At 38.1% G+C, this 70,226-nt stretch overlaps 8 protein-coding genes across 14 annotated transcripts; 3 read left to right on the forward strand and 5 right to left on the reverse strand.

The window, feature by feature from the left end:
* Positions 1-16,049: 16,049 nt before the first annotated feature.
* Positions 16,050-22,184, forward strand: LOC113344670 (serine/arginine repetitive matrix protein 1-like). Of its 6 annotated transcripts, none has more exons than XR_003357895.1 (14): positions 16,050-16,267; positions 16,365-16,454; positions 16,663-16,785; positions 16,864-17,031; positions 17,132-17,203; positions 17,348-17,472; positions 18,002-18,049; positions 18,806-19,429; positions 19,518-19,643; positions 19,741-19,995; positions 20,082-20,234; positions 20,336-20,512; positions 20,664-21,600; positions 21,923-22,184. XR_003357895.1 is itself a non-coding variant. In XM_026588597.1 (13 exons), the coding sequence occupies exons 1-13, from the start codon at positions 16,247-16,249 to the stop codon at positions 21,346-21,348; spliced, it is 2,667 nt and encodes an 888-aa protein (XP_026444382.1). In that variant the 5' UTR covers positions 16,050-16,246; the 3' UTR covers positions 21,349-21,862. The 6 variants fall into 6 exon arrangements, 1 of the variants encoding a protein (XP_026444382.1); XR_003357897.1 differs by having other exon boundaries at positions 20,091-20,234; XR_003357896.1 differs by having other exon boundaries at positions 18,812-19,429.
* A 1,227-nt stretch (positions 22,185-23,411) lies between these two features.
* On the forward strand, positions 23,412-25,826 carry LOC113344671 (protein PLASTID TRANSCRIPTIONALLY ACTIVE 16, chloroplastic-like). The gene is made up of 5 exons (XM_026588598.1): positions 23,412-23,988; positions 24,083-24,547; positions 24,657-24,725; positions 24,864-24,922; positions 25,078-25,826. Exons 1-5 carry the CDS (start codon positions 23,548-23,550, stop codon positions 25,604-25,606), a joined length of 1,563 nt encoding a protein of 520 aa, XP_026444383.1. The 5' UTR covers positions 23,412-23,547; the 3' UTR covers positions 25,607-25,826.
* A 239-nt stretch (positions 25,827-26,065) lies between these two features.
* LOC113344673 (AT-hook motif nuclear-localized protein 23-like) lies at positions 26,066-27,363 on the reverse strand. The gene has a single exon (XM_026588599.1). It carries the CDS (start codon positions 26,926-26,928, stop codon positions 26,191-26,193), a length of 738 nt encoding a protein of 245 aa, XP_026444384.1. The 5' UTR covers positions 26,929-27,363; the 3' UTR covers positions 26,066-26,190.
* A 678-nt stretch (positions 27,364-28,041) lies between these two features.
* On the reverse strand, positions 28,042-30,806 carry LOC113344535 (ethylene receptor 2-like). 2 transcript variants are annotated; one of them, XM_026588489.1, is made up of 3 exons: positions 30,467-30,805; positions 28,877-30,293; positions 28,042-28,788 (listed from the first exon to the last, which is right to left on the reverse strand). In XM_026588489.1, exons 1-3 carry the CDS (start codon positions 30,487-30,489, stop codon positions 28,237-28,239), a joined length of 1,992 nt encoding a protein of 663 aa, XP_026444274.1. In that variant the 5' UTR covers positions 30,490-30,805; the 3' UTR covers positions 28,042-28,236. The 2 variants fall into 2 exon arrangements, with proteins under 2 accessions (XP_026444274.1, XP_026444273.1); XM_026588488.1 differs by having other exon boundaries at positions 28,877-30,806.
* A 2,867-nt stretch (positions 30,807-33,673) lies between these two features.
* LOC113344543 (thylakoid lumenal 15 kDa protein 1, chloroplastic-like) lies at positions 33,674-35,194 on the forward strand. The gene is made up of 6 exons (XM_026588494.1): positions 33,674-34,060; positions 34,147-34,219; positions 34,353-34,414; positions 34,517-34,598; positions 34,782-34,842; positions 34,920-35,194. Exons 1-6 carry the CDS (start codon positions 33,674-33,676, stop codon positions 34,969-34,971), a joined length of 717 nt encoding a protein of 238 aa, XP_026444279.1. The 3' UTR covers positions 34,972-35,194.
* On the reverse strand, positions 35,048-37,749 carry LOC113344542 (F-box/LRR-repeat protein At3g58900-like). Its single transcript, XM_026588493.1, has 4 exons — positions 37,670-37,749; positions 36,463-37,366; positions 36,223-36,360; positions 35,048-35,639 (listed from the first exon to the last, which is right to left on the reverse strand). Exons 2-4 carry the CDS (start codon positions 37,348-37,350, stop codon positions 35,316-35,318), a joined length of 1,350 nt encoding a protein of 449 aa, XP_026444278.1. The 5' UTR covers positions 37,351-37,366; positions 37,670-37,749; the 3' UTR covers positions 35,048-35,315.
* A 3,616-nt stretch (positions 37,750-41,365) lies between these two features.
* Positions 41,366-42,502, reverse strand: LOC113344594 (F-box protein At3g07870-like). Its single transcript, XM_026588537.1, has one exon. The coding sequence runs from the start codon at positions 42,500-42,502 to the stop codon at positions 41,366-41,368; it is 1,137 nt and encodes a 378-aa protein (XP_026444322.1).
* Positions 42,503-49,900: 7,398 nt separating this feature from the next.
* On the reverse strand, positions 49,901-50,900 carry LOC113344595 (uncharacterized mitochondrial protein AtMg00810-like). Its single transcript, XM_026588538.1, has 2 exons — positions 50,781-50,900; positions 49,901-50,644 (listed from the first exon to the last, which is right to left on the reverse strand). The coding sequence occupies exons 1-2, from the start codon at positions 50,898-50,900 to the stop codon at positions 49,901-49,903; spliced, it is 864 nt and encodes a 287-aa protein (XP_026444323.1).
* Positions 50,901-70,226: the final 19,326 nt, after the last annotated feature.

A 70,226-nucleotide genomic window follows, 5' to 3' on the forward strand; every position in this document is an offset into this window, starting at 1 on the left:
TTTTCACATAATTCCTAGTCGAACTTCTCTCTGCTACTTTCATTTTCAACTCATTTTAATGATTACTTATCATTTTTTTCAACCAAAAACGAATGACAAGTAATGGATTTGTGAAAATATTTTTGTTAATAATTTAAATTTAACTATATGTATATATAGAGGTGGTGGTGGTGGTAGCCAGAGGTGTTAGGTGATGGTCGGCGGTGGTAGACGGCGGTGATGGGAAGAGGTGGTGGTTATATATATATAGATGGTTATTAGGTCGGTTTTAAATTAAATTAAATTAAAAATATATTAGTCATTTTCATACTTTAGTACAACTCATATAACTACGGGGTGATATCCTTATCAAATAGTAGTCTCCTTCCAAAATAGAGTAGTGCTCAAAAAACGGTTCCCGGATAAACCCTAACACCCAACTCTAAGCGGACCTAACCTCATCAAGCCTAGAGTGGCTCAAGCACAGTGTTAACTAGTACTGTAAGTTGGCCGAGTAAAAATAATTATTTACCATACCATTACCATATGGCGTATCATGTGCACCCGGTTTCGCCGTTCGGCTAGCGTTTCATATCTAAAGCAACTCTATCCGATTCAAAGGACTTACCCGTTGGATAAAATCATTCATTTCTCCTCCTTTTGAATACTGAGAAGACGATCTCGGATCATCATACCAATCTAATCTTCTTTTCGCGAACTTCACCAATAGAAAGGTATATTAATCTCGTCCATTATTTTTATGAGGAATCTTGGTTACGTTAATTATTATTATAAGTCTGTATCATGAATGGGTAAATTTGTAGGATTGCATGTTACCCGTTTGATGAAACTCCTAACAGAATTATGTTATTTTTTCCTGTCAAATGCTTGCTTGTTTGCTTAAATGGGGTAGTAGATTGAACTATATTTAGATTTTCTGAACTTTTTTCTTAATATTTGTGTTGTTTGCAAAATTATTATTACGATTTAAAAGCTACCGAAGAAGGGAGTATAACAGTATGATTGGTAAGGCAGAGGATAGGATCAGCAACTTACCCGACTCGCTTCTTCACCATATACTATCATTCCTTCCAACCAGACTTGTTGCCCGCACTAGCATATTATCTCGCAAATGGAAGTACATATGGACCTCTATCCCCAACCTTCGATTTCGATATGATAAACATAGCTCTGACCCCATATCCCCAACCTTCATTGATTATGTGGATGGGACACTGCGGCGTCGTTGTTTCTCAGATAATGATATACACACATTCTATCTCAGATCATCTCACCATTTGAATGAATCTCGTGTAAATACCTGGATCTCCAATGTAATGAGCCTTAATGTCAAAGATTTCGGTTTAGTCTTGGAGCAAAATGATCCGTCGTGTATTCCCCAATCCTTTTTTACTTGTGCGTCACTCACATCATTGCTACTAAGAGTTCTTGGTGATATAGGGTTTCCTGAATATATCTCATTTCCAAGACTCAAACATCTTCGACTTGAAGGTATAAAGTTTAGCAATGATTGCTGGAATGAGAAACTTTTCTCAAATTGCCCCGTTCTTGAAGATTTAGCTTTGCTACACTGCAGATTTCGTACGTCGATTTTTTGTATTTCAATTCCTACGCACTTAAAACTCTGAAGATTATTGCTCAGCATAGTATACGTGACTGTACTCTCAAAATTCATGCGCCAAGTTTTTTAACTTTAATCTATACCGGGAATGTCGCAAAAGAATATGTCTTCTCAAGTTTTGATACACTAGTGGAAGCAGTTGTTCAGTTATCTTCTTCAAGGTTGGAAAAGACATGTCATATTGAAGCGTTAAGACAACTTCTTCGATCCCTTGCACATGTAAAATGTCTAGCGGTTAAAAATCTACATCCAGAGGTATATCCTTACTTGCTGCTATCTTTAGATTTCTTTCTTCTCCTTTAATTAATTAAATCTGACACCTTAGAATTGATTTATTTGTTGCTACCTCCTCGTAATCAATAGGCTAAGAATCTGTTAAAGAATGCGCCAGCATATCGTAATATCAAACGACTGAAAATAACTCAAGTAGTAAAATCTGATATAGGCACCGTAGTTGCTTTGCTCAAAGTAACGCCCAATCTGGAGTCGTTCGTATTTGAACATGTAAGTTTACGGAAATAAGTGTGAGCTTTTACTTGTCAACTTGTTATATGTTTGTAATACTTATCTTTTTGTTATCAATATATTTTTTTTCTATTTGTTTTTCGTTTCAAGAGCCTTATTGGATTGAGAATGAAGAGAACCATGATAATGAAGATGATGGTTGGACGTCCCTTGATATGGTTGGATGTTTGTTTCCACACCTTAAATCAGTTTGCTTTAAGCCTGTTATTTGGAGCCCGATGGAGATTAGCTTTGTCAAAGCAATTTTGAGGAATGCAAAAGCTTTGCAGTCGTTGACTATCTATCATGATAATTCTAGACGCCCTTTAAATTTGTCGAAACAAGAACTTTTGGTGCAGATAGAAAGTTTTCCAAGAGCCTCGACAAGTTGCACGTTTAAAAATCTCTCTTGGAGCCAGTCAGTAAGATAGTTGCATCCCTAGTTCAAGTGAGGATAATAAAACAATGATGAACTGAAGAAGTCGCAATCATAATCACCTTCATTCAAATTATAAACATTTTGAGATTAGGTAACAATGAATCTTTTCTGAATTTAATAATTTGCAATATGTTCTGATATTATATACTCTATGAGTTACTCTTACAGCTTTTTACTGCTATGTTTACTGCTCATTTTGTGATTTACTTTTGTTGGTCTGAGAAGTATATGCATGAACTGTTGAGACAAACTTGGAGCTTTCTATGTAGTTTTTGGCTCCTAAGCTTCTAGGAAATATAACTAGGTCTTAATTCTTAGTGTGTGATTTCGAGTTGCTGAATCTGTTCATTCGAAGTAAAATAGTGCTTTGGGTAGTTCAACAGACTGTATTCCGTTATTATAGAAATTTTAGAAAACCGAAGCATAGACTGGATGTAATTTCTGAAACATGAATATTTCAAATTCTGTTCATCGTCGTTTTCACCATTATCAAACCTAAGTGTTACTTTACAACTCTGCATCAGCATATCAAAATGAATAACAATGATTCGAAATGCACCACAAATAAACAAGTTCTTCCTCGTGATCTCATTATGGATGATATACTCACTAGAGATGTTATTGAGTCTGTGGTCCGGCTCACTCTTGTATGCATATGAAGAGAGAATGTAGTAGTAACAAGAGGAGTTCTGAATTACTACATTAGATCTTTATGGGGAAATGATCATGAAGTAGTTATTATAAACACCAATAGGAGGAATGTTTTCATATTCAGGACTAAAAATAGAGAAGTTTAGCAGAGAATTTTAAGAGGAAGACCACATTCTGTTCAAGGCTATCTTATGATTCTGATGCCATGGGAGTTCCATATGAATGTTAAAATGTCATCTTTCAGTTTGAGCTATTCTATGTTGAATTTAGACTAAGGGATGATTTAGATAGAGATAATATACCCTATATGATAGCTTCTCAGGCTGGTGAAGTGATTAAGGTTTTCAACAGAGATAGAACTGGGGTGGTTAAAGCAAGAGTTAGAGTGGATGTTAATCTACCAATATGCAGAAAGGTCAAAATTACTTTGGAAGATGGGGAAGTGGTGAAGATTGCAATTTTTTACTTGGGGTCTCAATCAGCAACTTGTATAAATTGTTATGTCTTCAATCATAGTGAGAAATATAGTGGAATTGTGGCTAATCTTGCATGGATGAATGAACCTGTGCTTTCTCTTCAGGGTGTTGATCCTTTCAATGAAGAAGAAGATGTGAACAATCAAGTTATTCAAGTAGATAACCCTGGGAATAGAGATGAGATAATGGAAGATAATGTTCAAGCTAATGAGGTGGAGATAACTAATGCTGAAGTGAGGGAAGCAGAAATCAAAAGAGGCCCTCCTAGCTCGCCTGTTCCTGCACAAGTTTATGTTGATACCATGACTGGTCCTACTGACGGGGAGAGAGGTGTTAAAAGAATGAGAGCTGAGGATGTTAGAGAAGATCATCTGGTTTTGGAGGCATTATATAGAGACATAAATGATGCTCTGGTTAAACTGGCTGAAGCAGTGACAAATGATGACAAAGAAGCTGGAAAGAGCAAATGGGTTTGGGGTGATATATTAGATGACTATATTGCTGGAAAGACAAAGGAGATGGGTGAAAGTTCTAGCTCTGTTGCTCAAGAGGAAAATATGGAGGAGATCAACAAAGACCAAAGCCAGGAATCTGCTACTAATGCTAAGGATGCAGCTGCAATTACTCTGGATATCATAACCAAACAGGTCATTTTTTATTTTTACTTGAGAAGAAATCAAATTGAATCCTACTTTACTCTGTTTGTGATTATTGCTTTTCCTAGTTTTATATGCTTAAGTTGTTATTTTTTCTACTCTGATTTCTTTTTTTACCTAGGTTTATATATGTCTAATCTTCACTTTAACATAATGAAATTGTTAGCCTGGAATGTGCAAGGAATTGGCGCCCCTGGGACTAGAAATCATTTAAGCTATCTTATTAAGCAGTTTAATCCTGATATGATATTCTTGTCAGAAACAAAAACTGATAATGATAGAATGGAAAAGCTGGCTAGAAGATTTAAATTTTCTGATTGGTTTTTGGTCCCTAGAATTGACTTAAAGGGTTGAATGCTCATTGCTTGACATAATAATTTGAAAGTTAAGTGCATTGATTTTAAACACAATATTTGCATGTTTAGTATTAAGATAACTTTGGAAACTTTTGGAACTTAGTCTACACGTATGGTTCTTTAAGTTCTAATGAAAAATATGATCAATGGAATGTTATTAACAACTTTAGTGAGACTAGCATTTCCCCTTGGATTATTATAGGAGACCTTAACTTTATCATGCATGTTTGATGAAAAAAAGAGGCAAATGATAACTATTCAAAAGCTAATAAGTTTATTCATAATACTATCCAAAACCTAGGTCTTATTGATCTTAGATATCAAGGCATTCCCTTTACTTGGTCAAATAACAGACAAGGTCAGGAAAATATTAAGGAAAGAATTGATAGAGTCTTAGCCTCTATGAGTTGGACTACCATTTTTCCTGATGCCATAATTAAATATTTGGTCAAAGTTCTGATCATACTCCTATCTTATTAGATACTATTCCTTTAAAAAAAACTAAAGAAGTCTAGGCCTTTTGGGATTATTAGATCTTGGCTAAGTCATGATAACTTTACCAATTTTATTAAGGATAAATGGTCTCATAACACTAAGAATCCTATTACTCTTAAATTGAAAAATCTTTCTTATGATTTATCTATATGGAACAAAAAAGTTTTGGGAAATATTTTCCAAAACATTAGTGATATTAATATGAAAATCACTGACCTTCATCGTATTGAACCCTTACTTGTAGTTGAAATAAAACAATTACAAGAACAACTGGATGCTTGGTACGATAGAGAAAACGACTATTGGAACCAGTTATCTAAAGATAAATTCCTAAAAGACTATGATAGAAATATTGCATATTTTCATCAGACTGCTTCGAATAGGAGGAGAATTAACCATATTCATACTCTTAGAGACTCTTCTGATCTGCGGATAGAAGACCCTGAACAAATAGATAATATGTTAATTAAACACTTTAATGATATTGGAACTTCTAATGGAATCATGCATGAAAAAATTATAAACGATCTTATTAAACCTGTTATCACTGATGAAGATAACAGAAAATATTACTAGAATTCCTGAGATTGATGAAATAAAAAGTACTTTATTTTGTATGAACCAGTGGGGTGCACCAGGTCCAGATGGTTATCCACCTGGATTCTTTAAAACCCACTGGGATATTTTTGCTAATGAGATTGTTAACCTTGTACAAGATTTTTTCAAAACCAAACAAATGCATGCAAAGTTAAACTATTCTATGTCACTTTAATTCCTAAAGTTCAAAATCCTTACAGCCCAAATGACTTTAGACCTATAAGTTTAAGTAACACTTTATACAAATTAATTTCTAAGATACTTGCGAACAAGCTTAAACCTCTGTTAAACAAAATGATTTCGCAAAACCAATCTGCTTTCATTCGCCAAATTACTGACAACATCATTATTGCTCATGAAATACTTCATACTATGAGAACTTCAAAAAACAAAAATGGTCGTTTTGCTTTAAAGATAGATCTTTCGAAAGCTTTTGATCGTATTGAATTGAAATTTTTGGAAAAAAACTCTATCTGCTTTTTGTTTCAATAATGATTGGGTTCATCTTATTATGCAATGCGTGACAACTACTTCATTTTATGTTCTTCTCAATGGAATCCCTGGTCAAACTTTTGAAGTTAACAGGGGGCTCAGACAGGGAAACCCTTTGTCTCCTTATTTGTTTATAATATGTATGGAGTTTTTATCTAGAATTCTTTTTAAAGATGAATTTGATAATAGAATTGCTGGAATAAAAGTTTCTAAAACTGCGTCATCTGTTTCACACCTTTTCTTTGCTGACGATTTTTTTTTTGTTTTCTAAGGTTGGGATTCCTGAAGTTAGAAATTTGATAGATGTATTAGATTATTTGGTGATATTACTGGTCAGGTGATAAATTTACAGAAATCTAGTGTCTATTTATCTCCTAAGATTCATAATAAACATTGTAAAATAATAAGTAGGATCCTTAAAGTTAGACAAATCTCAAAAAATGATAAATATCTAGGAACTCCTTTATTTTTTGATAGAAATAAGACTAATAGTTTTGAACCTTTGCTTAGCAAGTATTATGTTGCTCTTTAGGGTTGGAAGGTTAAACTTCTGTCACAGGCTGGCAGAACTGTCATTATAAAGTCAGCACTAAGTGCTTATCCCAGTTATCAAATGCAATGCATTTCTTTCCCAAAGATTGTGCTTGAAAATTTTGATAAAATTCAGCGTGAGATTTGGTGGAATAAAAAAGATGCTGCCAATGGAATTTATATTAAAGCTTGGGTTAGTATCTGTACTAGTCTTGAATCTGGAGGTTTAGGAATTAGAAATCCTCATAAACAAAATCTTTCTATGTTAACTTTATTATCCTGGAGATTGTTAACCCTAATCATCTGTGGGTTATAATTTTAAAACATAAATACTTCCCTAAGTCTTAACCCTATGATATCCTCTAGAAAATATAATCTCTCATGGATTTGGAGAAGCATTAAAAAAGGTCTAGATATTATTAAATCTAACTGTGAATGGCAGGTTAATTGTGGTTCGCAAGCTAGTATTTGGTCTGATCATTGGTTGCCTAAACAGGATGTTTGCATTGTCCCTAAAATAGTTGACAATAAATTACCTTTTACTGTTAAACAACTCACTGATGGTCATGGATCCTGGGATGATTCTATGATTAAAAAATATATTCACCCTTCTTTGCATAATAAAATTAAGTCTATAACTTTAGATCCTAAAATTCCTGAAAGAATTAGATGAAAGCATACAAATTATGGTGAATGCACAACTAAATCTGCTTATCATGTGATTTCGAATACTAATACTAGTTGCAGTGAGAGACTTTTCTAGAAATCTCTGTGGAAGATAGATTGTATTCCCAAAATTAAATTATTTTGTTGGAAAATGGTTTCTAACTTCCTAACTCTAGGAGAAAGAACATATAGGTATAACAAGAATGCATATCCTTGTTGTTGTCTATGTAATGATAGTCAATTAGAAAATGAATGTCATTTATTTCTGAATTGCAGTTTCTCAAAATGCATTAGGTCTACGTCTTCTTTTCCTGGGATCACAAAAATATGTCATAACAATGATATTAAACATTGGTTTTATATATGCTTGTATGATGATGACACTAAAAAAGATATTACTAAAATTTCTTACATACTTTGGTCTATTTGGAATTTTAGAAATGATGTTGTTTTCAATTATGCTAAGCATGATCCTTTACTCTTAGTTAATAAAATTCAAAAGGAATATATGAGCATTCCTAATAACAAGTCAGTTCTTAGGATCATAAACCATGATGATTGCTTAGATTCAGATGATTCAAGTCATTATGATTGGACTGTTCGTTTTGATGTTTCCTTTAAAGAAAATAATAACACCATGGTATATGCTACATCACTTTCTGATGCTACAGGAAACAACAGAGCAATTAAAGTAGTTTCCAGCTGGGCACCAGCGCCTTAGATGCGGAAGCAAAGGCATTTCTTCAAGCTCTCAAGTGGATATCAGAAGAGAAGATTAACTCTTGCGAGTTCATAAACGACTGCTAAAACCTTGTGTCAACTATCAATGGAGCCAATACTTATCAACCTCATTGGAGAGAGCTAAACAATATCAAGAAATGCAAAGAACTTTTTAATGCTTTTAGTAATGCGTGTTTTAAATTTAGAAGTAGGAATTTACTCTTTTCAGTAGACAAGTTAGCAAAGAAGCTAGGATTTTTAGCATCAAGAACTTTTCATCAGATTGTTTAGATAATTCTGTTAAGACGCAGATTTTGGACAAATTAAGAAGGAAATCCTTTCCTATCTTAAGCCTTGTAGCTTCTAGCTAATAAAATCGGCATTGTTTATCAAAAAATAAATAAAAATATATCAATCATCTGTTTATGTGCAGGTAATGAAACCCATGACAGCTTTGGTTTAAGATCATTACTCTGATTCCCTAATTAAATTTTAGAAAAGTATTACATAAATTTCAAACCAACCAGATGATTAAAATTGAATGGAATCCAGATATGTGGAAAAGAATACAAATCGACAAAGATTTCTGTAAGACTTCATATCCACATCCTAAATAAAAAAATAATTTAAATATTGGGAATTCCAAAAAAGCCAGTAAAGAGAAGAGAAAAATCATCACATACCTTATTATCGACCATAACCCATCAATCATAAGCAGTCCGTGATATTTGTGTCACAAGAATTAGTGTGGCATGTAGCTCAGAAGCTAGGGAGTTGTATCAAAGACGACGATGAGAAAACAAAAAACCAACATGCAAATCGATGGGACTTGAAAAGTTGCATTATAATCACCCGGTAAAGGAATTTCGATCTTTTCTCCCTTAAATTACCATACAAAGAGATTTACAGTTTTAGATCGTTGTTCGGGGGCAGATGAAACAAAGATAAAGCCGAAACATTTTTTGAGAGAAGAGAGAAGTTGAGATTTTTTGCTTATTTTTGAAGTTACTTCTTTGCTTCTAAAAATTTGTTATAAATGAGACATCCATATTGACTTTCGATTTTTTTACTTTCAGAATACAAAAAGTTGTTTCTTCTATAAGTTGCTTTTTGATTTTTGGAAGCAAAAAAGCCAAAAATTAGTTTGGTTTATCTAAAAAGTTAGTTTTGTCTTCTGGAGCATGGTGTACGCTTCACGCTTCGGAGCGTAAGCTTCGCTTCAAATTTCAACATTTGGCTCCGAAGCGGTCAAGTGAAGCGCATCTTTCATGAAGCATACGCTTCGTTTCAAATTTAAGCATTTCGCTCTGAAACGGTCATGTGAAGCGCATCTTTCATGAAACTTTAAAATTTTCGCCTAATTTTTAAAGCTATTAAAAGAAAAATATGAATGTTTTAAGAGGGGTCGAATACCCCACCTCCCACTCATCTGGAGTTGGTTGAACTGGTATACACGCTTTATTTTTGATAAAAAGTAGACTTATATAAAATATACATATATATTATCTTCCTAATAGATTTATAATTACTAGTTACGACTAATTTATTTTATTAGAAAACATCCGCTCCGCTTCAAACATCAACCATGAAGCGACGTTTCACGCTTCGACATATTCATCGCTTCGTAAAAATGAAAAACGCTTCACGCTCCGTTTTACGCTTTCAGGATGCGTTTAGCACGGAGGTGGTTGAGGGTGAAGTTCAGTCAATGGGAGGAGTCAAGGATGAAGTTGAATCCCAAGGGTGTTTGGCATATGTGGAATTGGAACTCCAGGGAGTTGAAACTACTTTATTCAGTGGAAAATCAAAAGACACCCCTCCATGGAATTTTGAACTCCATCTTTCCAAGTCTTCCCCTTGACCATTTTGACATTTTACTTTCTTTTTTTTCTTTAAACAATAATTAATTTCCTATACTTATAAATTTACGATGATAATTAAAATGTAATTATATTATATTTTATTTTATTTTAAAATTTGTAATATTTAATACTTAAACAATATTTTGTTTTTTTCGCATATTAAAAGGTGGAAAAAAATATTTTTCTATTATTTAAATAAATTACTGATGTTGATAAATTATTAAATTTAAAATTTAAAATAATAGTCATCTAAATTACCAAAACTGACTATTATTTAATATTATATTTATTTTTTCGCATAAAATTGAGCTTTATTCTAATGTTAATCAACAAATTTCTTACATAGCAGGCAAGCGAGCAGTAAGCTGCGCCGCAAGCCCTTTTTGAATTGCAAAACCTATCCTTTTAAAATCAAACTCACTCGAGCCGGGGTCATGACATTATTGTGCATGACTTTCTGGACTCTCTTAAGAAGTCCTACCGCCTATGGAGCCAAAAACCCAAAAGTATCAAAAGCAAAGGGGATAAAAGCATGTCTATTATCGATACACGCTTTCTCATGCTTCGCTATCTTACCTGAGGCAGCCCTCAATGCTGCTTGGCCAACTGTAAAGGCACCACTCCCAATGAGTAAAAACTCCAGTGAGGTCAACACATACGTGTTTGCCATTCGCCCATCCAAAAATAAGAACGTCCGCTGGCCTGAGTGTTGATCTCCCTGCAAGTGGGTTTGTCAAAAGGTTGACAACCGCTTCTTTCTTTGCTGAAATGCCAACTCTCCATAATACATCATAAAACGTATCTCTCACATGATCATGTCTATATTTAAAACCATGATCCACTTTACAATGAACTGCATGTTTACCATATGCGTCTAAGCATCCCCGTGAAACAAGCAGCACAACAAGAATCTGAGGGGTACAAAGGGATCATTAACCTGTACTTAAGAATAGACCGATACTCCACGGGTGACATCTTCTGACCAAGTCCCTCAATCGGAATAGCAAGAAGGAAGTCATGTGCATGCGCTGCTTGCAGGCAACCCCCTTTTTGTCTGTCTGATAACTCATAAACTGTATCCATGTCTTCAACAACTTTACCAAAAAGAGCACTGTCCAGGTTGCTTTGTGCTTTAAGGGGGCGGTTTCCTTATTGGTGAAGTTGCTGAAGTCATAATCAGGAAGAGTTGCTTGTAGTGTCCTCAAGGCCTTAAAAAAATTGCCATCCATTTCCACCACTCACCCTCTTAATATGTGATCTTGTAAACCCCATGATTGCACACGCGATGATAGAAAAACATATTACGACGCCTCCTTAGCGGCGTATAAACCAATGTCTCCATATCTAATAGGTAGGGTGGCTAACCTCCATTGTAACTCCCTAAAAAAAACCTCCACGAACTTTCAATTACATTTATTTGAATTAATAATTTAAATAAACTTTTCAATTAAATATAAAATTATTTACTAAAATTACATTCACATAAATAATTAATTATTATTGTTGATAAATTATTTATTTATTAAAAAATAATAGTTTTATTTATCAAGTTATTAAAGAAGGTTTTCTATTCATCAAGTTATTTGAATCTAAAATTGGGGTTGGATTTATATTGAGATAATTGTGGAATCAATCAAATAAGGTGAGAAGTTTTAGAAAAAAAAGCCAGCCATCTCTAAGCTAGAGGTGAATGCTAATCAGGGATCTATTCCTATATGAAGATTTTATGGACGATACCATGTATACTCTTTCTATTCTTTGCTTTCTTCACCGTGTGAGTATAACCTCACATGTATTCCTATTCCTTTCCTGATAAAGAACAAGTTTCTTCAAATTTTCAAACATTTAATTCCTAATTGACAAGACATTTTCAAACATGCACATCTTCTGTTCGATAAAATGTCCCCTTTGAGTACATATACATCTTCCATCGGAACTATCGAAATACACAACAGAGTGACAATACGTCTTCAAATTAGATGCATACTTCAAAATATGAAGCTGTGCAGACGACAGCCTTTGTCATTGCCCCTTCAAGCAAGTTCATGGCTGCCAGGATGGAATTAATGGCAGGGGTTATGTAAAGGGTTCTTTCCTGAAGCATGTTTATGACATGCATCTCTCCTCTGAAGATGACAAGATCATATGAAGGGATTTGATTGCTTATAACTTGCACATTTACTCTGCTTGGGAGAATGTTCTACGTCGCTTGCATATGTGGTTATGTTGCAGATGTATGCATTTCCACGGTTGGAAGAAAGCTTGCAAGGGGAGATGGAGAAGTGGAGATGTTCATGGAGATGTCATAGTCGGGCCTCTCAATGGTGCAGAGGTTGAGTTTCTTCTTCACGGTTTGGACAAACCAGGTGAGCTTTTGCCAGCTGGTGCTGATGCCTGCTTAGTTTCTACCTGCAATACAACCTGTGGACCTGTAGCCTACTTAGTTCCTTCCAGTAATACAACCGGTGATGTTGTAGACTGTATTGGTGATGGTGACGTTGTAGAAGCGTCTACTCCAGGACCCTCCCTTTCTACAGACTTACTAAACGCAGTGCTTCAAAGGCAGTTCACGACAGTCTCTAGCATTCCGCATAAATGCAGGCTTGCTTTTATGAGAACACTAAAGGTATGTCTTGACAGGATTATTGTAAATCCTGGTAGCTTAGCATCTTGGTTACATCTTATCTTTCTCCCAATCTGCACGCTAACCTTGTTCAAGCTAAGAAGCTCCGCTGAGAAGAAATCCGGCAACAGAAAACGTTTACAGGTTGCAGCCATTAATCGGGCTCTTGCTGTTTGGAAAGAGCCTAACGGCTGTTCTATTTTGTTAAAGAAACTTCTACAACAGCCTTTACGTTTTGGGTCTAAAGAGGCAGATGAGAAGATATAAGACGCAGCTACCTTGTTAGCATGTCAAAAGAAGATAAGTTGTGGCCATTTCGCAGCAGCCATTCGAGTGCTCTCTTCGTATGGTTTAGCTCCTCGTAACGAGTACACGTACTTGGAACTGCTAGACAAGCATCCACCTGCGCCTCTGCCCACTGTTTCCTGTGATGAGGCCATGGTTGACCCAATTATAGTAGATTCTCGGGTTGTTTTACGGGCTATCAGTAGCTTCCCCAAAGGCACTTCATGCGGTCGTGATGGTTTGCGTGCTCAGCATATGGTCGACACAATCAGTGGGGCGGCAGCTGCTATTGCAGATGATTTACTTGTTTCGATTACTGGGGTTGTCAATCTTTGGTTGGCTGGTAGGTGTCCTGCGGTTTCGGGAGAGTTTATTGCTAGTGCACCTTTAACCACTTTATTTAAACCTGGAGGTGGTATTAGGCCCATTGCAGTTGGTACAGTTTGGCGCAGATTGGTCTCGAAAGTAGCTGTTGTATCGGTTGGTAAGGATATGTCTACTTATTTGGGCGATTACCAATTCGGGGTTGGTATTCCTGCTGGTGGGGAAAGTATTTTACATGCTGTAAATCGCCTACTGGAGATGAATGGTCACTCAGAGAAAATGTCAATGATGCTCATTGACTTTTCCAATGCCTTCAACATGGTGAGCAGATCGCAGCTCATCAAAGAGGTTCGCCTTCATTGTCCAGGTATTTCTCGTTGGGTAGAATTTTGGTACTCGAGGCCTGCCAAACTCTACTATGACCATTATATTTTGTCATCTGCACTTGGAGTTCAGCAAGGTGACCCCCTCGGTCCTCTTCTCTTTGCATTGACACTTCACCCCCTAGTGAAGACTATTGCTTCTCAATGCAAACTTGACTTGCACGCTTGGTACTTGGATGATGGTACAATTATTGGTGATACATTAGAGGTAGCTAAGGCTCTGAGCATAATAGAAACGGAAGGACCACGCAGGGGTTTACATCTTAATGTAAAGAAAACCGAAGTCTTTTGGCCTTCTACTGACCCCAGAAGCACAGCTTACAGAGTTTTCCCCGCTGATATTGGTAGACCTTCTAATGGTGTTAAACTATTGGGTGGACCGGTGAGTCTGGATTTGAACTTTATCAGTGATATGATGTTGAGCAGGGTGAATAAGACTGTTCAATTGATGTCTGCTATCAAGAAACTCAAAGACCCTCAAAGTGAGATGTTATTACTTCGCAATTGCACTGGAGTTTCTAGATTGTATTTTGCAATGCGTACTACCAATCCTGAAGCCTTACAATCTGCCACTGCCCTTTTTGATGATCACTTACTTAAGTACTTGAGACTTCTCATCACTGGTGATGGTGCGGGGTTTGGTCCTCTACAACAGCGACTATCTACCTTTCCCATCAAAGATGGTGGACTTGGCATTTACACCATGGCTGACACTAGCGCCTACTGTTACCTTGCTTCTCAGTGTCAGACTACTTCGGTACAAAAGGTGATCCTTGGTAATTCATTCTCAACTGAAAAAGGCTCTGCTTATCAGTTTTCACTACATAATTTTGCTCAGGTATGTGGCTTGCCTTCTACATACTGTGTCGATGATACTGCCCCCCCATCCATGCACTCCCTGGCAGTCACTTATTTTGATGCAGTTAAGAAGCAAATCCCAGACCAATTTTCTATGTCCACAAGAGATTCCATCCTGTGGCAGTGAAACCGTATCAAGCATGCACAAGATTATTTAATGGATGTACCCATCATTGGGCTTAATCAGTGCCTTGGACCTAGACATTTTAGAGCTGTACTTTGCTATCGTCTTGGTATCCCATTGTTTGTTGAGAATGGCTTGTGCCCAAGTTGTAATAAGACCATGGACATCTTTGGTGATCATGCACTTCATTGTGCTAAGGATATAGTCCCCAAGTTTCGACATGATATTGTTCGTGATGTAGTCGTCGACATTTGCTTCAAAGCTAGTGTGCCTGCTCGTAAGGAAGTTTCTTTGGGATTTCTGACGAATGATGACAAAGAGCTGAAACCTGCTGATATTCTTGTGCTTAACTGGGAAGACGGAAAGGATGTTTGTATGGATGTCACTGGTGTTTCGCCCTTCGCAGGTGATGGAATTCGCTCTTTCGTCCCAGGGAAAGCTATATCTAATGCGGTTTCACGTAAACACTCTAAATACTTGGACAAGTGTATTTCACATGGCCATGGATTGAGTGTTTTGGCTTTCTCTACTCTAGGAGAGTTGGGTGAGGATACTTTGTGTTTTTTCAAGCGTCTGAAGAATTGTTTAGTTAGTAACGACGCTAGTAGTGGTTTTGGTAGCTTTATTTTTCATAGATTAGGCGTTGCTATTCAAAAAGGTGTTGGAGCCCAGCTTGTTACTAGGTTACCAACCAAAAGCTTTGTATAATGATTTCTATAATATAAGTCAATCAATTTTATGATTTTTAAACAATGTCAATACTGATTATTATTAATATTATATTTACTTAAAATAATAATTTAAATAACTTTTTCATTTCAAAAATCACATTTATATTATAATAAAATAATATAGTATTATATTATTAATATTATGTTTAAAATAAATAGTATATTATATTTAATTAATTTAGATTAATATTATATTAAATTAATATCATCATATATTAATATTTTAATATATTAATATTATATTAATATGCTAATATATTTACTTAATATTATATTATATTTATGTCATATTTAATTAACATTATATTTAAAATTAATTTAAATAATATTATAATACTTTAAAAACTAATATCACATTTATTAATTTACTATTTATTAAAAAATACACTATTAATGATAGTTAAATTAAAAATTATTTAAAAATAATTAAAAATAATTTTTTAAAGAAATTCAGTGATTCAGAAATAAATTTACTAATAAATAATATATTATAAATAAATACTTTGATTGAAAAAGATGAATGACCTAATTACAATTTAATTTCTTAGGTAATTTGAATTCTAGGTAGTGCTGGAGCATAGATTCGGAAGCCCGATTGCCTCTGTCTAAAAGAAAAGTGCCTTAAGTAATTGTCGTTTCATATAAAATTCACTCACACGCTTTAAGATTCGTCATCTCTGTGCGAAGGAAGAGAGAGAGAGAGAGGTTTTTTCTGGAAAACTCAAATGATGCCCTAGAATTCTCGCTCGCTCACTCACTCGATTCGATTTACTTCAATCTCAATCAAACCGAAACGAGAATCAAATCTATAATCAAATCCTCTTGGAGATCTCTAAACCAAAACCCTAAATCATGTCAGGCGGTTTCTTTAGGGTTCGTTAATTTCAATATCTTTATCTTCGATCTTTGTTTTTTATGGAATTTACGAATCGATTGTTGATTAATATGATTTGATTGGTGATGTTTGCAGGGGACGTCAGCTGATCAAGATACTCGATTCTCTAATAAACAAGCTAAATTACTTAAATCGCAGAAATTCGCTCCCGAATTGGATCATCTGGTGAGTGAATACCGATTCATCTTGTAGGTTAACTGTTCGATGAATTGTCTCACTGAATATTTAGGTATAGGGTTTAGTAGAATTGATATGAATGGTGGTGAGTGATAATAGTTGGGCCTTGCAAGCCCAGCCACCACCAGCATGCATCACTGCAACTCAATGTTAGGGTTTAGTTTTATTGATGTATTGTTTTGAATGAATTGTTTAGGTGGACATTAGGAAAGTGAAGATGGATGTTGTTAAACCATGGATTGCTACGCGTGTAACGGAGTTTCTTGGTTTTGAAGATGAAGTTTTGATTAACTTTATATATGGACTTCTAGATGGAAAGGTACATTGATTTTGTGTTTTTTGCATTGAGATGATTTTGGGTTTATTTGGTGATCATGTTTTTGTTGGTTTGAGTTAGGAAATTAATGGGAAGGAGGTACAAATCCAGCTTACTGGGTTTATGGAGAAAAACACTGGGAAGTTTATGAAAGAACTGTGGAATCTACTTCGTAGTGCTGAGCAGAATGCTAGTGGTGTACCTCAGCAGTTCTTGGATGCTAAAGAAGAGGAAATTAAGAAGAAAAAGGTCAGTTTCTTGGTCCCTTTGGCATAATTTCATAAATTACTTTGATTGTTTATCAGGTGCGTAATATTTGTATTTTCATTTTCATGTATGTGGATTACAGGAAGAAGCAGATCGGATTACACTTGAGATTCAAAAGAAGAGGGACATTGAGCAAGAGAAGGCTAAGGAGATGGTAAATGATTCATGCTATGTTAAAGTTTAATTTCATAGTAGAGTGGTTTTTTGTTTTGACTTTCGTCTGTCTTTGTTTATGACGTTCAGCTTGCTTCTGCAAATTATTTGGGTTCATATCCTTCTTTACCTCAAACTACTGTAGGATGGCGAGGTTGATAAAACGAGGTCTCAGAGTGACGGTTTTCATTCCCTTCCGAAGCGTTTGCCGCCCGTAGGCGAAGAGGATATAGCATCTGAAGAAAGGAACGGTTCGAGAGGAAACAACAGGTAGGATTTAACAAGTGATCTTTTACAATTAATCCCGCTGGCATGTTTCTGTTTTTGAATGAAAGTTTTGCTGCTATTATGGATGTTCTTGTTATTCAGTCAAGCAAGCATTTCGTATGGGCTTATATTTTCTATCCATTTGTGAATGCTTCAATTATTGATTTACGTGGCTATCACTTTTTTGAACTTTCGTAATCAGTTGTCACATATGAACCACGAAAAATAATAATAATAAATTGGTAGTACACTTCCAACTAGATTGTATGCAAATATCAGTAGATACCTTACTTTTAACTTGCTCAGAAGACTATCAGTAGATCTAATAAATTTTGTTTCAGCATGTAGGAGATTTTCATCATTGAGATTCTAATCATTTGCTTGTAGCCACTGCTGTCATGAGGTAAAAGATGTATTGGTTTTGGTTGGTTGCAAGTTCAAATGGGAAAATGTTTATGTTGAGTTACTGTACTGAACCTCTATTAGCCAATACATATTTCAGAGACTAAGTGATTTTAATCTCTGTTCACAGGCTCTCTAGATCTCCACATTCAGCTCAACGTGGCCTTTCACCTAAATTGTACTCTCTCTCTCTCTCTCAGATAAACTATACAACAGATATACGTTATTTTTATACACGTGTGTAGGTCTTCATGAGTATGATAGGAAATGCTTTTTCTTGTATTCTCTTCCTTTAAATCATATTCTCAGCCCCGACACTAACTTAAAACAACTGTCTTTCTTTCCAGTGCGTAAAATGGCTATTGAATGGCATCCTTTGATTTTATAAGTATAATGGTTATTGAGTGATTGAGTAAGAAAGTAGAGAGGATAGGGTGGTGAATCTGGTGATGCATTCCATAAAGGGAGACCTGACATCCAATTTCTCTATTAGGATTATCTCGTCAGTTAGTTGTCATATCCATCATCCTACAAAAACTACAACCCACTCTAGGACCTCCAACACTCTCAAATCAGATCATTCAGAAAAAAGACACTACAGATGATCTCTTTGGAAGACGACCAATATCTTCCCTGTGTTTGTGATTGACTTTTTTAGAAAAACTGTCAATATCTTGAGAAGCTTATCTTTTTGGTGTCAAAATAAGATAGGTACTTATGTCGCTTCTTTTCTTGGTGTGGTCAGCCCTAAGGTTACTAGATCGACATGTCATGGGAAATTTAAAGCTCCTTTATGGTTGAGATAATAAATTTTGTTGGGTTCTTTGATCTAGTTAGAGTATATCAGTCTGCTCAATGCTGTTTCTTGTGCCGTGTTAGTGCATGGCAGCTTCATAGATGTTTTACTTTTGGCTAATAGATAAACCTTTTGAAGTGGTAGGAAGCAATCGAGGAGCATTTCTAGATCCCCTCCACGCAGGCGCTCTATTTCTCCTGATAGGCGATATCGTTCTCCAATTAAACGTTCCATATCTCCTCGTCGCAGGCCGTCACCACGGAGACATCGATCCCCTCTGAGACGGCGATCTCCTTACTCAAGACGTAGATCGACATCACGTTCATGGCGCAGATCTCGCTCCCCTGCTCGGCGCAGATCTCCCTCCCCTGCTCGGCGCAGATCTCCCTCCCCTGCTCGGCGCAGATCTCCCTCCCCTGCTCGGCGCAGATCTCCCTCCCCTGCTCGACGCAGATCCCCTTCTCCTGTGAGACGCAGATCCCCCATTCCTGTGCGTCGTAGATCGCCATCTCCTGTGCGACGTCGTTCTCCACCTCCAATGCGCCGGAGGTCCCCTTCACCTCGCCGGCGCAGATCTCCATCACCTTTTCAAAGAAGATCTCGTAGAAGATCACCAACTCCTCGACGCAGATCCCCTTCTCCCTTTCGGCGTAGGTCACCATCTCCTTTAGGAAGCATATCACCTCCTCATAGGTCACCATCTCCAATATCACCTAAAGAGAGCAGAAGATCACCAATGGGATCTCTCCAACAAAGAAACAGGTACACTGTACCATATCATGTTTGCAGAAATAATGTTTAGCAAGTTCTTTTCCATCATCATGTTTCTGATTAACATGTGTATGTTCAGGAGTTGTAGTCCATATAGAAGCAGGAGTCCTGCATATCGAAGTCGTAGGAGCTTGAGCAGGGATCGTGAGATTCAAACTAATGGCGTGGGTTCTAAAACAAATCGAGATGATTATCCATCTCAAAGGTTGGTCTATTTACGTTTTCACAATAATTTTCTGACAGTTCGTGATGTGTTTTTTCTAATATCTCATTCACTAATTAACTGTATCATCTTTGGTCAGGGTTCGTGGGAGAAGGTCACCAGTTCGGCATACCCCTGAGAGGGAGGAGGTTAAATTGTCTGATCAGGAGCACAAGGCATTGGATCCTGTGTCACGTAGACCACAAGTTTCTTTGAGGTCACCACAGAGGGAACCAAGAAAGCAAAGTGGTGGTCAGCGCAAGGCACCTGTTCGGTTGCATTCACCGGAAAAATCTCCGAGTGGGTCAGAGTCCCCACCGCCTAAGAGGAAAGTGATTTCTGGGGATGACAAGAGGTCAGTATCGTTGCTTTACATCGGTAGCTTTTTATTCATCATTTAATTCTGTATCTCAGCTTACAAATTTACTTAATTATTTGAAGGACCTTTAGTCCATCAGAGAGTCCTCTCAGGGTAAAACGAGAACAGAGAAATCGTGCTGAAAGTGCAAGTCCTGTGAGGCAGATAAGAGATCACGGTGCTCGTCACCGTGGTAGTCCAGAAACTAGTGGCGATGAAGATACGAGTCATGCCAGGTTCGATTTGTTTAGGGTTTGTCTTTCGTTTTTTTATTTTCTTGTTTTTCTGTTTTGTTTCTTTGCATTTATTTACCGATGCTGTCATTGTCTTGTTTTAGGAGGAATGCACGTCTTTCTCCTCGAAAAAGAACCAGGCTTTCGCCTGCAGCTGCTTCAAAGAACATGCATGACGAAGAGTATTCTCCTGAAGATTCTGCTCGAGATCAGCCTGGTGATGCACGGAGTCGTCATGCAGATAATGTAGAATCTAGAAAGAAGGATCGTGATTTTAAGAGGTCCATACTCACCGAAGTTGTTTACTTTTCTTTTTTAGCGTTTCTTGTGGTTATATTTTCCATGATTTGCAAATTATATTGTAATTGTATTGACCTATTTCTAGCACACAACTCTTAGTAACTTTGCTTTTTCTCAAAATTTTCCTGGCAGTGAGAAAGCTTCTGTGATTGCTGAACGTCCTGGAAGGAATACTCAAAATATATCATCACACAGTTCAGACGTAGTTGACTATGGGCATGGAAGGGTTGAGGATGAAAAGTCTAAGTTGGATGTCATCCCTGATGAACAAACGGGTAGCAAGAAGCGGTCTCGCTCAAGCAATTTGGAAGGCGATGAACAAGGTGACAAACTAGAAGCTTTGCAGAAACCAACAAAAAGGGTTGACCATCAGATAGCCACATCTGATTCTGATTCCGAGGAAAATGAGAAGTATAGGATAGGTGGAGTTGACAAGAGAAAAGAGAAGGAATCAGAGAGGCATCAAATGGCTTCTGGTGATGATGCCAGTGATGATTCTCAAATCGATACCAAGAAGGATGCAAAGAGAAGAAGGAAAGAAGAAAAGAAGTTGCGGAAAGAAGAGAAGCGCAGGCGTCGTGAAGAGCGCCACCGGAAAAAGGAAGAACGTCGTGCAGGCAGGCTAAAATCCAAGTCTAAGGATACAGTGCCTTCAGATACAAAGAAAACCCAGAAGTTTGGTGATGATAATGTTGCTTTGAGGAGGGAGTCTCATCTAAGTGTCACTGAAGAAGATATTGATCCAAAGCAACATGAAATTGAGCTGCGAAAGAGGGCTCTTGAGTCGCTCAGAGCAAAGAAAGCCGTCAACCCCTAAATTGCTTAGTGCCCTCTTGGAACATCTGATCTTATTTTCTCTTTACTTTTCTAGTTTATGCTAAATCATTATCTTTCAGTAGGGTTACTTTTTTCTTATAGCATAGGACAATTCAGTGTTTCAGTGTGATTGTCTGTCTGATATAGTGTTGCTTGCTTAATGTAGTCTGTTTTTACTGGTGGCAGCTTGAACTGGTATATGAAGATTTCCTGAGCTATTCTCTTGATGTGCAAGTTAGTCCACCTTGGCTAGGTATGCTATCCCTTTTTAGGGAATTTGTTTCTTTCATTTTATGCTAGTGGTTGTTTTACCACAGCATTTTCATTAGAATGCTGTCTATGACTCTTTATGTAATCGGAGATATTAGTTATCGGTGTTAAAGTAACCTATGTGCATTCTAATGTTTATATGTTGTATTATGAGTGTTTTCGCATATGCTTATTACCAGAATGCTGATTCAGTTTTCTGGGAGTTACAGAAACATTAATATTACTAGAAAAGAACCTGAAGGTCTTGGCAGTTTTGTTTAAATCTTTTGATTTGGTACTAAATGAGGTTTGTGGTTGATTGGTAGATGAGAATACTTGCAAGTAGGTGACTTGGTTGAGCAGGCCTAATGCAGAACTACTTTTGAACATCGTGAATCAGGTGAAATGTCCGAACATGCTTTATGGACTTCTTATAGACGGAAGGGTTTAGTATCTATGGATAAAATCTGTACATGTCAATAATGTTGTTGTTACATTTTATTTTGGTTTTACCTTTATGTTTTAATATTTTGGTTTCTGACCCTTCCTGTCATGATGTTAGCTGTTTAAATCTTCATTGTTGATGTCCACTGTATTCTTTGTTTTAAAATTAAAATATCTTTCATTTGAGAACTGACTGAAGTAAATACCGTTGCTTTTCTTATTAAGGAGTTGACTCTCTTGCCACATGCTTTGAATGATCATTTGTTGAGATACCCATACAAGACGTCAACTTTTTTAGTATAGGAATTTGTGTGATGTAGTTTATTTAGTTCGTCAGTTCATTTGCTACCATACATTGGAAGAATTTGCTGATGATGCAGGAGTGTTTAGGGAGACTATGTTGTTCCACTCTTGACCTGTCAGCTATAGTTGATTACAGAATGCTGAACGTGCTTTAGCGCATTGTTTTTGTGTGTGAGTTTTGACTTCTGAGCTTATGGAATCCTCGTAGTCTTCATCTTCTTTTTTCAATTTATCTTTTTGATAATTCTGCAAGCTCTGAAAAGACCCTACTGCATTACGAGATTGTCAGGTAGTTGGGTGTCCTTGTTTTGCAGTTCCTCTTAGGGTGGCACAATATCTTTTGTTCCTTTCTTGTTATGTAATGTCTGTACAGTTATGCTGAAATAGGTTTGGTACTTTTACAGTGATGTGGTTCATTCCACTACAAGTGAGAAATCATCCCAAAATTGTTGGAAATGAGCAGTGATATTTGTCATACAAGTGTTCCTAGGAGTTATGCTCCTACAGTCCCTTATCATCATAGTAAAGCTATTTCATACTTGGGCCTCCGGAAACTGTTAAAAAATATTTGACAGCTTGAGCTATTCTGTCATCAGATTATACCTGTATCAGCTTCCATATGTTTCTTTGGAAATGCATTCTCCCTGAAATGCAGTATCTATGCTAGTATTAGTTTTCACATGTCAAAATAATCCTGACCATGTGTGCGCTTGATAAGAACTTATCCAGTTGGATATAAATTCAAGCATGGTGAATAGAGCCTCAGATGCAGGTGTGATAACTAAATGTGGTTCGAGAAATCCAGGTCTCTGTTAAATTAGCATAACAACTTAGTTGTGTTAGCAGCATTTACTGGATAGTGAACTTTCCAATTTGCTTAATCTCCCATTTCTTGACAAAGGGTGGCAACTAAATTATATCCATTCAGTAAAACTCACTGAAGAAAACAAAAAACTATAAATAGGAAAACATCATGTTTTCTGGATAAAACTTAGCTGATGTGTTTGAATCTCATTGGTTCATCTATCCTCTTCCCAATCCAAATAAGCATAACATATCATAGACCACATGTTCACATTTTCCTCTGTTCCAATGAAAAAGAATAATGGAAAACAAAAACAAGAAAAGAGAAAAAAAAATCAGTGTGGAAGGAAATAGGAATTACAGTCTGCAGAGGAAGTGAGATTGTATTTGTTCCCCATTCATGGCTCCCAGTCTCACTTCAAACTCATTTCTCCTCACTACTCCGCCTCGTTCGAAGCAGCTCTCAGCCAGGAGCTACAGATTGACTGTTTTTGCTAAAGGGTCAGGACCCTTGTCTAAATTCAGCCTCGGCAAAAAAGAGAATGGAAGTGAGGATGAATCTTACAAGCCGAGCAATGGAAAGAAAAATTTCTTTTTCGACCTCAGCAAGATTAATCCGGACATGAAGTCTTTAATTCCAGTTGTGAGCAAGCCAGCTTCAGGTTTGTCATTCGGAAACTCAAGGCGTAAGGATGGTAATTCGGTGTTTGTTGCTGGTGCAACTGGGCAAGCTGGAGTCCGCATTGCACAAACATTATTGCGCAAAGGGTTCACGGTCAGGGCGGCCGTTCCTGATCTTGGTGCAGCTCAAGAACTAGCTCGTTTGGCTGCTGCTTACAAGGTTAGTTAACAATCCCTACATTTTCATATTAGATAGAAAATCTGCAAGTGTCAGGTTATAATTCTTGCTTAATTGAGATCAATTACCACCTCAGATCATCTCCGCTGAGGAATCAAAACGACTCAATGCTGTTGCATCAACCTTTAGTGATTCGGAATCCATTGCAAAGGCTATGGGCAATGCCACCAAAGTTGTAGTCACAGTTGGCCCTTCAGAGAATGGGCCTTCCGCCGAGGTCACCCTCGAAGATGCTCTACTAGTTGTTCGAGCCTCTCAACTAGCTGGTGCTAACCACGTTGCCATAATCTATGACGGGACCACAGGAGGGGCATCTTCCAATAACGTTCTAAATGGCATATCTTCGTTCTTCAACAATTTTTTCTCGAGAGCTCAATCATTAAACATGACAGAGTTTGTGGAGGAGTTGGTGGATACAAATGTGAACTACACCCTCATAAAGACCAAACTGACAGAAGATTACTCTCTGGAGAATTCTTATAATGTCGTTATATCAAACGAAGGAACCTCTACCAGTCAGAAGAGCGACAGCAAATGTAATGTATGCGAAGAAACTTTGTAGGAAAGATGATATAATATGATTAAGCTAACATTGAATTCACAACTGTGAAGTAATTTTCTCATTTTTTATATATGATGCTGAAATGTAGGTATCTACGAGCCAGATTGCATCCTTGGTGGCTGATGTTTTCACAAATACAGCTGTAGCAGAAAATAAGGTAACTTGCTCAATTACGCCCCATCTAACGCATTTCTGCAATAGGAAAATACATATATAGATTATCGAAACACTGCACAATAATTCACTCTTTACGGTGGTTAGAGTTGAGTAGTGGGCTTAATGGGGTTATATGCAGGTGGTTGAAGTTTCTACAGACCCCTCGGCAGCATTGAAGTCCACAAACGAACTCTTCAGGTAACAACTGCATCTTACAGATGATGAGAAATGGGTTTTTAGGTGTACATTTCGAATCAAAATGGAAAACACTTACTGAGCCAAAAAAAAAAAAAAAAAGAAGAAAAGGAAAACAATACATGAAGTTTGAATTTCATTTTATAAAATCTTTGTAGTGCTATTCCTGAGGATGGAAGGAGAAAAGCGAAAGCAGAAGCATTAACTAAGGCAAAAGCAGAGGAAGAAGCAATAATAGCTGCTGCGAGAGCTAGTGAAGCATCTGAGGCTGCTAAGAAACTTACAGAAGAAGTGCAGAAGCTATCAGAGCAAGAAGCTCGAGCGTCAAGTCTTGCCAAAGATGCCAAAGAAAAAGCTGAGGCTGCAGGGGCTTCAATGGAAAGCTTTATGAATAAAGCAAAAGGCATTAGTTCAGGTTTGTCATGGGACAAATTGAGTTCACAAATTGCAACTGCTGTTCAAAATAAGGCCGAGGACTTAAACACCCCGGTCGCTACTGTACGGGGCCAAGCCAAGGCTCGAAACTTACCAGCTCAAAAAGCTGTTGTCAAACAATCAAAACCAAAAGCAGCAGTGGCATCATTTAGGCAATCGAAGCCAAAAGTGGAACAAAATGAAGTTAAAAAGGAGGAGAGGAAGATTTTTGGAGGCTTGTTCAAGCAAGAAACAATCTACATGGACGACTGAGTCGACCGATCAATATTTTGTTGTTATCACCTGTCAAGTATTAACATTGTTCAGTAAATTTGAAGAAATGTTGTTTTTTAAAGCCTGAGCTTTTCAGCTCTGTGGTGGTTACATTTGAAACCTCACAGTTTTTCTTGGCCGCACTCTAATTAGTTGCCACATCCTGTCACAGTAGTGATGTCATTGTTCAACCAATATAAAAAGATAATGCATTAAAATATCATGACGTTATCCATTTCTTTTTAGATTCCAAAGCTTTAAACAATCAGCCTGTATCATATCAGTGACCAGAGTTCGAAACTAGTGACCTAAGTTCAAACCTCGTCAGCAACAAATTCAAGAAAAGAGCTTGAACAATGGAAAACCAGTTTATCTGATTCGCTATGATACGAGTGACCTGAGCTCAAAACTCGTCAACACCAAATTTTTTACTGCTAAAAAAAAAAAACTTAAACAATGAAAAAAGAGTTTATCTGATTCGCTACTGCTTTCTGTGGCTGTTTACGAGTATGGATCTCCCCAAAAGGGGAAAACTTGCAGTTGCAATGATAAATAAGTGATTTCTTCTGGTGTTGTGAAATGAACTAGGGAGGTGGAGGAGAACCCCAATACATGTTGTGTGACATTTCACCAACATTACCAACCAGATCATGAGCTCGCCGAGGTGCAGATAGACCACTAGTATTTCCAGAGTTTACCACAGAAGATTGCGGTAACTGTGTTTCCAAATCTTCTCTGCTGCCACCACTATAAGCTGTTGTTGGCTGCAGCAAATCATGATGATAAACAACGTTTTCTTCTTCATCCGGTTGCAACCTCTCATACATCGCGTTCTGAAACGTTGCTGCAATCACCAATACCGGTCCAGATGCTATCAACTCTCCAACAACCTTCCCACCCACCACCTGTCCTTGCCCACCTGATAAATACACGGCCAAACCCGTCGAACCTTGTGGCAACGGTGGTGGAAGAAAAGTACCTGATAGTGATAAAAGCTCGAATCTCCCACGAAGTGTAACAACACCTTCAGGTGACGCCGTTGGTTGATGGAGACTAACGTTGCTGACAACACCACTTCCGCCTAAAACACAAACACCACATTGCCGCTGCAGAGAATATCTTGCAATGCTCTTGAAAACGTCATTCCCGTTTGTAACCTCTAAGATATGACTTCTCATGCCGTTTGTTGCGTCGCTTTCACTAGGAATGATTTTGCAGGCAGGCTTCGTTTTGTTCTTTGATCCAAGTGGACGGCCACGGCTTCTACGTCCACCACCACCGCCACTACTTCCTTCTCCACCTCCTTCCACGATTTCTTGCATGTATATGCTGTTTTTGTTGCTCTAATAATTCTATTTTATTTTTAATTATTTTTTCTTTTTTGGTTCCAGATCTAGTAAGAAGAATCAATCTGGCTGCACCGCTAATTATATCACCACCATGAGAACACTACACATGGTGCTAGTGTTTTGTTTCGTCATCAATCATTATCAACAAGTATACTAGCTGGAAGCTACAGCTAGTGACATGGATTGCGTTTGCAAAAGTTGACTTGTGTGCAGCTGCATATCATTTGAGTTTTGAGTACATGAAATGAATTTTTTTGCATAACAAAGATGAAGCGAAGTTGATTGAGAGTCCATGCAAGTGGGGAACCAAAATTGACAACTTAGAGATAAGAAGAACACCTACTCTTTAAATGCCAATCTCTATCAATATAATCCAACTTTACTGCACATTCCTGAAAAGAGAGACAAGAAAATAAAGGGAGATTTGAGTAAAGAATGTAAAGTAGTAGGAATTCTTTTTTCTCAAAATACTGCTTTATCTCAGTAGGAAACAACATTTATTCCTCTCCATGAATCAAGACCCCTTGTGTTTCAACAAAATCCATCTGCAATTTTACCCATTAGTAGGGTAGGCACCGATCATAATGACGATGATCGGAGTTCGAAATTCTTCAACACCGAAAATTTTATCAATAACAAAAAATAGGAAAATTTATTCATGGAACAACATTTGTATTTTTTGTGTGAAAAAAGAATTAACCCATCCAACATTTGTTTGTATTGAATTTGGTCAACAAGGTTTGACCAAATTCTACAAGGGCATTTTAGTCATTATTTGTCCAAGTTGGTTTGCCATAACAAATTCCAGCACATTTGTCAAGAGTTGAGAATTTGGCACAACCATTAAAAGTCTTTGAAAGGTTTGGTGAACGTGACTTGTTAAGTCTAGATGCTGCCTTTCTACAATCTCTGCATCTAATCCTTGTGCAATGAATTATTGCTATTTCATATTTCAATTTTCAAAGGCTTATGCTGTTTTATTATCTGCACAAAATTTGCAAAACTTCTTCCTTTGGCCCACAATGAAGGTTTGGTGAACAAGATGTGGATTTTTCATCCCTTGACCACAAAAAAAAAGTCATAAAATTCGAAGTAACAAAGAATCATATGCTAAAGCTACTACTGTAATAGACAGAATCATATACATATCACTCGATTCCCCAATCTTCTGTCAGTCTTTTCTTGCAATGTCTAAGAAACCATGTATCAAAACTACACAGGGGGGAAGTTCTCTCTACAGAAAAAAGAGCAAAAGATCGATTTAAGACGACTAGTGATCTCTTACAGTGTGAAGGGAGGCGAACGTGTCTTTCTTGCAAGTTGAAATATTCTGCGCAACTCGTCTTCCATCTCCTGCAGTATAACTGGTTTGCATATAACACCATTGATCCCATTCTGAATACACCAGTCACGGGTTACTTTGTCAGATTTCAATGCTGTCATTGCGATAACCACAGGACGGGTACTCAATCTTCCAAGCGTATCGAACACCCGGTGTCCCTCTTCTTTAAGCATACCTATGTCTAGTAGTAACAGGTGATAGGTATTACCATCTTGGAGAAGGGATTGTGCACATTGATACCAAGAGCTGACAACAGTGACATGGCATTCTAGTTTTGCAAGAAGTTTTTTGGTGATGGATTGGTTAAAACCATCTCGATCTAAGAGGAGGGTATTCATTCCTTTCAAAACTGATCGCGCGGTTTCAGGATCCTTGCACATTGGGTCAATAAGACCTTCTTCTGATCTTTGAAGCTGTAGTCTGATTCTAAAGTTCATGGTTTCGCCGAGGCTGTAAGGTGAATGGTTAACAGATACAGATCCCTGCATTAGCTGCATAAACAAGCCAGTAGACCATGTCAGATACTTGGAAACAGCAGTAGCCTGAAACTGTAAAATTGATAAAGCTACATAAGCTCACCTCAGCCAGTTTTTCGCAAATATTGAACTGAGTCACTCGACCGCCATCTGGATTACCATCATAATGCTCATTCCCATTCCGTATCCATAGACTTGAACCACCAGTTTCTCTCAAATCCCTTCTGCACACTTCAAAATGTAAGTAAGTGAATTTGGGAACCGGATCTTGCTTCCAACCAAAGTACCTAGGATCCAAACCATCCTGTAAATCTTTCTCAGCATAAATATGGAGAACTACAATGTCACAGTCTCCAGCACCCAGAATTTTCCCAACCATATACAGAATGGCTTGAAGAATTCGCGTTTCATCCCCAATGACTCTGTCAGGAACTAGTTCAGAGACTATAATTTCAAAATCTGACTTCTTGCAAGCACACATAAGCTTTGATATGCTTGCAGCTTCTTTCAACATAGAGTAAAGACTAAAATTCCGCGATTTGAGCTCCAATCTACTATCACTTAACCCCGAAACCCCAGTTGCATCTTCAACAATAGCCGAAATAAGAAGTCCCCCTTTTGCAATTGTGTCAACCATCCTTTTTTGTTCCTCTGATTTAAAATTCTCAAGCTGCAAAACTGACAGAACCGAAGCTATAGACCGTGCAGGCGAAATCATTTCTCTACTCATCACACTCCGAAACGAACACTTTGCTTCATTTGCCATCAAAGCCATCTTTCTAGCTTTCCGCAAAGCAATATTCTGTTCCACAAGTTGCTCTTTGATCAGCAAAGATTCCTCCAAAACAGCTGCATGCGATAACGCGACAGCCACTTGATCCGCCACAACCTCCACAATCTCAAGCTCTTGAGAATTCCAACACCTGTTTACCTCAACAGGAAGCACCAAAACCAACACCGCATAACAACACGCCTCGATCGTCTTTGGCGTACCACCATTAAAACTCGAAATCTTAAGCAACGGCATTCGAATCGCAACTCCAGACCCTCTCCCCACTAATCCACTCAACCTAGACCCAGACCCCAAAATTCTTACTCCACTTTCCCGCACAATCTCTACCACCTCCGGATCATCCATTCTAACCGAAACAAACCCATCTCTTCTCCTCAACTCATGAGTAAAATTCATCAGAAAATTAACCTCATCCGGCATCAAAACCACAGAATTCTCCAAGAACAAACACTTGGACAACTCCACAAGAGTCGTGTACAAAATCGTATGGCGATCAAGAGACCTCCTAATCTCTCGAGTCAACATTCGAACATAATAACTAGTCTCTTCCTTTCTCTTAATCAACACCATTTCTCTATCAAGTTCTTCAGTTTTCTTAATCAACAAGCCCTCTCTAATCATAACTTTTAACAACATTGGAATCAACGTGACAAAAGTAATCGAAGTAATACAAGAAACAAGAGCTGTTAATGACTTGAGGATTGTCAAAGACAACATGAGTTTATAACTGTGTGGATCATAAGTGAAAACAGTTATGAAATGAGTTAAACCACATAATATTATAAAAGCACCAAACTGAGTTAAGATCCATTTGAATGGGAATATGATCGAACAACTCACAAAGTAGAACAACTCTAATGGAATTGAGAAGTAAGCTGTTGCAATCAGTAAGTCACTTACTTTCTGCAGATGATGAATATCATCTAATGTCCACATTCCAACAACAGCGTCTCCTTCATCATAACAAGAACACAACATCATGCAAATTAACCAGCTAATGGTAATGAAGATGAAAGTTACAATGATCTTTTGATGATGAAGGTGATGGAGTTAACGAGGATTTGGTATGAAGTGTTGAATGCATTTTTCTAGACAAGGAATCAGTCGGTCAGTGAATGACTGAGAGGAGGAGTCGGTGTTTGTGTTGGGTTTTGAGTTCAAATTCAATGAATCGTTCGAACCAATGAAGGAAAGAAGTTTGAAAGTAGAATTTTTGTTAGTTTTTAGGTTCTAAGTAATGGTACAAATGGCAGGAGAAGGCTTTCGTTTTCAGTCTTTTTTTTTTTTTTTTTTTTTTTTTTTTTTTTTTTTTTTTTTTTTTTTTTTTTTTTTTTTTAGGGAAATGGTAAAACACTCAAAAGAGGGGCCATTGCCCCCACCACATGCAACTTCCAAGAAAGAAAAAACTAGTATTAGTGGGAGAAGAAATTGACTAATTAACAGAAGGAGAGAGCCCCCCTAGTAGGTGGACCTGAAGGAGAAAATACAACAAAAATGAATAACTGATAAACACCCACAAATCAACCATCAATCTGTGAAGAATAGTATGAAGAATCATGATATTAAAGTACAATTCTACAGAGAAAAATTACGGTGAGATCCTACCAAAAGAATTAGGGTCATTCTAATAAATGGGGCCTAAACTAAAATCGGAAAAAAAGGTCAGTAATTTGTTAACATCAACAGATCAACCATCGAACAATAAAATTTTTATGAAAGTACACTAGATATTACCACAAATTAGTGACATTTTAAGTAGAAACGAGTCAAATGACATGAAATTTCAGACATGTTACTTGAAAAGAAAGTGAGAATGGGATACTTGGTAGACCATGGATTTACAAACAGCGGACTAATAATGCTCAAGTACTAATGGTAAAGTTTGGTTTGGGGGATTAATGTGTAGTACCAAGTTGTTGAGGCAGATATGATAAACAAAGACTTTAATGATGATTAGTTCCTTCTACTAAACTCAATACAAAAAACAAACTGATTATTTTATGAGACTTTAATGGTCATTAGCCCCCACCACCAACCTAACTATTTGATGATGTCTTTATCTTCTTAAGTACTAAAGTTTTAGATGCAATGTATTAAGATGAAAACGAACAAATATATTATGTCAAGTTACATTACGATTAGATTCTATATTACCCGAAAACTTAAACCATCCAAAATCGCATCAAAGTATTCAATTTGCAAGCTACTTAGTGTCATCTGTCGATTATGAATGACCATCCAAAATTGAAATATTTCTTGAAACAAGTCTAAGTTTGAAGATTTAGCCGTCTCACGCAGAGAGCATTTCAAATAAGTATAGATACATGACCCTAATATTCAGAGATATTCTAGAGTTGGTTGCTGTATTGGACAGACAGACCGATGCATATTTGATATTTATATTAATACCTAAATTACCCTCCTAATTAATTTTGGATAATGATTAGTTAGTGTTAATAATAGTTAGTGTAATAATTAGTGAGATGATTAAGTTAAAGATAATTAGTAAGATTAAAAAATCAGATGAGTTTTTCTTTTTATAGAGGTAGAATTATTGAGAGAGTAAAGTTAGAGAAGATGAAAAAGGAAAACATGAAAACGATGGATTTTACCAACCACAACCGGAGGAAGGGTATTTCGGTACCCAGATATGCTTAATGTTGGTTGAATTGCTCAAAATTTTCGAAAAAAAATAAATTTTTAGAGTAGAGTTGGGCTTGTTCGGTTACCTTATGTGAAGAACAGGTAACCAAACTCATCTGAAAGTGTAGTTCGGTTACTTTTTCCAAACACCCAAGTTACTGGACTCGCTCTATAATGGAGGTTTTTAGTCTTCCGGTAAACAAACATGTTACCGAACTTTGTTTATAGGATTTACAGAGTAATGTTTGGTTGGTTTTGCAAACTTTAACCCAACAGGTTATCTAACCGAACTCCACATGTGTGCAATTAGTGAAGAGTTCAGTTTGTCAAGATTTTTTGCGAACAAAACGAACATAGTGGGACAAGTTCGGTTAAATTGAAACTCAACATAGTAGGCAAAATAACACTGTTCGGTTACATTAGATAGTTTACTAGATAGTTTTTTTTTTTTTTTTGTAATATGGGTAGAGTTCGGTTACTAGATAGTTTTAGAAATTTTTGCGAACCAACCGAACAGAGTAGGCAAAGTTCGGTTAAATCATAACTCAACATAATGGGAAAAATAACACAGTTCGGCTATTACATTTTATCATTATTATTTTTTTTTTGTATTATGGGTAGAGTTCGGTTACTTACTAGTTTTAGAAAATTTTGCGAACCAACCGAACTCGCAGTTCGGCAACCTAGCTTAAAATCCAATTGAACCACACTGTTCTTCGTGTTCTTCCTTTCAGGAAGTTCGGTTAAGAAACTAGGATTTTTGTGAAACACGTACTAACCGAACAAGACACTGTAACTTTCATTTGAACCCTATTTTGATGACATCTATTCAATTAAAAGTAATGTGGAAGAAGAGAAGAACACGAGAAAAGAATAATTTTCAATCTCGATTAAATTGGATTTTAGGTCGGGACTGACGGGACGAGGAACGTCAGGGAAAGAGTGAAAAAAAACAATTTTCTTTTTAAAATTAAGTTACATATATAGTGGTGGTGGTGGTTATCGGAGGTGGTGGTGGTAATCGGTGGTTGGTGGTGGTGATAATCATATGAGGTGGTGGTGGTGGTAATCGGCGGTGGTGGTAATCGGAGGTGGTGGCGGTTATCGGTGGTTGGTGGCGGTGGTAATCAGCGGTGATGGGTGGTGGTAATCGGCGTTGGTGGACGATGATGGTTATATATATATATATGTAGTTATTATGTTGGTTTTAAATTAAATTAGATCAAAAATAGGTTAGTCAATTCAACGCTTTAAAACACTCGTTATAAATATAGGGAGGTTGACCTAATAAGACCATGTTCCCAAAAAAAAGACTAGTCCCTAAAAAAAAATCATTCCTAGAAATTGGTGAATTACTGTGAGTAGAGTTTTGAACTTATGATTTTTCTAGAAAAACCAGGGCCCAAGACCCAAGTTAAATGGCACCAGCATGGCGGTGTATCCCCTTATGGATAAGGTGTCAAAATGACTAGGACAGAATTCACTCTCAAACTGAAAAAACTCAACAAAGGAAAAACAATGGCTATTCTCAGCATCTCTACAATATTCTGCTCTAAATCTCATCCTCACAAGTTAAATTCAACAAAACAATATCTTCCCAAACAACTTAAACCAGCACCAGCGCAATTACAACCACTACACAGAAGAATAGAAGCTCATGTAGACATAGTAACTGATTCTCTCGCTAAGGCAAGCCTTGCAGCTTTACTGTCTACTTCTCTCTTCTTCTGCATTGATCCGGCTCTCGCCTTCAGGGGCGGAGGTCCCTACGGTATTGAGGTAACTAGGGGTCAAGATTTAACCGGGAAGGATTTCAGCGGGAAGTCATTGATCAAACAAGATTTTAAAACGGTAAATTCAGTTATGTTTCTGTGTTTTTTTTGTTGGATAATATGTAAAATTGATCCTTGAATTTCCTTTAACTGCTGCGAATCCAGTCAATACTGAGACAAGTGAATTTCAAAGGTGCAAAATTGCTGGGCGCCAGCTTCTTCGATGCGGACTTAACAGGTTTTTCCTTTGCTTAGAATTTCTGGGTTATGGACTCGATTTATGCTTCTTAAACAAGCATATACGTTTTTACTCAATTTCGAGTGCCCATGCCATTGCAGTTATTTGTAAAAATGATGCCTATGTATTTCAGGAGCTGATTTATCGGACGCTGATCTAAGAGGAGCAGACTTTTCCCTTGCAAATGTAACAAAGGTAGCTGTGGTTTACTATTTAGTTTCCTTGATGTCCTGCATTTTGTATGGACTCTATTTGGTTATAGGCTCTCGTTATTTTCACCCTTATCTAAATGTGCAGGCGAATTTGACTAATGCAAATCTGGAGGGTGCATCTGTGACTGGCAACACATCCTTTAAGGGGACTCTTATTACTGGGGCTGGTAAGCTAGATTACCCTATTGTATCCAAGTATGTCTTGCTAGTTGTTTTGCAAAACATACGAACAATCCTGGCACACTAGTGCTGCTTGTGCACAATGTGCAGTTCTATTTGCATCACACACCATCAGAGATTTCTGTGGCTAACGTGTGCATATATATCCAATGTGCTTTATTGTTTTTCAGATTTCACAGACGTGCAGTTGAGAGAAGACCAGAGGGAACTCCTTTGCAAAACTGCTGATGGGTAAGATTCTTCCTAGGTGCTGTATGTTAAAATATTTAAATTTTGGTCAATAATGTGCTTTTTTTGGCGTTCCTTAGGGTGAATCCAACAACCGGTAACCCTACAAGAGAGACATTGCTTTGCAAGTGACAACTGCGATGCCATAACCTATTGGACCAAGAAAGATTGGAGCAACTGTAAAATATAGAGCATTTTTCCCCACAAGTTGAGCTGTTAATTGCCCCTACTATAGTAAAAATATACTGTCATTTCTTAACTTGTCGTAAATATTGTAGTATCCGACTATGTTTGTAAGCGCAGCAATGGACCTATCAGCATTTACTTAAATAACATATATGACCTTCGTTTGCAATTCCTAGCATTCTCACTACATTACTCATGTACCTTTGGAAACAAATTCTGGAAAGTATGCCAGCTCAATGCCTTCGCCTTTCTACAATTTCTGCAGCAGCATGACAAGGAATGCAACTACCTTACTGACTTCCAAGAGAGATTTTAAACGTGCAACTTTCTGAGGCTCTTGGAAAACTTTGTATCTGCACCATAAGTTCTAGTTCTGCCACTTTTAGAGGGCGTCTTGAGTTATCATGATAGACAGTCAATGATTGCAAAGCTCTTGCGTTCCTCAAAATCACTTTCAAAAAACGAATCTCCTTTGGGCCCCAAATAATAGGCATAAAGCAAACTGATTTAAGGTGTAGAAACAAACATCCGGTATCCAGCATATCAAGTGTCAAACCATCGTCTTCATTATCATGGTTCTTGTGGTCGCAAACATTAACACAATAAGGCTCCCTCTGAAAATGAAGAAAAATAGACAGATATTCAAACCAACGTGGTACACAATGCCCTTCCAACATTAGATAACTTGGTTAAGAGAGGGTGCGGCATAGAAAGTCTACAATGCAACATTAGTGAAGAAACAGCCAACCACTTATTCCTTTCAATGCAATTTTACGAAAGCAATCTGGGACTATTTGAGCACAAGAATGAAGCCAGACTGGGTTCACAAGGTTACTATTAACAAACAATTGGAAGACTAGCCATCATTTCAAGGAAGGAATTTAGCAAAGAGGGTTTGGGTTCTGATTCCTTTTGCAATTATATGGGTCGTATGGAAGGAAAGAAACAGAAGAGTTATGGCACATATAAAGAAGCAGCGAAAGGGAGACAATAATCAATGAGGCGAAACGAATAATATTTCAATGGGGTTCGCTGTTTGATTGGTTCAGGTGCGTATCTTTTAGAGACTTAATACTTAGTTGGGAAGCTGTAATGAACTATAACTTATATGTTAAATAAGTGAAAGCTCAAGACTTTTTTCTACTATTTATTGAAGGATGAAGGAATGCTAAATCCAAAGTTCTGTAAACTAATTACCTTTTCAATTACGAGCGATTCCAGATTAGGGGTTACTTTGAGAAAAGCAATTACTGCTGCATCAGAGGTCACTCCTTGAGTTATTTTCAACTGTTTGATATTATGATACACTGGCGAATTCCCTGGAAGATATTTAGCCTAATGATTGCAAGGCAGCAGCAACAAATAAATCAGTTTCAAGGTATCAGATTAAGTTACAGAAGAAAAAAGAAATCTAAAAACAGCAGCAACAAAGAATACCTGGTAGGGTGGGTTCTTAACGGTTAGACATTTTACATGTGTAAGGTCTCGAAGAAACTGTCTTACTACTTCAGCATAATGTGCCTTGTCCTCCATAGGGCATGGAGCATACAAGTAAACAACTGCTTCCTCTAGCGTAAGAAAACTAGAAAATATATATTCTTTTGCAACATAGCCCGTGTAATAGAAAGTCATAAGCCTTGGCGCCTGGATTTTGAGAGCAGACTCGTCTAAACCATGACAATGATCAATGCTCAAAATTTTAATTGTAGGAATTGAAATACAGAAACTAGGCTCAGAAAATTGGCAGTTCTCCAGGTACAGTTCTTCAAGGACAGGACAATTTGGAAAAACTTTCTTACACCAGCACTGATTGGTAACCTCAATATGTTCAAGCCGAAGGTGTTTGAGTCTTGGAAATGAGATATATTCAGGAAAATCGATATCACCAGGAAAAAATGTTAGTTGAAAGGACGTGAGTGATGCACAAGTAAAAATGGATTGGGGAATACAGGAGGGATCGTTTGCGCATAAAAATAAACTAAAATCTTTGACATTGTGCCTTACTACTTCGGAGATCCATGATTTTACAAGAGTTTCATCCAAATGCTCAGATGTTGTGATATGGAACTTGTGTATATCATTATCTGACAAACAACGACGACGCACTGTCCCATCCGCATAATCTATGAATTTATCAGTCAAGTATCTGGGTTTAGACCATCCATCCCACACAAATTCAAGGTTAGGGAATGAGGTCCAAATGTGATTCCATCTGTGAGATAATACGCAAGTACGAGCAACATCCTTGGTTTCAAGGAACGATAGTATATGGTAAACAAGTGAGTCGGGTAAGTTACTGATCCTGTCTTCTGCCTTGCCAATCATACTGTTATGCCTTAGCCTTTTACATCATAATTTTGCAGAGAACACCAATATTAAAAAAACAAAGTTAGAGCAATTCGATTTATTGTAATCTTTAAAAGAACTTGTACAGCGTTAAACAGCAAAGAACAGAAAGTAGCTAGGGCATATGATTCTGGTTTTCAATTGTTACTAAGAGTCCTTTCTCTACCGCATTTCTACAACCATTGAGCAAGCAAGCATTTGACAAGAAAGAAAAAAAATATCTGGTAGGATTTTCACATTCAATCAGATCGGCTAATAAGTAACGAAATCATAAAAAGAATGGATGAAATCAACATACCCTTGTATTGATTTAGATCGACCGTCCGTTGTTTTCCATTTCTTTCTGACTAGGGTTTCGAATTTCACTTCTGAAAGAAAGGAAAGAAGGAAGGGCTACTTTTACTTGGAGAGGCGTCAGTTAAATAGTTGGTTTTAATCCAACCAAGGACTGTTTCGTAGTACTAATGCTTGTGTGCCGGTTGCCCCGGACTTTGAGTCAAATGTCAGAGTAAAAATTTCGGAAAATGGGTTGGTTGTCCAAATATTTTTAAAACATGATTCTAATAGAGTAAAAATTATTACGGGTGAAATGGACAAAAAAAATAGCAAGGATGAAAATGGATTCATCCTGACTTATACTTAAAATATAGCGAGAATGAAACTGGATGCATCCTGATATAAATTAAAAATAAGAAAAAATATTTGAAAATGGGTAGGATGAAACTGTTTACATCCTGAATATTTTAACATTTTTGTCCATTTAAACAATATCAAAATCTAGATGTCTTTTTCACCAGAAACTGTTGATTTTGGTCTTTTAAACCAATTTATGATTTTATTTCAAGGAGATCGGATTGTTTTTTATTCATCGAGTCAGATCGGATGTCAGATTATTTTTGATAATAATTTTTTTGATTGCTTAGGTAGGAGAAAAATTTCAGTCTCTTTCAAGGAGAATATAGATTTCTACAAATACTTATTCAAGTGATACATGCTTGTAGCAGTTTCTCTAACACGTTTTCGCAACCGTATCAGCTACTTGATTATCATCCCAACTAACAAATATAAAATTACATAAAATGAAACTTGAACTTAAATGTCTTATTTCCTTCAGAATGTTTCTGTCTTCCCATTGAATTATTAGAACATTTTTCATAATTGGTTGAATGACCAATTTTACATCAGCTTCTATGTGAATTCTCGTGAGTTGCGTATCTCTAACTCACGTTTAAGCTTCACGTATATCCGTGCACTCTCCATGTTATGAACTTAGAACTCGATTTGCATAGAATCTTTTGGCCCCTTCAAAATGTCCTGCATGGGAACGTAAAACAAGACCAATAGTATCATGATTGAAGGAAGCATATACATGAAATCTTAAACATCTTGTATGGGAGATTGCCACTGTGAGATCCTAGGAGCATTTATCATACTCCTATCATGCTTAAATTATGTAAATAAGAGCGCAGATGATAATGAATTTTACGTATGGAGTTAAAAAGGTTAAGAGTAACTCCCTGGAAAGCTATGCCACATCTAACTTCCCAAATTATCTAGGCACTTATCATCACAGTGTACAACCATTTTTCATCCATGTTGTTGTTGCTGCTTGAGATCCTGCTCTCAACCCATTCTGAGACACTATTGCACCTGCTTTGCACCTCATCTATGTCAACATTAACTAATCTCCATACCAATCTTGCATGTATACATTGAAACGGTGAGTATTCTATGGTTTCCACAAATTGCACAATGCGTGTCAATACTGTCACTATAGTGAGCTAACTTATATCTGTTAGGATGTAAGTCATGTACGCATTTCTAAACAAAAAGCTTAATCCTATGAGCTGTGTTGCTTTTCCATAGTGTTTTCCAGACTGTATCTTGAACAAGTTTTCCATCCACTTGTACTTCTGATCTTCTCAAAGTGAGTTTCTCGTAGGTACTATTGATTGAGAATTTCCCATCCTTAGCCGGCACCCAAACCAATCAAGAAATAATCTTTGAATCTTCTGAGAAGTACCAACATCAAAAAGTTGAGTAAGAAACTCTACATTCCAGTTGCTGGTGTTTGGTAAAAGCAATTCTTTAACATTTTTGATAAAATCCCTCCAAGTCATTAATTGGTCGATGTGGAGAATCTAAACCTGGGATCCATCTATCCAGCCAAATTTTTGTTTTCCAACCATTGTAAACTTCCATGAACTAATTCTGTTGGACCACTTGCAACCCTTTGATGATGTCATTCCAGGTGTAAGAGCAATTAACTGCTTTTAGATTTTGATGAAGTACGTCACCTTGCACAGCCTAGGTAAGCCTCCCCCCACCTCCGTCAGTAACAATTTTGACATTCAATCAGATTAATGAGTAACGAAAATTAGAAAAGAACAGATGAAATCAACATACCTTATACCTTCCTAGGGTTTGAGCGCCAAGTTTTCGTTCCACACGACTCGCCTAGTAACCAAACAACCTACTCGTACAGTTACTGACTGTTTCGTGCGCTTGAGAGAGGCCTCTAGATGTGGATTATGAACAGTTAACCATCTGACATGTGTAAGGGCTTCAAGAAACTGTTTTAATGCTTCAACATGGTGTGCCTCAACCTTAGAGAGATGCGTTAGGGTTTAGGGTTTACTTGCGGTTTTAGAGAGATGTTTTTATTTGTGGCCACTTGCGTTACCTGTGTTTCCACCTTCCGGTGAAGTGGGTGTTACTGGGCTATTTTCAAATTTTTCTTATTATTTTTTTTTCGTTTGTGCATTACAAGTCTTTGTTTTTATTTTATCTTTGAAAGAAAACCTAAAGGTTTCCATTGGCTAACTAAGAGTTGCATGGGGTTAGAGGTATGAAATTGATCCTTTTCTGCCAAATTGTAGCAAGTGTGATCAGTAACTTGATTGCGCACAAGTATCAAATTTTATGATGCCAAAATATCATAAATTTAGTGATAAAAACTCTAAGAATTCGAGGGCCTTCTGCTGCATTTTTGTACTGTCATGCCATTTTCTACCTTAGATATTTGTCCCTTCAACCAAATTTTTTTTTGGCTCGGTCACTGCTTGTAAGTTTAAGATCGAGAATTTTGAACCCTGTTAAAGGATAAATCATTCTTAGAATCACATCAGTTTGATTTTGTTCGGATTATAATCAAGAGAGAATATAATTCCACGGGTCCATCGGATAAGGAGGACATTAGAGTAGTAGATCCTTTAGTTTCACTGTATCCGACACAAATAAACTCACAGAAAATAGTAGTATTTCATGGTTATGGGCCTTATGGCGTATCCATATATCGTTTTAACGCCCCATAATTCAAAACACTGTCCCTTTCCAATGGGTAGAGACTGTATGCTGCAACCTAGGAAATGACAGGTCATGTTGAAGCAAAGAATATGATCAGCAGAAACGATTGGCGTAGGATTTCAAGAATCGTTGGTCCAATATCCCGCATCAAAAAATACAAGAAGAACATGTATACCTCATGGAACAAATTCTGGAAACTATGTCCGGAAAATTACATTTTGATGTATAAGAAACAATTTTATCATTTGTCCTCATAATACCTTGGTTGTGCAACAGTTTCTACAGCGGCAGAACAAAACTTCCTTATTGTGACTTCGTATACTATTAAGATACAAACGAAGATGGAGAATTGGTGTAAGAAAACGATTTCAAACATTTCCTGTATGCAGATTAGTTGTGCATAAGACGAAAGTCATTACATTCTCCATTAACACAATTAAGTCTTAAGATTCACGTTACATCCTTCATGAAAAAAATATCACAAATTAGAAACGCAGTAAACATAACAACATAAAGATAAAAGAGTAATCCATACATGATACTGTATCCGCACCAATTGTCTACTGATTAGATTCAGAAAAGATTTTACTTGTTATTTAATGTCAAAATGCTGAAAATATTCAATGAAGGTAACCACCATTACACATACCTAAAGATCTTTTATTTTGTTTGGGTCTTCTTCAGCTCATCACTGTTCTTTGTCACATGATTCCATTGCTTTTGTATCCATCTCTCCTAACACCTTTAATGAAACTAAAGTATTTTTGTGATGGATTGCTTGATAAATACACTTGCCAAAACTCACATCCATTTTGGGAGATGAAGCTTTTGGATCGTAACTATAAATCTTGGAATTCCTATATCCCAGAAACCTACCACTCTTAGTAAACTCTAATGGCAGCAATGTGTCATTGTCGAGACTAAACTCTTTACTCCAGCTAAAGGCATTGTTATCTTTGTTCTTCTTCAACAACAATATGTCACAGTCATCAGTATCATCAGTATCATAATAGTAAGTAACACTTAGAAAACCACCTAAAACCCTTAGTTCAGCATCAATACATGGCACACCAGGTCGTCTCAAACAAGGTGGTGGTGGTGGAAGCTGACTAAAATTTTCATCAGCCAAATCAAAAGCAAAAATAACGGTTCCTTCTTCGTCCGCCCAATGAAGTGCTTCATTTACAAACACACCATTACAAACCTGGTCCATAGTGATGTCTATCGTTCCTGCATTTCTCCATCCATTTCCACTTCCCAGAGTATATACCTGAACAATTCCAACATTTGAATCTTCTCCCTCGGACTCACATATCCTAACAACCTTGTACTCATTGGACAGACGACTATAACCAAATCCAATCCACATGTAGAATCCTTGAAAATTTGAAAGTATGATATACTCTCTAGTAATTGGATTACAAATATAAGCAGGTCCATAATCCCATTCACGAAATGTTTTTCTAACCCTTCTACTGAAACAAACTAAACCATTGCAAGAACCAATAATAGAATTATTCTCAAATGGAGGGCCTAAATTTATCCTTGTTCTTCTATTAAAGGGTGCCTCTTGACAACTTTCATCATACTCACTATAATAAAATTCTTTAATCTTTGATTCACGACAACTGAAAATAAAAGAAATCAACTTACCAGCAGAAGAATCACTGAGATGATGATCCAAGTGCATTTGAGACAAGGATGGAAGTTGAACCAGATCTCTCCAAGGTTTTGATACCAACTTGCATTCTAAAACATATTCAGTTGGAACACGAGATAATATTTCTAACATCATATTTTCAGGAAGCATATCAAAGTTCCCCATTGAAACCCTAAAATTCAGTAAGAGAAGAGATAATGCGGCAAAAGAAGAGAAAGATAGAGACGGTTCTGTTTCTTTTTGTTTAGTGCGAAATCCTCGGCCTACTTTAACCACGATTCAACTGTCCCCGCCAATTTAGGTTGACTGGAGAGTTGTGTGGATCAACCATAACATCCCACTTGTGCCCTGGGAGAAGGGTGCCACGCACTAGAAGAATCCATCATTGCCAACATCAAATGGCGCTTATTATTAACATACGGCATTGGAGAGTTATCTTTGTGTTCTGGTTTATGATTTTAGCATTAGCCAGTAATACTAAGCAGGCTAGGTAATTCATATGATATCTTCAAACGCACTAGCACGGAACTAGTTAGAAGATAGGTTATCGGTGAATGCTTCCACACATTCAGTGTGCAGAGAGCAGTTCTATTTATATTGAAACAGTTTCAATATTCTGTTACAGATTTTGGCAAAAGATACAGAGACTGATCATGCCAATATTGTAGGCTTTAGACTCTCACACAGTACTTGGTCAAGAGACTTGGCGTAGAGACTTTTGTTGCGTCTGTAACAATAAAACACTCAAGAAAGATGTTAGATTAAAAATATTAATTTCGGGAAGGTAAATAAACACTCAATTGGACTGCAAACAGAGGACAAAGTCACGTGTTCAACACGCTGTCCTTAACACGATATTTGACCGATACGCCTCAAGAATGAGTGATGCCTATACCCTGTGGTCAAGTTCGTATCCAGGATAAAACTGCCTGTTGCAAGCACTGTTAGCACTACAGTACTTGCCCACTCTTACGACCTCAACAACAATTGCGCACGAAATAAAAAATAAAGGACCACACAGGGGGAGAAGACGAAAAGAAGAGGATAGTAGCTCTTCTGGACACAAAACGAAATGAGAGAAAGTGATCGCTTTATATAGGGGAGAATAGAGAGAGGTCTCATAAACGCGCATTAAAACAATTTCAATTAATTCAGATTTTTTCCAACGGATTTAAACGTTCATGCATCACTTAATATCGATTTGAAACGTTCATGCATCATTATGTTTGATATAAAACGTTCATGCAAATTTAAGTTTGATATAAAACGTTCATGCAAATTTAAGTTTGATATAAAACGTTCATGCAAATTTAAGTTTGATATAAAACGTTCATGCAAATTAATGTTCATGCATAAACATAATGTTGCCCAAAGAATTATTTTGTTTCAAATATTAATTCGATAATTCAAAAGAAATTTTGCCAAAAAATATAAGTCTTGACCCACACCCACACCCGAACCCGAACCCGAGCCCGGCCCGGCCCGCCTGCCCGCACGCACAGACGAACGGCGGCGGCGTGCGTGCTTCGATGCGAAGCACCGCTCGTGTGTGAAAATGTGCGATTGCACCAACTAACCCATTGCCTAAGTCCTATCCCTCGCACAAAAGTGCTAATGACCCAAGGGCCACTTTAATATCAAAAAATTCAATACTTATGGAGAGGTATCATCTTTAGTTTTCCCTATGTGGGACTAAAGGTTCATTCACAAATAGTGAAAATGAGCTAGTGTCCTTAGTGACCAATAGATCCCAAGTTCCAATCCCACCAAGACCAAAAACCAAACTATTGTATAAATTCATTTTCTCTAACAATCCCCCACATGAATGAAATACCGATAAAAAATCAGAAAACAGAAAGCGAGAAATACCACTTAGGCAAGAGGTGTCCATGAGGTCTTGAACCTTTGCTTAGTGAGAAATTGCCGGAACTACTTGATGGACAGTGAACGCGATGTCTTGAATTACCATCGTTTGGTGTAATCCGCGATAATAACCACGCGTGATATCTCTCTAGGTGCTGTCGAGTTCGTGCCGTTGTGTCCTTTTTGGCCCTGGAAAAATCCCGTTTCTCCGAATGCTCTAGAGAATCAGCTCTTTTCTCATAGGAAGCGACCCACTTCCATATTCAGATAGGTGAGTTCTATCAAGAGTGTTTACTGTTACACCCCACTTCAATCTAAAATTGAAACTATAGAACTCATTAAGACTTAATAGAAAGTCATCCTCACATGCAGTCACACTATCACGTCTACACCATAGGTAAGGGGCAGAGAATGAATTCTCTGATAGTGTTTACCTTGACCTGCCACAAATTAGTTTCTCATTCGAAACCTTGATCTTGGGATCTCCAGTCAGCAAGGTTGAGTATCCTTCATGGCAAGTTTATTTATTGAGCCTAAGCCCCATCCGCTTAGATGCATTACTAACTATCTCCTTGGACAAACCTTTCGTCAAAGGGTCCGCGATATTCTCCTTGGACTTAACCCAATCAATGGAAATAACGCCTTTTGAGATTAGTTGTTTTAGGGTATCGTGTCTTCTCTTTATATGTATAGACTTCCCATTATAGTAGTTGTTTTTAGATTTAGATATGGCAGCTTGATTATCAAAATGTATAGATATAGCCGGCACAGGCCTATGCCAGAGAGGAATGTCTTCTAAAAAGCATCTTAGCCAAGCGGCTTCCTCTTCTGCTTTATATAGCGCAATAAACTCAGATTCCATAGCGGATCGAGTTATGCAGGTCTGTTTGGAACTCTTTCAAGAAACAGCCCCACATGCTAGAGTGAAAACATATCCACTCGTAGACTTAGACTCCTCTGAGTCTGATATCCAGTTTGCATCACAAAATCCCTCAAGGACGACAGGATACCTTTCATAATTCAAACAAAAGGTCAATGTGTATTTCAAATACCTCAACACTCTAAAAAGTGCATCCCAGTGTTCTTGCCCTGGATTACAAGTATACCTACTTAACCTACTCACAGCATAAGCAATGTCTGGCCTAGTACAATTCATCAAATACATCAGAGTTCTTATAACTCGTGAGTATTCAAGTTGTGATACTCCATTACCTCTGTTCTTTTTGAGTTTACAACAAGGATCATACGGAGTATAAGCAGGTTTACAATCAAAATGATTGAATTTTCTAAGCACAGATTCAACATAATGAGATTGACTAAGACTACAACCGTTAGAATTTCTCCTAATTTTCATCCCTAAGATTACATCTGCAGGGCCTAAGTCTTTCATGTCAAAGTTCTCATTCAGCATGTTCTTAGTGGAATTAATTACATCCATGTTTGTACCAAGTATAAGCATGTCATCAACATACAAGCATACAATCACACAGGCATCATTTACAAGCTTAGTATATACACACTTGTCATATTCATTGATTCTAAAACCACTAGAAAACATTACATGATCAAATTTTTCATGCCATTGTTTAGGTGCTTGTTTCAATCCATACAAAGATTTTTTCAGTTTACAAACTTTGTTTTCACAACCTTTCACTACAAAGCCCTCAGGTTGTTCCATGTAAATTTCTTCATCTAATTCACCATGTAGAAAAGCTGTCTTTACATCCATTTGATGTATTTCTAGGTTATGAACCGCGGCTATAGCAATTAACATCCTAATGGAAGTAATTCTCGTAACGGGTGAGTAAGTATCAAAGAAATCTACACCTTCCTTTTGTTTGTAGCCTTTGACTACTAACCTAGCCTTGTATTTTTGAATAGTTCCATCTATGTTACGTTTCCTCCTGAAGATCCATTTACATCCTATGGCCTTACACCCTGGAGGTAAATCTACTATCTCCCATGTATCATTTTCTTTGATGGATTCCATTTCACTAATAGAAGACTCTTTCCACCACGGAGCTTCAGAAGAAGTCATGGCTTCTCTATAAGTCTGAGGATCAGACTCTGCTAGTGTTATGAAGTCAGGTCCAAAGAGGTTTTGGTTCTAGCCCTTTTACTCCTCCTAAGATCAAATTCTACTTCATCTTCCTCTAAAGGTAAAGTCTGACTGGTTGAAGGAACATCTAGGGGATCAACACCTCTCTTACGAGAGTCAGATTTTAAAGGAAAAACATTTTCAAAAAAACAGCATCCCTAGACTCCATAATAGTATTTACACCAATTTCAGAAACATCAGAATTCACAACCATAAATCTATATGCAGGTGTATGCTCAGGATACCCTATGAAGACACAGTCAACAGTTTTGGATCCTATCTTGGTTGCTTTAGGTTTAGGGATCTGAACCTTAGCCAAACACCCCCACACTTTAAAGTATGCTAAAGAAGGTTGTCTACCTTTCCACAATTCGTATGGAGTTTTATCTGATCCTTTAAAAGGTACTCTGTTCAGGATATACAGGCTGAGAGGACAGCTTCCCCCCACAAGTTCGAAGGTAATCCTGAACTAATTAACATGGCATTCATCATCTCCTTAAGGGTGCGGTTCTTACGTTCAGCTACTCCATTCGACTGAGGTGAATAAGGAGGGGTAACCTCGTGTATTATGCCATGTTCTACACAGAAATCTCCTATAGGAGTTATGTACTCGCCACCACGGTCAGACCTAATGGTTTTAATGGTAGTATTCAATTGGTTTTCAACTTCTAGTTTATACCTCTTAAATGCTTCTAAGGCATCATCCTTACCTCTAAGCAAATATACAGTACCTAGTACAGTCGTCTATAAAAGTAACAAACCATTTCTTCACCTCTAGTTTGAACTGATTTCATGTCAACTAGGTCTGAGTGGATTAATTCTAAGGGTTTAGAATTTCTATGAACATTTTTGCTAAAAGGTTTTCTAGCATACTTTGATTCTACGCATATTTCACATTTGTGTCCTTTTCCAAACTAAATTTGGGTATGCAGCCCACATTGGCTAGTTTAAGCATTGACTTATAATTTACATGTCCAAGTCTACCATGCCAAACGTTCAAAGACTCACAAACATAAGCAGAAGACATTATTATTCATTACAGCAGAGTTTACATTAAGCTTATACAGACCCTCAGTCTTATAACCCTGCCCCACATAATCCTTACCCTTAGTTACAACACATTTCCCAGATTCTATTACAATTTTAAAACCCTTATCATCTAAAACACACAAGAAACAAGATTTTTGCAGATGTCCGGAACATGAAGAACTTCATTCAAAGTGAGAGTCTTGCCAGAAGTGAGCTTGAGCCCAACTTTGCCTTTTCCTACAACCGCAGCTGCAGATGAGTTACCCATATAGAGTTTCTCTCCTTCCCCTACCTTATTGTAGGAGGTGAACATTTCTTTGTTCCCACAGACATGTTTGGTAGCCCCAGAGTCTACCCACCAGTCTCTCACATTTGTTACCAAATTTACTTCAGACACCGTGCCAGAAAATTCATCTTTGTTGTTTTCAACCAAATTAGCATTATTTTTTTTTAAGGTCCTTACGGTTTCTACAGTGAACCGCCATATGGCCAGGATTTCCGCAAGCATAGCAATCACCCTTAATTTTATTAATGCTAGATTTAGGTTTCTGAAACATACCTTTCTTGCCTGGAGGTTTCTTGGAGTTGTTTCGGTTCTTATCAGCATTGGAACCTTTGTGTTCAGTCACATGAGCTTTGTAAGACATGTCCCTTGAAGAAGATACATTTTTTTCCTTGGAGCACAAAAATTCTTCAACTTGAATTTTCTTACCCAGTTCAACCATAGTAACTTTAGCAGTTTCATGTCTCAGTTTCTTCTTGTACTCGGACCAGGAAGTAGGCCATTTCTCGATAGCAGTAGACACTTGAAAAGTTTCATCAATCACCATACCTTCCGCAAGAATTTCATTCATAATTTGCTGGAGTTCAAGGAATTGATCAACCACAGAGAATTTCTTACTTCCGGTAGTTTCAGCTTGGTATTTCGCCTCCAAAGCAGCCCATAAATCAAAAGCAGAAAAGTTTTCTTTAGCATTGTAAAAATTATACAAAGCATCCTCTAAGCAATTTAGAATATGATTTTTAGACATGTAATTGTTCCTCTTCCATTCTTCTAAAGAAGACTCACGACCAGCATCATTCAGCGATTCATCAAAAGGTTTCAGAACATAGGAATCCAACTCATGGTAACTTAGAAAGAATAACATTTTTGACTGCCACCTCTTAAAGTCTTTTCCAGAAAACTTTGCAGGCCTTTGAACATCTTTCTTACCCATTCTTACAGACAGAAAACATAAATATCGTGTTAAGAGTGTTGCGTCTGTAACAATAAAACACTCAAGAAAGATGTTAGAAAGATATTAGAATAAAAAGATTAATTTCTGGAAGGTAAATAAACACTCAATTGGATTGCAAACAGAGGACAGAGTCACGTGTTCAACACGCTGTCCTTAACACGATATTTGACCGGTACGCCTCAAGAATGAGTGATGCCTATACCCTGTGGTCAAGTTCATATCCAGGATAAAACTGCCCGTTGCAAGAACTGTTAGCACTACAGTACTTTCCCACTCTTACGACCCCAATAACAATTGCGCACGGAATAAAAAATAAAGGACCACACAGGGGGATAAGACGAAAAGAAGAGGATAGTAGCTCTTTTGGACACAAAACGAAATGAGAGAAAGTGATCGCTTTATATAGGGGAGAATAGAGAGAGGTCTCATAAACGCGCATTAAAACAATTTCAATTAATTCAGATTTTTTCCAACGGATTTAAACGTTCATGCATCACTTAATATCGATTTGAAACGTTCATGCATCATTATGTTTGATATAAAACATTCATGCAAATTTAAGTTTGATATAAAAACGTTCATGCAAATTTAAGTTTGATATAAAACGTTCATGCAAATTAATGTTCATGCATAACCATAATGTTTCCCAAAGAATTATTTTGTTTCAAATATTAATTCGATAAATCAAAAGAAATTTTGCCAAAAAATATAAGTCTTGACCCACACCCACACCCGAACCCGAACCGGCCCGGCCCGCACGCACGCACGGATGAACGGAGGCGGCGTGCGTGCTTCGGTGCGAAGCACCGCGCGTGTGTGAAAATGTCCGACTGCACCAACTAACCCATTGCCTAAGTCCTCTCCCTCGCACAAAAGTGCTAATGACCCAAAGGCCACTCTAATATCAAAAAATTCAATACTTATGGAGAGGTATCATCTTTAGTTTTCCCTATGTGGGACTAAAGGTTCATTCACAAATAGTGAAAATGACCTAGTGTCCTTAGTGACCAATAGATCCCAAGTTCCAATCCCACCAAGACCAAAAACCAAACTATTGTATAAATTCATTTTCTCTAACAACTTTTTAGCAGAGTCTTCAGGAGTTTGCTTAACACCTCCCCTCAAGTTGTACTGCAGCTGGCGAAGTTGCAACTTGCTACGTAATATATGAAATCTAGGTGATGGAAGCCCCTTAGTAAAGATGTCGGCGATTTGATCTCTTGAACTGATGAACCTGACATGAAGTAGACTAGCAGCCACACATTCACGGACAAAATGATTTGTGCGAGCATGGAATATGGGATTTGAAGTGAGGTACGTGGCTCCTAAATTATCTCACCAGAGTATTGGTGGTGAGATTTGGACACCAAGCTCTTGCAGCAAGGATTGGATCCACTTTATCTCTGAAGTGGCTATTGCAATGCCACGGTATTCTGCTTCTGTACTGGACTTTGATACCGTTTTCTGCTTGCGTGCACTCCATGAGATCAAGTTGCCTCCGAAATATATACAGTAGACACTCGTTGAGCGTCTGTCATCCAAACTTCCAGCCCAGTCTGCATCGGAGTAGGCTTGCAAAGAGAAGTCTGAGGAAGAACGAATATGCAGACCATAGTTTACTGTATTCTTAAGATAACGAATAATTCTTTTGACTAGTTCCCAATTCTCTTCATATGGGTCATGCATGTATTGACAGACCTTGTTAACTGCCACAGAGATATCAGGTCGCGCTAAGTGCAGATATTGCAGTGCACCCACTACACTGCGATACAATGTCGAATCATGAAACCTTTTGGTACCTTGCTTCTGAATTTTCACATTTACTGCCAGAGGTGTGTTTACTGGCTTTACCCCATCTAGCTTTGTTTTGCGCAGAAGGTCTGTAACATACTTACGCTGTGTAAGAATTAGTTCTTTCCACTTTCTAAGCAGTTCGATCCCCAAAAAGAAAGAAAGATCTCCTAAATCTTTTAGTGCAAACACAACACTAAGATCTTCAATCAATCCAGAGATCTCAACTGGATGTGAACCGGTCACTATTATGTCATCTACGAACACTAAAACGTACAATGTGGATCCCTGTGTTTGACGAATGAAGAGAGAACTGTCAGCTATTGAACCCTTGACCCAACTGGACTAGGTAGGTGCTCAGTTTTGAAAACCATGCTCTAGGCGCCTGTTTAAGGCCATAGAGTGATTTTTGCAGTTTGCAGACATGGGTTGGATGCAGCTCATCTACATACCCCTGAGGTTGCTGCATATATACATCCTCTTCCAAGTCTCCATGAAGAAAGGCGTTCTCTACATCCAACTGTTTTATATCCCAGTTGCGCATTACAGCAATTGACAGCTGATGAGTGCCAAATAATGTATATATTTATCCCTTTTTGTTGGCATTTAACTCATCTTTTGTGCAGTAATTCTACATTTTATCCCATATTCTGTATTTTCATTGTTTTCAAGAATAAATATTTTTCTTACTTAATTTTTCATTTTTAGGTAATAAATAAAGTCTGGATAACTTGCGGAGCGGAAAAGAGCTGAAGAGTGGTGAAAAGCCGGAAGAAATTACGCAAGGAAGCCGCAAAGAATGGAGCGCACGTCCAAAAAGCTAGGAATGGGCTCAAGAAGGAAGAATTGTTCTTAAATAAGATATGGGCTTGGCATACCCAAGGCCCAAAACCCTTACCCAAACCCATTTTCTATAACCAAAACCGCCTCCATTATCAGCCGTCAGATTGGATCCAACTCATCATCCTACAGTCGCTCATTCATAGATCATCAAAATCTGAAGTCTCTGCCAAACACCACAGCGCATAAATTCCAAGCCTTCAGATTAGGTTGTAGTTGAATCCAACGATCGCTTCTAGGCCTGCGCATCAAATCCAGATACTTCCGCTTAACACTACAACACCTAACTCCATCTGGCGCCGTTAGTTTCGTTGTATATCTGCATCCAACGGTCGCTGCCAGCATCTTCACTTTTATCCGTTAGATCAATCTTCATCTCCACACCCCACGGCTAAGCATCGCAGAACATCAAAATTTGATGAAGCCGCTCAACACCGGAACACCAAACCCTATCTACCCTAACCGATCACACTTTTCTCTCACTCGATTTCCTCTCGTCTCCTTTCTTCTTCACAGCAACCTCCCTCACCCGTACCACCACCTTCCTGCCGCACCAGTTCCATCACCACCACCTTCTCTACCACCAACTCCTCTGTCTCAATCATCATCATCCCCCTACTCTCTAGCCATCTATTACATCAGCCCATCACCCCTCTTTCTCGCTGGAACCCTAGGCGTGAAGAGTTGATGAAATAGATGAGGCTATAGATTGAAATTGAGGGCAGAGAAGGATCGAGAGAGAAGAGAAGAGGCATGGGTCACCACCAATTCAGCGGATTTGGTGAGCAATTTCGGAATTGAAAATACCTAATTTTAATTTTAGGGTTTGTAAATTATTGGGGCTTTTGAAGTATAAATAGCTCATGGTGTAGAGGATGAAGGGTGTGCTTGGGTTAGCCGAGATACCCCCTAATATGGGATACCTTAGTTTTAATTTCTGTTTTTTAATTTCAAAATCAATTTAGGGTTTCTGTTTCAATTTAATTTTCAATTTCAATTCCTGCTTCAATTTCAGTTTATTGCATGTTAAAATTCTGTCTTGTTTCAGTTCCTGTTTTGATGTTTAATGTTTGTGCATGTTTCAATTTTTGTTAGGTTTAGTAGCAATTTTTATTTCAATTTTATTTTACTGTTGTGTGTTTGTTTTGATGTTAATTCCATGTTAATCTTAATGTTAATGCATGTTTAATTCCTGTTATGAACTCAATTGTGTTATGTTTGTTCTTTGTTGTCACTCCCATACCCCTGTTATGCTATGTTTCTGTAATCTTGTATCATGTTCTGTATATGTTCTACTTTTAATTTCCTGTTGATGTTTGTGTTCCATGTAATGTTAGTTTAGTGGAATGTTAGGCTAGAAACCTCAGTGCACTGATTTGATTGAGCAATGGGAGAAATTAGTGCTCATAGCAAGCTAATTCTCTTTCCATTCCATTTGTATGCTTAGGATGCATTGTTTTGATAGAGCAATGGGAGAAATTAGTGCTCATAGCAAGCTAATTCTCTTTCCATTCCATTTGTATGCCTAGAGCCACTGCCTTGGCCTTGCATTGTCATCACTGTTAGCTTCACCATCTCCCCTGCCCTTGGCTTAGGCCTTGGTTCACTTCCATTGTTGTTGTTTAGTTCTTTGCTGTTTAGTCATTGTCTTGTTTAATTTTCTCCATTGTCTTTGCTTCACTGCCATCTCTGTTTTCTTCCTCTTGCCTTGTTCTGCTGCCTTGTCTTCCCCTTGGCCTGCTGCTTTCCTTCCACTGTTGCTGCAGCTGGTTAAGGCCTAAGTCCTACTGCTGCTGCTGCAACTGAGCTTGGCTCACAGCAATCCAAAAACCCAAGCTCAGTTCTCAGTTCAAGACCAAGCCCAGATTTGAACCAAAAGTTGAAGCCCACTGTCCATTGTTTGTACAAACTGAAGCCCAGTTCATTAAGGCTCAGAGCCCAATTCACAGTTGAACTGTTGAGCACTCAATTAAAGGCCCAATCCAATTCAGGTTTAAGGCAAAAGCCTAATTGAGAGACCAAAGCCCAAGTTCACAGTTCATCATTCAAAGGCCCAAAGCCTAGTGCACTTCAAGACCAACTGAGCCCAAGCTCAGTTCATTTCATTGTTAAAAACAAACCCATTAGACCCAATTTACTCAAAGGGTATTCAAAGCCCAACAATAGCAATTTTAGAACCCAAAATAGCTAAACACTACAAAACACTCCCAATCTCTGTGGATCGACCCGTACTTACACGAGCTACAACCGACGACCGTGCACTTGCGGTATTACTGTTGGCCCGCGTTTCATTTCGCTTAATTTTCACACTCCTCCGGGTCCACCAACAGCACAAGACGAATAGTGCATGGCTTAACCACTGGTGAAAAGGTTTCACCATAGTCAATTCTCAGCTGTTGGTTATATCCCTTGGATCCCACCACATTCATCCCTTTCTCTTATTGATTGAACCATCTGGATTCTGTTTAACTCGATACACCCATTTGGATCCCACCACATTCATTCCTTTTTCATGTTTCACCAGAGAGTATGTGCCATTCCTAATTAATGCATTGATCTGGACATCAATTGCATCCCGCCATTCTGGAATTTTCCTTGCTGCCGAGAAACATGTTGGCTCCATGAAATCTTGATCATGTAGAAGATGTTTGGATGCAGTCAAGCACATTTTTTGAATAGGCTTGTGTATACCAGCTTTTGCCCTTGTGACCATGGGATGTGATAAAGTTGTACTTTGGACTTCGTCGTGTATAGGTGCTGATGAAGCTGGCAGAGCAGAAGCAGTTGCAGACGCTGAAGTAGCTGGACTTGCTCTAGGGGAGATGGTTGCCTCAGAGTAAGCCAAACTTTCTGAGGACGATTATGAATGATTCACGTTGTCTGATGTATGTGTGGCAGGATACTGTGAAGCATTACCCTGTATTACAGTAGCATTTCCATTTCCAAATGGTTTCTTAGAGAAAATACTTGTGATGGATTGTACAATACCTGGATTTGGCACTGAGGATTGTTTCTTGAGAGGCAAGAATGAGAATGTAGTTTCCTCAAAGCGCACATGCCTAGAGATATAGATTCTATTTGTTTATCTGTTTAAACACATGTACCCCTTATGTGCGTTGCTGTAGCCTATAAAGACACATTGAATTGACCTAGGTTCAAGTTTATATTTGTTATATTTCCTTAAGCAAGGATAAGCTAGACAGCCAAAAACTTTCAAGAAGGAATACTCTGGAAGTTTGTGGAACAACAGTTCAAGTGGTGTTTTTGTGTTTGACACGGAAGCTGGTAGCCGGTTTATAAGATAACATGCAGTAACAAAAGCATCTGCCCAAAAATACTTAGGCATATGAGCATGAAAAAGTAAGGCCAAACCAGACTCTGTCACATGTCTGATTCGTCGCTCTGCCAAACCATTTTGAGGTGATGTGTGAGGACATGAAAAACGATGCTGAATGCCAGACTCATTTAAATAGGAAGTAAATTTTTTATATTCTAGTGCATTATCAGATTGGAAAATTTTGATCTTATGACCAGTGAGATTCTCAACTTGTTTGCGGAAGAGAATGAATGTCTGTAATGCATCAGACCGTAGAACAAGGGGAAAGATCCATGTATAGTGGGAATAGAAATCCATAAACAAAATGTAATATCGAAAACCTGTTCTTGATAAGGAGGGTGAGACCCATATATCTGAAACAACTAAGCTCAATGGCTTATTATAAACTGTTTTACATAGAGAAAAAGATAACTTCTTGCTTTTACTCACATGGAAAGAATGACAGAAGTCAAAGTTTTTATTTGTTACTGGAAGTGAAAACTGATGACAGATTTTGGACACAGTGCTAAGCATTGGATGTCCTAGTCGCTGGTGCCAAATAGGAAGTGTAGAGGACACCAGAGCTTCAGGTTTTATTGAGTGCTGAATCAAATCTACCCCTTCAAACATATAAAGGCCATTCTTATTAAACCCTCTCAGCAACATTATCCCCGTGCGCTTGTCCTTTACAACAAAGAAACCAGCATGAAACTCAAAATAAACATTATTGTCTCTACAAAATTGTGAGACAGACAACAAGTTTGTCTTGATTTTAGGAACATGATATATATGATTCATTGCAAAAGTGCGGGAATTAAACGTAAAAGATGCATTACCAACATTTGAGATCTACAGTGCATTACCATTGCCCACATGAACCTGCTCAGTGCCATTGTATTCATGAGGAATGGACAGATTACTCATATCAGATGTGAGATGGTGAGTTGCACCCGTGTCTGTCACCCACTGATTGCCAAACTGGTCACCAGGTGAAGAAATATAGGCCTGTGCTGAACGCTGGTTGTTGCTTGTGGTTTTGTCGTAGCGAAACCAACATCTATCTCCAAGATGACCCTTCTTTTTACAGATCTGGCACTTTTCAATGAACTGAGGAGGTCTCTGATTCTGCTGCTGACGAGCATTCATGTTATTGTTGGAATATGGATATTTTTGTTGGACTTGATTCTTCCGTTGATCACCTCTACTTGTCGATGGAAAGTTTGGGACAACTACATTGGCTACTGGAGAATGCAGCAACGACAACTGAGACTCTTGGCGCATGTCATAGGTGATCAGATGAGAGTAAAAGGTATCGATAGGCATATCCTCAACAGTGCTTAACGCAGTGACAATAGGGTCATAGCTTTGGTTAAGGCCATTACTAATGGCTTGTTTCTTTTCATTTGTTGTTACAACACAGCCAGATTCTGCCAACTGAGCAAACAAAGATTTAGCATCATTCAAATAGGTTTTGAGAGTTTTGTTACCTTTTGACATGCTGTGCAGCTGCTTTTTCAGATTCATCTGATGATGAAAGGTTTTTGGTGCATATTCGGATTCTAGTTTATCCCAGACCTCCTTTGCAGTCGTTAGGTGACCTACATTTCTCAAGAATTCAGGTGTTAGAGTTGAATTGAGCCATCCAACTATGAGAGAATCCTGATGCTCATATGCTGTAAACGCAGGATTTATATCGTCACTTTCAGGTAACGTCCTTGCAGGAACTTGTTTTGTTCCATCTACAAAGCCACTGAGATCATAGCCTTTTAAGATTGGTTTGAACTGTGCCTTCCAGAGGATATGATTTGTTTCTGTGTGTTTTAACGTGACTAGGTGATGAATCTGCACCTGTCTTAGGGTATTTGTTGTCTCTGCCATGAAGTTGTTTTTTTTTTTTTGGTGGTGGGTTTTTTTTTTTTTTTTTTTGAGCGGAAGATGGCTTGGATCAGGCTGATACCAAGTTAGAAGATAGGTTATCGGTGAATTCTTCCACACATTCAGTGTGCAGAGAGCAGTTCTATTTATATTAAAACAGTTTCAATATTCTGTTACAGATTTTGGTAAAAGATATAGAGACTGATCATGCCAATATTGTAGGATTTAGACTCTGACACAGTACTTGGTCAAGAGACTTGGTGTAGAGACTTTTTAGCAGAGTCTTCAGGAGTTTGCTTAACAGAACTGAAGGAAACCTCCTGACATAAACTTTACTAATTTCAGATCTTTCTAATTTGGGAATATATAAAGGGCTTTAAATGCTAAGTGTTTTATCAAAAAAAAGAGAAATTAAATTCTAAATATTCTTATATTGGGCATAAAATGCTAAATTTTTTGTAGTATCGATTAGGTTAAAGCAAGAGATAGACATAAAAATAGAGAAGGAAAAGAACTTGTTATTATTTGATAAAGAAGCATCAGGGATTACATAATATAATGTTGTTTATATATAGAAAAGGGAAAACATAGTCATCTAAGGACCACACATCCATGGGGGTTGATTGCTGCAGGCCTTCGTATTGGTAGTCGCATAGGGAAGGCCGGTATGGCATGGCGCGGTAAGGTGGTTGGCATACCATTTCCATATGTGGTATGGCATGCCTCGGAGCGGTTTGGCGTGGCCAAAACTAGGGATTTGGGCCAAAGGTTACCATGTGTTTTTTGGCAACCTTGGATGGCTAGAATTCGCATCTAGGATAGAAGGGTGTCCGTTGATCGTCGCACGCCTTCGTTTGGTAGCCGCATAGGGAAGGCCGACATGGTATGGCGCGACAAGGTGGTTGGCATGCCATTGGCACATGTGGAATGACATGCCTTGGAGCGGTTTTCCGTGGCCAAAACTAGGGTTTTGGGCCAAAGCTTACCATGCGTTGTTTGACGACCTTGGACAGTTAGGATTTGCATCTAGGATGGAAGGGTGGTCGTTGATCGTCGCATGCCTTTGCTTTGGTATCCGCATAGGGAAGGTCGGCATGGTATGGAGCGGCAAGGTGATTGGCATGGCATTGGCACATGTGGCATGACATGCCTTTGCGCAGTTTGGCGTGGCCAAAACTAGAGTTTTGGGATAAAGGTTACCATGCGTTTTTTGTCCACCTTGGACGACTAGGATTTGCATCTAGGATGAAAGGGTGGTCGTTGATCGTCGCACACCTTCGTTTTAGTAGCTGCATAGGGAAGGCCGACATCGTATGGCCCGGCAAGTTGCTTGGCATGCCATTAACACATGTGACATGGCATGCCTTGGCGCGGTTTGGCGTAGCCAAAACTAGGGTTTTGTGCCAAAGGTTACCATGCGTTGTTTGGCGACCTTGGGCGGCTAGGATTTTCATCTAGGATGAAAGGGTGGTCGTTGATCGTCGCATGCCTTCGTTTTGGTAGCCGCATAGGGAAGGTCGATATGGTATGGTGTGGTAAGGTGGTTGGCACGCCATTAGCACATGTGGAATGACATGCCTTGGCGTGGTTTCGCGTGGCCAAAACTAGGGTTTTGGGCCAAAGTTTACCATGCGTTGTTTGGCGACCTTGGACGGCTAGGATGTGCATCTAGAATGGAAGGGTGATCGTTGATCGTCGCATGCCTTCGTTTTGGTAGCCGCATAAGGAAGACCGACATGGTGGGGCCAAGGAAAATCGCGCGGATGGCATGGCATAGTGGAGCCAAGGGTTTGGCACGGACGTCTTGGCATGGTGGAGCTAAGGAAAGGTGCGGTTGGCTTGGCATGGTGGGGCCAAGGGTTTGACATGCCATTGACGCATGGTGCGGCTAGCATGGTTTGCCATTGGCACAGTGGTGCAACTGACATGGTTGGCACGCCTTATGATGAGTGCCAAATAATGTATATATTTATCCCTTTTTGTTGGCATTTAACTCATCTTTTGTGCAGTAATTCTACATTTTATCCCATATTCTGTATTTTCATTGTTTTCATGAATAAATATTTTTATTAATTAATTTTGCATTTTTAGGTAATAAATAAAGTTTGGATGAATCATGGAGCGAAAAAGAGCAGAAAAGTTGTGAAAAGCCGGAAGAAATTACGCAAGGAAGCCGCAAAGAATGGAGCGCACGTCCAAAAAGCTAGGAATGGGCTCAAGAAGGAAGAATTGTTCTTAAAGAAGATATGGGCTTGGCATACCCAAGGCCCAAAACCCTTACCCAAACCCATTTTCTATAACCAAAACCGCCTCTATCTTCAGCCGTCGGATTGGATGCATCTCATCATCCGATGGTCGATCCTTCATCGCTCATCAAAATCTGAAGCTCCTGCAAAACACCATAGTGCCTAAATTCCAAGCCTTCAGATTAGATCACATTTAGATCCTACGGTCGCTTCTTTGCCTGTGCATCAAACCTCGATATTTCCGCTTAACACTACAACACCTAACTCCATCTGGTGTCGTCAATTTTGTTGTATCTCATAATCCAACGGTCTTTACATACCTCTCCATCGTAGCCGTTCGATTCAATCTATATGTGATCATCCAACGCTCTTTACTTGCTGTTCATCAAAACTCGCTACACCCGCTCAACACCCTAGCAACCGAACCCTTATACCCCAAAACAAACAGCCCCCAACCCATTCTTCTCTCGAGCTCTTCTTCCCCTTCTTCCCAAAAAAGTTGCAGAGCTCTGCAACTCCATCACCTCCACCAGCTGCACCTTCTTCTCGAGCCACACCACCACCACAACCACCCGAAAACAGCAGCATCCTATCTCCCTAAGCCTAGTTGTTGTATCTAACCCACACACATCTCACTGAGCATCTCACTGACCTAGATGTGGGTTTGATGCAACACCTCGATTTAGGGCATCAGAAGAATGGAGTAGGAGCAGAGAAGAAGCATGGGTCGACATTTTGAAGCTGTTTTGTCACGTCAATTAGGTGAAGTTTCAAACCCTAGAAAAATTAGGGTTTTCAAAATTAGGGTTCTGCTTACATTTTTTTTGTATAAATAGAAGAGATGGGTATGGTTTAGAAGGTGTTCTTGGGCTAGCCAAGATTCCCCCAAATTTGGGTTAGTGTATGTTTAATTTTAATGTTCAATTTCAGTTACAAATCAATCCCTGTTCATGTTTATCTCACTGCTAGAATCACTGTTAATGTTTATATTTGTTGTTTAAATGTCTGTTAGTATACTGTTTAGGTTTAATTCCATGTTAGTTCACTGTTAATGTTAGTTAAATGCTCACTGTTAGGATTAATTCACTGTCATGTAATGTTAGTTTGATGGAATGCTAGGCTAGTTACCTTTGAAGCATTGAACTGATTGAGTAATGGAAGAAATCAGTGCTCATAGCAAGCTGATTATCTTGCCATTCCATTTTTGTATGCTTAGGATGCAATGTGTTGATTGAGCATTGGGAGAAATTAGTGCTCATAGCAAGCTAATTCTCTTCCCATTCTTTTTGTATGCTTGTATTCTTGCCTTAGCCTTGCTCTGTTAGTTTCACTATCATCCTTGCCCTTGGCCTTAGGCCTTGGTTCATCTTGCTTTGTTCTTTGCTTTTGCCCTGTGTTGCTTCCATGTTTATTTTGTTTGCTATTTTCTTTATTGCATTGCCTTGTGCTGCTGCCACTTCTTCTCCTGCTACTTAGTGCTGCCATTTCTCCCCTGCTGCTACTTCTTCTCTTGTTGCCTCCCTTTGCACTGCATCTGAGTTTCTGCAGCTGTTGCTGCCACTCCACTTCCCTTGCAGCTGTCTGCTACACTGCTGCTGCAGCTGCTGTTGCTGTTGCTTTTGCCCTGCAGCTGTCTCTCTTGCACTTGCCTTGCTGCATTGCACTGCTGCATTGCATTGTTTTCTTCCCCTGCTGCTACTACTTGCACTGCTTGTGCAGCTGCTGTGCAGCACTTGTGCTGCTGCTGCTTCCTCTCCAAAGCCCAGCCCACAGTCCACTGTTAGCTCAATCCCATTGAGCCCAAAAGCCCAGAGCACAACTTGAGCTCACCAGAAGACCAAAACAAAAGCCCATTGTAAATTGTTGAAAGACCACAGGCCCAGCTCAACCCAAAAGCCCAAAACAAGGTTTAAGACCTAAAGCCCATAGTCCACATTTCTGAGCCCAAGCTCAGTTCAACCCAATTTACTCAAAGGGTATTCAAAGCCCAACAACAACAATTTAGGAGCCCAAAATAGCTAGAAAACTCCAAAACACACCCAGTCTCTGTGGATCGACCCGTACTTGCACGAGCTGCAACCGACGACCGTGCACTTGCGGTATTACTGTAGGCCCCCGTTTTTATTGCGCTTAATTTTATACATATCTCCGGGCCCACCAAGTTTTTGGCCGGGGATAATTTTTAGGACCTTTTAGAAGCCTACCAAGTTTTTGGCGCCGCTGCCGGGGATTGGTGCTGTGTTTTATCTGTGTTTTTCTTAGCTATTTTTGCATTTCACTGCATAGCATTTGCATCTGCATCTGCTTCACTTCATTTGCTGTTGGACCTGCTGTTCTGAACCTGTTTTTCCTCTGCTGGGACGCCACCAAGGAAAAGAACCAAAGCCCAACTGGGTTTTTGCAACAATATCAGAGCAGCTGGGCTGTGCTAAAAAGGTAAGCCTAAACCCATTCCATTGAGAGAACCCAACCTGTGGGCTTCCAAATTTCTTTAATTGTGGGCTTGTAATAATTAACCCAATTTTTTGGGCTTTTTATTTTTCTATTTTGGGTTTGTAATTAATTATTTTTGGGCTTGTTGTTTAATTTGTGGGCTTGTATTTATTTTGTGTGGGCTTGTTTAAATTCTTCCATTGGACTTGTATTTTGTATTCTGGGTTTAAACCCAGCTGAGCTTATAACTTATTGTGGACTTGTATTCCACTCAAAAGTGGACCTCGAAACCAAAGTTTTAAAACAAACGTCGGGCCTTAACCAACGGGGCCAAACCGAATTTTAAACTTTCAAAAAAAAAAAAAAAAAAAAATAATTAAAACTTGGATTTTCGTAGGCCGCAGCCTTCATTCCATTAGAGGACCAACAGTGGGCTTGCTCCCAATTTTAAAAACCAAATTTTCATCTTGCTCCCATTTTAAACCAAAATATTTTTCAAAACTTTTGCTCCCATATTAACAACCAAATTTTTTCTTCTTTAGCCCAGTAAAACCAAATTTTTACTTTGCTTCCATTTTAAAAACCAAATTTTCTTTTTCAAATGTATCCCATCAAAACCAAAATTTTCCCATAAAACCAAATTTTTGAAAACCCCATTAAAACCAAATAGTGGGCTTTGTCTTTTTCAATATGGGCCAACCTCGTGCTCTCCATGAATACATGTATCCGTCAATAAAAATTCCATTATCATGTATTGTATTACCTCAAACCAATAACCCTTTTAAAATAAATGCAAGCATGATACAAATACTTCCTATATTTCGAGGGTTCGATTCTGAGAACCCCTATACTCATGTAAGAGTGTTTGAACAAATTTGTCGGACTATGCAACCTGATCATAAGTCCGAAGACTCTCTGAAATTGCGTTTGTTTACATTTTCTTTAAAGGAAAGGGCCAAAACATGGTTTTACGGTTTGAGACCACAATCAATCAACACTTGGGACCAACTCACAGATCTATTTTTCAAAAAATTCTTTCCACATCATAGGACCATCGCTATTCGTCAAAGTATCAATTGTTTTGTCCAATTGGATGAGGAAACTGTTTTTCACTATTTTGAACGTTTTAATGATTTGTTGAGTGAATGTCCGCACCATGGAATTGAGAAGTGGAGACTTGTCGTCATCCTATATGAGGGACTAGACTTTAAATCTCGAACCATGGTTGAGTCTATGTGTAATGGTGAGTTTATTGATAAATCTGTGGATGATGCATGGAATGTTTTAGCCGAGATTGCAGAGAAAACCCATCAATGGGAATCCGTTAGGGAAACAGGAACAACACCACATGATATGAGTCACCCCCATGAATTAGAGTTTTATTCTTGTAATAGCTCCGACCTTAGGATTGAAAATTATCCTAGATTGCAAAATTCCTATCATGATGATGATGATGATTATGATGTTATGTTAGAAGAACATGTCTATACTGAAAATGTTATGGAACCTTTGGGTTCAAATACATTAGGCTTCTCTGCCCCGACCTTAATGCATGATATTTCTTCTAGTATTCCATGTGATGTTTCCCCTGATTTGCCGATGCATGAAAATCAATCTGTTGATGATGTTGATAATTCTGATTGTGATCTTGCCAATTTGATTGATGATTGTGAGCATGATGTGACATGTGTAGATGAGTTAGAAGCTTTTGATTTGATTGATAATGATATGCCTATTCTTCTACCTAAGTCACAATCTGATGGCCTTCCACCCAACCTAGATTTGGTTTGTACCCATATTGTCAAACCAACTTTTCTGAAGATTCCCAATCTAGGATTGGAACTGTGTGCCTCCCAAGTCCTCTTGGACTATTTTTCTTCAAAATATAACATTTTTAAAGAGCCACAGTTGGAATGCATTTCTTTGCCCATCCCGAACAAAGTCCATTTTCAGTTAGACCTTTTGAATCCTGAACCCCTAAAATTAAAAGATTTTGTGCTTAAAAGTAAACCTGTTGAACAATTTAGGTTTAGGGATGATTCATTCGGTTTTTCACTCTCACTCCCATTTAAGTCCAATTTTAGTGTTTTGAAACTTTCTATGTCTTTACACTTTTTCTTTTGGGTTGATCCTCAACTCTTTAGACTTTTGGTGTATGGTGAATTTTTTGTATATAATCAAGTAGATAAATTTTAAAAACTTTTGTTCCTTTTGTATATATTTTGCTAATCCAATATGATCTCGGCTGAAATATGTTGGATTTTTGCCTTGAATAACGGAGTTTTAATTCTGCTTTCGCCGAAATCGGGTATTCTCTCTCCTTTTACTCTACTCAGCATGTCCCTTTCCATATGTTGCATTTTAATTCTTTCCATATTTTGAAACATTGAGGACAATGTTTAGTTTAGGTTTGGGTGTATAGAGTAGATACCATGATAATTTGCCATAATTGAAAACGAACTCCTTCTTCTTTTTGAAAAAATTGAAAAATTCCAAAAAAATTAAAAAATCAAAATTCAATAAAAAATTAAAAAATGAAAAATCATAAAAAATGGAGCTCATTTACCTTGAAATGTTGACTCTTGTGCAAATATGTAATTATTAGGAGTCTTAGTCTAGATATTTAGGCACCCTGATTCTAGCACAATTCACATAGTGATAAGAAATTTGCACGTGCACGATCTACCAATACATGTATGGCCTCGATCTTCAAGGTGTTTGATAGGAAGTTACGATTGCCAATCACTTTAGAATACTGAACGAAACTTGACTAGCTTGTTCTTTGGTTGGTTGGGATAGAAGGTGGAGGTTACATTAAGAAAGACAACCATCGAATTTAACTGGGTGCATCAAAAAGGGCTACCTCTTGCAAAGTGTCATGTAATTTTTTGTTTCCTTTTGTATATGTATCAAAAGTGTTTCCTTGTTCTAAAAAAAAAAAAAAAAAAAAAAAAACGATGTATATATTCAGAAAAAAAAAAAGAGAAAAAAAAATATATCAGAAAAATACAAAAAAATCAAGTATTTATCAATTCCATCATCTCTTGTTCCAAAAATAAAAAGAGAATAGTCAATGTAAATAAGAGTCATTTTGTTGTTTCATTGTAATAAGCAAGGAGGGTGTATGCCATTGATGTACAACGCGAGTAATTGTGAAATACCTCCAACTCATTCACAATTCTCGTAAAGTCCGGACAGCTAGCTAGATTTCGACCTCAGTTCTTAGCCTGAGAAACTATCTCTTGGTGATTAGTAGTCATAACTTCAAATCTTTCTTTACACATGTGTAGATACACTTTACACTCTTATCACATGTCTTTTTTTGTTATCAGTGCTAGGATTGTGCCTTCGATAGCTAGATTGACATCTCCATTTTACTGTGAGCTTAACTGACTTGCACATGTCACATTTGATGGAATCTGAGCTCATATTTTGTCCTTAGGTTTTGTAGGTACACCTCTGGTAAACCTTCACGAGACTTCAACTCGTCCACTAGGGACACTTAGTGGTTTAAAAGGCTTAGTGCATACGCTAAATGCATTCGAGAGACCAGCGACAGTGGTATAGTTAGGATTTCCTTAGTTTTGTTTTACTTGAGGACAAGTAAAATTCAGGTTTGGGGGTATTTGATGAGTGCCAAATAATGTATATATTTATCCCTTTTTGTTGGCATTTAACTCATTTTTTGTGCAGTAATTCTACATTTTATCCCATATTCTGTATTTTCATTGTTTTCATGAATAAATATTTTTATTAATTAATTTTGCATTTTTAGGTAATAAATAAAGTTTGGATGAATCATGGAGCGAAAAAGAGCAGAAAAGTTGTGAAAAGCCGGAAGAAATTACGCAAGGAAGCCGCAAAGAATGGAGCGCACGTCCAAAAAGCTAGGAATGGGCTCAAGAAGGAAGAATTGTTCTTAAAGAAGATATGGGCTTGGCATACCCAAGGCCCAAAACCCTTACCCAAACCCATTTTCTATAACCAAAACCGCCTCCATCTTCAGCCGTCGGATTGGATCCATCTCATCATCCGATGGTCGTTCCTTCATCGCTCATCAAAATCTGAAGCTCCTGCAAAACACCATAGTGCCTAAATTCCAAGCCTTCAGATTAGATCACATTTAGATCCTACGGTCGCTTCTTTGCCTGCGCATCAAACCTCGATATTTCCGCTTAACACTACAACACCTAACTCCATCTGGTGTCGTCAATTTTGTTGTATCTCATAATCCAACGGTCTTTACATACCTCTCCATCGTAGCCGTTCGATTCAATCTATATGGGATCATCCAATGCTCTTTACTTGCTGTTCATCAAAACTCGCTACACCCGCTCAACACCCTAGCAACCGAACCCTTATACCCCAAAACAAACAGCCCCCAACCCATTCTTCTCTCGAGCTCTTCTTCCCCTTCTTCCCAAAAAAGTTGCAGAGCTCTGCAACTCCATCATCTCCACCAGCTGCACCTTCTTCTCGAGCCACACCACCACCACAACCACCCGACAACAGCAGCATCCTATCTCCCTAAGCCTAGCTGTTGTATCTAACCCACACGCATCTCACTGAGCATCTCACTGACCTAGATGTGGGTTTGATGCAACACCTCGATTTAGGGCATCAGAAGAATGGAGTAGGAGCAGAGAAGAAGCATGGGTCGACATTTTGAAGCTGTTTTGTCACGTCAATTAGGTGAAGTTTCAAACCCTAGAAAAATTAGGGTTTTCAAAATTAGGGTTCTGCTTACATTTTTTTTGTATAAATAGAAGAGATGGGTATGGTGTAGAAGGTGTTCTTGGGCTAGCCAAGATTCCCCCAAATTTGGGTTAGTGTATGTTTAATTTTAATGTTCAATTTCAGTTACAAATCAATCCCTGTTCATGTTTATCTCACTGCTAGAATCACTGTTAATGTTTATATTTGTTGTTTAAATGTCTGTTAGTATACTGTTTAGGTTTAATTCCATGTTAGTTCACTGTTAATGTTAGTTAAATGCTCACTGTTAGGATTAATTCACTGTCATGTAATGTTAGTTTGATGGAATGCTAGGCTAGTTACCTTTGAAGCATTGAACTGATTGAGTAATGGAAGAAATCAGTGCTCATAGCAAGCTGATTATCTTGCCATTCCATTTTTGTATGCTTAGGATGCAATGTGTTGATTGAGCATTGGGAGAAATCAGTGCTCATAGCAAGCTAATTCTCTTCCCATTCTTTTTGTATGCCTGTATTCTTGCCTTAGCCTTGCTCTGTTAGTTTCACTATCATCCTTGCCCTTGGCCTTAGGCCTTGGTTCATCTTGCTTTGTTCTTTGCTTTTGCCCTGTGTTGCCCTGTGTTGCTTCCATGTTTATTTTGTTTGCTATTTTCTTTATTGCATTGCCTTGTGCTGCTGCCACTTCTTCTCCTGCTACTTAGTGCTGCCATTTCTCCCCTGCTGCTACTTCTTCTCTTGTTGCCTCCCTTTGCACTGCATCTGAGTTTCTGCAGCTGTTGCTGCCACTCCACTTCCCTTGCAGCTGTCTGCTACACTGCTGCTGCAGCTGCTGTTGCTGTTGCTTTTGCCCTGCAGCTGTCTCTCTTGCACTTTCCTTGCTGCATTGCACTGCTGCATTGCATTGTTTTCTTCCCCTGCTGCTACTACTTGCACTGCTTGTGCAGCTGCTGTGCAGTACTTGTGCTGCTGCTGCTTCCTCTCCAAAGCCCAGCCCACAGTCCACTGTTAGCTCAATCCCATTGAGCCCAAAAGCCCAGAGCACAACTTGAGCTCACCAGAAGACCAAAACAAAAGCCCATTGTAAATTGTTGAAAGACCACAGGCCCAGCTCAACCCAAAAGCCCAAAACAAGGTTTAAGACCTAAAGCCCATAGTCCACATTTCTGAGCCCAAGCTCAGTTCAACCCAATTTACTCAAAGGGTATTCAAAGCCCAACAACAACAATTTAGGAGCCCAAAATAACTAGAAAACTCCAAAACACACCCAGTCTCTGTGGATCGACCCGTACTTGCACGAGCTGCAACCGACGACCGTGCACTTGCGGTATTACTATAGGCCCCCGTTTTTATTGCGCTTAATTTTATACATATCTCCGGGCCCACCAAGTTTTTGGCCGGGGATAATTTTTAGGACCTTTTAGAAGCCTACCACCTTAGCGCGGAGATGTGGCTGGCATTGTTTGCCATTGGCACAATGGTGCGGCTGGCATGCCTTGGCGCGAAGATGTGGATGGCATGGTTGGCATGCCTTGGCGCGGAGATGAGGCTGACATGGTTTGCCATTGGCACAGTGGTGCAGCTGGCATGGTTGGCAAGCCTTGGCGCGGAGATGTGGCTTGCATGGTTTGCCATTGACACAGTGGTGCGGCTGGCATGATTGGCATGCCTTGGCGCGGTAGCATGAGAATTAGGGTTTGACATAAATGATGTCGGTCAATGTTAAAGGTTCTGCCATGGAACATGATACATGAAAAAAGGTACCCTGGTAATTTTTACGTAGGCATGCTAATCGATTCAATAAATGTGCTAATGGTCATAGTGACATCATGTCAGATGTGCGGTTTTACGATTTTAACCCTAAGCTAAAAACCACCATCAACACCTGTTAAAGAATCCCAAGCTCTCTTAACTTCTTTGATATATACAACTCTATGCATGATAGAGTCATGAATTCCTTGATGAAGAATAATGTATGTAGCTTTAGAATTCTTTTTCCTGTTTTCAGTTATAATAGCTCTCTGAGCTTCAGTTGAACAACTCCTTCATCTGATTCGACATATCCCGTGTCAATAACATCCTAAACTTCTTAATATGGAAAAATATTTTCAATCTTTATTCACGAATGCTCAAAATCCTAGCCATCAAAGACCTGTACCTTGATTGAACTCATGTTGTATGTCATCTTTCTTAACAACCCTAATAATCCACGAACTTCTGGCTCTCGAAGCCAAATGTCAAACCCAAATTTTCTTCTGCTTATAAGAATAGAGTAAATAACACAAAGCTGAGAAAATGATGCAACACAAAATATAAACATAAAACTGAAGCCAGGAATTCAATTTAATATATACAACCGCTTACTTGTTTGGCTCAAAGTACTAAACCAAACCGTGTAAAACAATTCCAATAATATGCAACATCCTTCTCCTAAGCAAGCAAACTAAAAGACTTCCTATGCAAGCAAAATAAACGGAACATTTTAGTTCCTTCTAGAACAGACTATCACTTCCCTAATTTAGTTCAAAGACCACAAAGTCTCGGTTGGTCTCACTTTCCAACAATGTCTACTCTATATTGCAACATTAAGACAACTATAGTGGGGTTGGGAAATAAGCAAAGATAAGTGTACCCTAATACGCCCACAAAAGATGCCACCATAGTGAGATCAGGTCTGGCGATCTTCTGAACTATCGTCTTTCTCTTTCTGACCGAAAACTTTAAAGATCGTTGGAATATGCACATGATATTAATTTCATTTCAGGTAAACCGCGAAAACTTCATAATAATTGAAGGAGCTAGGATAGGACAACCTTACTTATTACCTAGCCATAGAACCAGTACAAGACTGCTAGAGATGGGTACAGTATTGGTCCGCCTGATGATGTAAATTAATTGAAGTTTATAGTATATTCATCCCAATATCGACATCTCTTGTCGACGACGAAATTATAAGCGACGCAGTGATATGTATTCTCGCAAGTCATCCACTATAAATTTCTGGAGTCAACCGGAGTTTATCAGCCAATTTTGGGGTCTGGGTTTGGTGAAAACACGACCTTACCCCCACACGACAAAGGCGTTTTCCGAGAACTCCTGTCTCCCGGTACTTCGATCTGTTCACTGGATCGTGGGTCCAAACCACATGGACATACACTCACAACTTTCAATGGTATCCTGCTGGTTACAGTTTCCGAGGACCTGATGTTTCCCTCATTTTAACAAACGATTTTTTGGGTACCACCCTTTTTTCGAGGACACCATGTTTTTATTTTGGGTAAATACATTAGAAGTAAATCTAGATCACCCCATATCTGATATTTATATTAATATCTAAATTACCCTCTTGATTAATTTTGGATAATAAATTAGTTAGTGTTAATAATAGTTAGTGTAATGATTTGTGAGATGATTAATTTATATTAATATCTAAATTACTCTTTTTCTTTTTTAAAGAGTAGAATTATTGAGAGAGTAATATTAGAGAAGATGTAGAAGGAAAACATGAAAAACGATGGATTTTACCAACCACAAGCGGAGGAAGAGTATTTGGGTACCCAGATATGCTTAATGTTAGTTGAATTGGTCCAAATTTTCAAAAAAATGTAAATTTTTAGAGTAGATTTGGGCTTGTTCGGTTACCTTATGTGAAGTACAGGTAACCGAACTCATCTGAAAGTGTAGTTCGGTTACGTTTTCCAAACACGCAGGTTACCGAACTCCCTCGTTAATGGAGGTTTTGGTCGTACAGTGTAATGTTCGGTTACCTAGGATAAAATGATAGGTAACCGAACTTTGAACTTAACAATTTATTTGGGTACATCTTGTGTGTTCGGTTAGTTCGCAAACTTCAACGCAACCAAGTTCCCAACCGAACTGCAGGTTAAAAATAACCTAGTGTTAGAAGTTCGGTTGGTTCGCAAACTTCAACATATTTTGCGAATCAACCGAACTGGGCGCATATATGCAATTAGGCAAACGTTTGGTTACTACGAAATTTATTTCTTGGCGAATTAGATAGAGTTCGGTAATGAAGTTTCAAAGGTAGAGTTCGGTTACAAAGAAAACTTAACATTTTGCGAAAGAACCGAACGTTTGTACTTCTCATTATTTTCGTAAACTAAAGTTCGGTGATATCCTTATTTTGCGAAGGAACCGAATTTATGGACTTGTGTTGTTCTAATACAAGGAGTTCGGTTAAAAATATTTTTTTTTGCGAATCAACCGAACTCTTAGTTCGGTTAAGAAAAATATAATTCGTGATAACCGAACGTTTCTCTGAAAAAAAATCTCCATTAAACCTCTCTGTAACTTCCATTTTCAATTAATTTTGATGATTGCTTCTCATTTATTCAACCAAAAACGAATGATAATGGGTTTGTGAGAATATCTTTGTTAATGTTTTAAATTAAGCTATATATAGAGTGGTGGTGGTGGTAATCGGAGGT

Source organism: Papaver somniferum, unplaced genomic scaffold (genome assembly GCF_003573695.1).
Source record: "Papaver somniferum cultivar HN1 unplaced genomic scaffold, ASM357369v1 unplaced-scaffold_79, whole genome shotgun sequence".
Classification (NCBI taxonomy): domain Eukaryota; kingdom Viridiplantae; phylum Streptophyta; class Magnoliopsida; order Ranunculales; family Papaveraceae; genus Papaver; species Papaver somniferum.

Excerpts from the sequence above, each read along its gene's own strand:
- LOC113344670 (XM_026588597.1), top strand. The coding sequence starts at position 16,247 with ATGTCAGGCGGTTTCTTTAGG. Across the intron at positions 17,032-17,131 it reads AGGAAATTAAGAAGAAAAAG|GAAGAAGCAGATCGGATTAC; the intron begins GTCAGTTTCTTG and ends TGTGGATTACAG. Across the intron at positions 18,050-18,805 it reads CGTGGCCTTTCACCTAAATT|TGGTAGGAAGCAATCGAGGA; the intron begins GTACTCTCTCTC and ends AACCTTTTGAAG.
- LOC113344671 (XM_026588598.1), top strand. The coding sequence starts at position 23,548 with ATGGCTCCCAGTCTCACTTCAAACTCATTTCTCCTCACTACTCCGCCT. Across the intron at positions 23,989-24,082 it reads GTTTGGCTGCTGCTTACAAG|ATCATCTCCGCTGAGGAATC; the intron begins GTTAGTTAACAA and ends TTACCACCTCAG. Across the intron at positions 24,548-24,656 it reads AGAGCGACAGCAAATGTAAT|GTATCTACGAGCCAGATTGC; the intron begins GTATGCGAAGAA and ends GCTGAAATGTAG.
- LOC113344673 (XM_026588599.1), bottom strand. The coding sequence starts at position 26,928 with ATGCAAGAAATCGTGGAAGGAGGTGGAGAAGGAAGTAGTGGCGGTGGT.
- LOC113344535 (XM_026588488.1), bottom strand. The coding sequence starts at position 30,547 with ATGATGTTGTGTTCTTGTTATGATGAAGGAGACGCTGTTGTTGGAATG. Across the intron at positions 28,789-28,876 it reads TTTGCGAAAAACTGGCTGAG|CTAATGCAGGGATCTGTATC; the intron begins GTGAGCTTATGT and ends TTGTTTATGCAG.
- LOC113344543 (XM_026588494.1), top strand. The coding sequence starts at position 33,674 with ATGACTAGGACAGAATTCACTCTCAAACTGAAAAAACTCAACAAAGGA. Across the intron at positions 34,220-34,352 it reads CTTCGATGCGGACTTAACAG|GAGCTGATTTATCGGACGCT; the intron begins GTTTTTCCTTTG and ends TATGTATTTCAG. Across the intron at positions 34,843-34,919 it reads CTTTGCAAAACTGCTGATGG|GGTGAATCCAACAACCGGTA; the intron begins GTAAGATTCTTC and ends GGCGTTCCTTAG.
- LOC113344542 (XM_026588493.1), bottom strand. The coding sequence starts at position 37,350 with ATGATTGGCAAGGCAGAAGACAGGATCAGTAACTTACCCGACTCACTT. Across the intron at positions 36,361-36,462 it reads TTAAGAACCCACCCTACCAG|GCTAAATATCTTCCAGGGAA; the intron begins GTATTCTTTGTT and ends TGCAATCATTAG. Across the intron at positions 35,640-36,222 it reads AATCGCTCGTAATTGAAAAG|AGGGAGCCTTATTGTGTTAA; the intron begins GTAATTAGTTTA and ends CTTCATTTTCAG.
- LOC113344594 (XM_026588537.1), bottom strand. The coding sequence starts at position 42,502 with ATGGGGAACTTTGATATGCTTCCTGAAAATATGATGTTAGAAATATTA.
- LOC113344595 (XM_026588538.1), bottom strand. The coding sequence starts at position 50,900 with ATGCGCAACTGGGATATAAAACAGTTGGATGTAGAGAACGCCTTTCTT. Across the intron at positions 50,645-50,780 it reads ATGAGCTGCATCCAACCCAT|GGATCCACATTGTACGTTTT; the intron begins GTCTGCAAACTG and ends CGTCAAACACAG.